The sequence below is a fragment of the Bufo gargarizans genome, chromosome 2 (genome assembly GCF_014858855.1).
Source record: "Bufo gargarizans isolate SCDJY-AF-19 chromosome 2, ASM1485885v1, whole genome shotgun sequence".
Taxonomy (NCBI): domain Eukaryota; kingdom Metazoa; phylum Chordata; class Amphibia; order Anura; family Bufonidae; genus Bufo; species Bufo gargarizans.
In genome coordinates, this window is record NC_058081.1 from 676,961,810 (window position 1) to 677,033,898 (window position 72,089).

At 46.9% G+C, this 72,089-nt stretch overlaps 1 long non-coding RNA gene across 1 annotated transcript; it reads right to left on the bottom strand.

Moving 5' to 3' along the window:
* Positions 1–376: 376 nt before the first annotated feature.
* Positions 377–38,751, bottom strand: LOC122926939. Its single transcript, XR_006387737.1, has 4 exons — positions 38,638–38,751; positions 37,904–38,023; positions 37,304–37,363; positions 377–1,416 (listed from the first exon to the last, which is right to left on the bottom strand). It is a non-coding gene; the product is annotated as an uncharacterized LOC122926939 (long non-coding RNA).
* Positions 38,752–72,089: the final 33,338 nt, after the last annotated feature.

The window sequence follows — 72,089 nt, forward strand, 5'->3', positions numbered from 1 at the left end:
TTACTGATTTCGCGCTGGAAATCAAATTAATTTTGCTGCCACCACTCTCTTATTGAATCGGGGCAAAGAGACCCCGGCTAGCTAATCCGAAAGGGACGAAACGGTTATTTGCAACCTAGCTAGTACATTAGCAATTTATAAAAATTTGGTAGTATGTCTTCTGAGGACAGAGTTCTTAGCATAGATCAGGTCATCAAGTAACAAGGGCAAAACTGGAACGATGAAATCGTTAGTTTTTATTCTAAAACTACACACAAAAATATATATACATTAAAGCTGACAGATAATTATACCTGCCAGTTGAACAGATTGGTTTGGATAGAAATAGGTAAGAGGTGGAAGGGAATAGAATGTCTGTAAGTTCAGAATTACCGTGGTAGGGTCCAGTAATAGGCAAAGTCTTTGAAAGGAATAATCCAAGATGGTGGGTGTGCCCGTGTCCCGCGGGCGGTCGTGATGTTAGTCGACGTCAGATGGTAGAATTTTATTGGCCCTTTCTAGGAAGCTTATCTTTTATGAAGGGAATCTATTTGTCTTTGTCTTTGTCTTTCTTTCTTCAGGTGAGCCCGAGGCTGATACAATGGCCTCTTATGTACGCTTTATGGGCATCCCATATCGTTTGTGATGTAACCTCAGGGGTACAATTAGTAGTGCAGTGAGGAGTAAAAGGTGTAGTCTCTAGAATCAGGATACATAGTATGCCAAACATCAATCAGGTGGGCTTTGGCCAAATTGCACAATAAAGAGCGTATGCCCTTTTGGGACTGGGCAGATTTTTGGGAGGAGGAATCAATGAGGGGATTTAGGACTAGATTTAAGTCTCCCCCTACCACCGTAACGCTATCTCTAAAAGATTCTAATTTTAGTAAAGTTGATTTCAGCCATGGGATTTGGCGATTATTTGGGGTGTAAATATTCACAAAGGTATAAAGGTGTTGACCTATTTTGCCTTTAATCATTATGAAACGGCCATCAGGGTCACATAGTTGATCATCCAGGATAAAGGGCACTTTACCCTGAAAGCCTATGCTAACTCCTCTAGAGTTTGATGAAGGAGAACCGCAATGGTACCAATTAGGGTAAAATGAAAAGGATAGATTAGGGAAATGTTGGTTCTTAAAATGTGTCTCTTGTAAAAAAAAACTATGTTCGCTTTATCTCTCCTCAATATCCCAAAAATCTGGCTCCACTTAGATGGTGAGTTGCATCCCTTAACATTATAAGAGGCAATACTAATAGCCATCATGGGGATGAAGAGGAGAGGCAAAATGCTGAAACATGTAAACGTAAAAGTTTGTTACACTAGTGAGTAAATCAGGGTACTTAACATCTGGTCGGAATGATAAAGATGAAGAACGTAGCCTTGGTGAAGACAAAACCCGTCTCGGATAGACACACCACTGAATAGATAATGACCTGAACAAAAGACAATAAAACAAACACAAATTGAACAACATAAAAACAAGAATAACCGAAACAGATGGGTCCTGAAGGACCTGGTGAGAGGGGGAGAAAGGCATTCGCCAATTATAAGCCCGGCACTCTATTGCAAATGTCACTCAAGGCTAAATCTAAATCTGTGTAATATGGAGGACAAATAGGAATGGGTATGTTGTGATTCAAACTGTCTTATTATACCATCTAATCTGATGGTATCCAAATATAGGGAGGTAAGCCTAAACATAGGTAGCTGGGGAATGTGGGGTGAAAAGGGGATGGTGGGGAAGGGGTAAGAAACGGGTTGTAGGTTTGAGAAAGACCTTCCCAGCTGATGAACTCATGGGTCTGATGGATTTTGAGCTGGAGTCCCAGGAGACATTGATACACAAGCAGTGTGGGAAAAGCCAAAGGCTGCTGAGTATATAAGCCAGAGGCCAATGAGTACATAAGCCAATGTTCGCTAAATATAAGCCAGAGGCTGCTGAGTACATAAACTTCCCCGGAGGCACTGAATAACATAGTATGGCATGATGGTGTCGGATACACAGTGGGACAACGCAGAAAAAGGACAGCACTGAGGCAATGTGTATCCGGGAACACCTCCAGGGACTGCTGAGTACATACTATAACAGCTCTAAAGACGTTTCATGGTCAGAAAGCCCCAGCTATGACTTGGGTCAAAAACATATGGCATATCTCCTAATACTCATTGTCATCTGATGAATCTCGCTATATCAAGTAGTGAATACTGGGAACATATGGCATCAGAACGGTATGTAGAGCATGTAATGCAGAATAGTACCAAGTTTGCCAAATGGTTAATATAGACCGTAAGGTATATATTAATGCGATGTAAGGTATATCTTGGAGTAACATGTCACCTGGTACTATATCCTGTAATGATAAAGATACCGCCTAGCCTAGCAATTTTTAAGAATATTGCAGGACATTATAACACCAGCCACAGCATGCGTCAAGACACAGGGAAAGGATCGTAACACATGCTGCCGCCGGGCACACCATATCAGCACACTAATGGGTAAGCTGAGGGTCAAGGCAGGCTATCGGACACCCCATCATTAGGTGATAATCCTAAAGCAGTCGTGATAGTCTAAGCAGACCTGTTAGCCTGCTGTCAAGTGGCACCAAATATTTCCATAGAATACTCAGTAAAAATCGTTAATATAACAAGAGGTCAATAGTAAGGTATTATATCGTTTGACATCTCATTTAAAAATAGTCCCGGTATGTAAGGCATATTGCCAGAAGCCTAGAAAAAGAGAGAGAGCTAGGGAGCTTATTTATAGACATATAAAGGGGCGCAAGAGGGGAGGTATAGAAGGCGAAGGGTGAAAGCATTATACTCATCATGATGGACACAGAGTGAGGAGAAACTGCGATTCTTTGCTTCAGAAGACGTCCGCAGTTATGCGTCTTGGAGTGAGAGGTTGGTTTTTCTTCTTTTCTCTCTGCCTCTGGGCCTTAGGGGTGCTCCTCAGTTCAAAGGGCACAATTTTAGGGAGTCCCGGTAATGATGTTAAATCCTGGACCGTGTCCCAGTCTTCAATTTCCAAGGGAGGAATGTCCAGAAGATCAAATCCAGGGCCTAAATCCATGTAAGACTTGATGGTGATCCTCTTGCCTTGATAAGAAAAGGACAACCCAAACGGGAACTGCCAACGATATAGGATTTTATGACTCCTAAGCCAATCTGTGAGGGGCTTGAGGGTCCTTCTTTTCTGGAGAGTTATTGGAACCAGATCCTGATAGATACTAATCGGGACCCCCTTATATTTATTATATCTTCCTTGTCTTGAAAGTGTAGGAAACGGCATATAATATCTCTAGGGGGCTCATTGCCCTTCGGTCTCGGCCGCAAGGCCCGGTGAGCTCTCTCTATTACTATTGAAGCGGAGCGTTCAGGGCCAAGTACACTTTCACAAATCTCCTTGACTATATCTGAGGAGTCTTGGGGAGAGTCAGTCTCTTGGACTCCCCTAAACCGTAAGTTGTTTTTTCTCCCACGATTCTCCTGGTCTTCCAGGGCATTGAATGCTTTATTGAGACGCAATTGGCACTTTTGCAGGCTAACGGCTGTGGCCTCCTGGAAATCAAGGATCACGGCTTGGTTATTCTAAAAGGTTTCAACCCTGCTGCCCACATGCCTGACGCCTTGCCTCAATGAGGAAAGTTCACTCACAAGCGGCTCCATTGCTCGTTGCAGTGCCGAGTCCAGATATTTTCTGGAGATCGGGAGGTGCTTGCGATGTCTGTAGTCTTCTACATCGCTGCCTTCCGCCTGGAGATCTGTCTCTCTCTCCTCAGTTTCTCTACACTGCTCCGGCGCCATCTTGGCTTCCCGCGCTGCACAAATTGCCGCCGCCTTTTTAATAAACTTATCCATATCTCCGCAATTCGGCGATTGCTTGTGGGAGAGGGACGAGTTCCCCGCTCTTTGCTGGCTGATTTTGCCCATGTTTTATGCTGAGCAGCCAACGTTAGCAGATGAAAGGCCGGGTCTGAACAGCAGAGCTCAAGCGCACACGTCCATTCCGGTCCGGCGCCAGCTCCACCCCCCAACGTACCGTCCTTAATTCCCTCACTGGAGCGTGATCGTAAGATGCGCGAGTACAAGCACATGCTGGTAGACGCGCTGCTGGTAGCATTCCCACCTGACAGCGGGGGCACAGTGGAAGCACAAGTCTAAGGCAGAGGAAGAGGTCGCCAACGCAGCTGGGGCACCGTCAGCACCTCAGAAGGCAGGGTTAGCATGGCCGAAATGTGGAAAAGTTTTGTCAGCACGCCACAACAACCAGCACCACCAGCTGATATGGAACATCTTAGCAGGAGGCAGCATTTCACCAACATGGTGGAGCAGTATGTGTGCACACGCCTACACATACTGAATGACAGGTCTGCTCCCTTCAACTTCTGGGTCTCCAAATTGGGCACATGGCCTGAGCTTGCCCTTTACGCCTTGGAGGTGCTGACCTGCCCTGCAGCCAGTGTATTATCTGAACATGTGTTTAGCACGGCAGGGGGGAGTCATCACAGACAAGCGCAGCCGCCTGTCCACAGCCAATGTGGACAAGCTCACGTTCATTAAAATGAACTAAACATGGATCCCTCAGGACTTGTCTGTACCTTGTTCAGAATAGACATGTGTACCGGCACTAACCAGCCATTGTTATACTGCAGCGCAATGCTCATGTTTGTATTTTGGATATTTCACACTTTTTGAATTTTGACATTAATCTGTTAATCCTGCGACAAATTCTGTCCAGGTGCTTCATATCAGGCGATTGGAGCCAAATTAGACGTGGAACAATCTCAGAAAATACAATTCTGGCATTTGCAAAACAACGACGCACTGTCATTAAACTAGACTTCATCTGGAAAACTAGAGCCATGGTACCCAGCTTCCCAATATCATTACCCCCAAGATGTATAACAATTAAATCTGGGTCCGGATACTCCGCAGCCATTATCAGTATCTAATTCCATAAATCAAGCCACCTCAGACCTCTTACACCATTCCAATAAATCTGTACTGCTTCTGACGACATAGATAAATTAAGTCCATATGATCGTACACTGGCTCATCTTCGCCCAGTGGATAAAGGAGTGACCAATTATCCATACAACCTTACCTGAAATAAATTATACATCAATCAATTAAATCCGGACAGACATAAGAAGTATAACAGCTGGATGACCAATGACCAATTCCTTGAATTGCGGACTCATTAAGACTAGAGTTGAGCGAACACCTGGATGTTCGGGTTCGAGAAGTTCGGCCGAACATCCCGGAAATGTTCGGGTTCGGGATCCGAACCCGATCCGAACTTCGTCCCGAACCCGAACCCCATTGAAGTCAATGGGGACCCGAACTTTTCGGCACTAAAAAGGCTGTAAAACAGCCCAGGAAAGAGCTAGAGGGCTGCAAAAGGCAGCAACATGTAGGTAAATCCCCTGCAAACAAATGTGGATAGGGAAATGAATTAAAATAAAAATTAAATAAATAAAAATTAACCAAAATCAATTGGAGAGAGGTTCCATAGCAGAGAATCTGGCTTCCCGTCACCCACCACTGGAACAGTCCATTCTCAGATATTTAGGCCCCGGCACCCAGGCAGAGGAGAGAGGTCCCGTAACAGAGAATCTGTCTTCATGTCAGCAGAGAATTAGTCTGCATGTCATAGCAGAGAATGAGGCTTCACGTCAGCCACCACTGCAACAGTCCATTGGCATATATTTAGGCCCAGCACACACACAGGCAGAGGAGAGAGGTCCCGTAACAGAGAATCTGGCTTCATGTCAGCAGAGAATCAGTCTGCATGTCATAGCAGAGAATCAGGCTTCACGTCAGCCACCACTGCAACAGTCCATTGTCATAAATTTAGGCCCAGCACCCAGGCAGAGGAGAGAGGTCCCGTAACAGAGAATCTGGCTTCATGTCAGCAGAGAATCAGTCTTCATATCATAGCAGAGAATCAGGCTTCACGTCACCCACCACTGTAAGAGTCAATTTTCATAAATTTAGGCCCAGAACCCAGGCAGAGGAGAAAGGTCCCGTAACAGACAATCTGGCTTCATGTCAGCAGAGAATCAGTCTTCATATCATAGCAGAGAATCAGGCTTCACGTCACCCACCACTGTAAGAGTCAATTTTCATAAATTTAGGCCCAGAACCCAGGCAGAGGAGAAAGGTCCCGTAACAGACAATCTGGCTTCATGTCAGCAGAGAATCAGTCTTCATATCATAGCAGAGAATCAGGCTTCACGTCACCCACCACTGTAAGAGTCAATTTTCATAAATTTAGGCCCAGAACCCAGGCAGAGGAGAAAGGTCCCGTAACAGACAATCTGGCTTCATGTCAGCAGAGAATCAGTCTTCATATCATAGCAGAGAATCAGGCTTCACGTCACCCACCACTGTAAGAGTCAATTTTCATAAATTTAGGCCCAGAACCCAGGCAGAGGAGAAAGGTCCCGTAACAGACAATCTGGCTTCATGTCAGCAGAGAATCAGTCTTCATATCATAGCAGAGAATCAGGCTTCACGTCACCCACCACTGTAAGAGTCAATTTTCATAAATTTAGGCCCAGAACCCAGGCAGAGGAGAAAGGTCCCGTAACAGACAATCTGGCTTCATGTCAGCAGAGAATCAGTCTTCATATCATAGCAGAGAATCAGGCTTCACGTCACCCACCACTGTAAGAGTCAATTTTCATAAATTTAGGCCCAGAACCCAGGCAGAGGAGAAAGGTCCCGTAACAGACAATCTGGCTTCATGTCAGCAGAGAATCAGTCTTCATATCATAGCAGAGAATCAGGCTTCACGTCACCCACCACTGTAAGAGTCAATTTTCATAAATTTAGGCCCAGAACCCAGGCAGAGGAGAAAGGTCCCGTAACAGACAATCTGGCTTCATGTCAGCAGAGAATCAGTCTTCATATCATAGCAGAGAATCAGGCTTCACGTCACCCACCACTGTAAGAGTCAATTTTCATAAATTTAGGCCCAGAACCCAGGCAGAGGAGAAAGGTCCCGTAACAGACAATCTGGCTTCATGTCAGCAGAGAATCAGTCTTCATATCATAGCAGAGAATCAGGCTTCACGTCACCCACCACTGTAAGAGTCAATTTTCATAAATTTAGGCCCAGAACCCAGGCAGAGGAGAAAGGTCCCGTAACAGACAATCTGGCTTCATGTCAGCAGAGAATCAGTCTTCATATCATAGCAGAGAATCAGGCTTCACGTCACCCACCACTGTAAGAGTCAATTTTCATAAATTTAGGCCCAGAACCCAGGTAGAGGAGAAAGGTCCCGTAACAGACAATCTGGCTTCATGACAGCAGAGAATCAGTCTGCATGTCATAGCAGAGAATCAGGCTTCACGTCAGCCACCACTGCAACAGTCCATTGTCATAAATTTAGGCCCAGCACCCAGGCAGAGGAGAGAGGTCCCGTAACAGACAATCTGGCTTCATGTCAGCAGAGAATTAGTCTGCATGTCATAGCAGAGAATCAGGCTTCATGTCAGCCACCACTGCAACAGTCCATTGGCATATATTTAGGCCTAGCACACAGGCAGAGGAGAGGTTCATTCAACTTTGGGTAGCATCGCAATATAATGGTAAAATGAAAATAAAAATAGGATTGAATGAGGAAGTGCCCTGGAGTCCAATAATATATGGTTATGGGGAGGTAGTTAATGTCTAATCTGGACAAGGGACGGACAGGTCCTGTGGGATCCATGCCTGGTTCATTTTTATGAACGTCAGCTTGTCCACATTGGCTGTAGACAGGCGGCTGCGTTTGTCTGTAATGACGCCCCCTGCCGTGCTGAATACACGTTCAGACAAAACGCTGGCTGCCGGGCAGGCCAGCACCTCCAAGGCATAAAAGGCTAGCTCTGGCCACGTGGACAATTTAGAGACCCAGAAGTTGAATGGGGCCGAACCATCAGTCAGTACGTGGAGGGGTGTGCACACGTACTGTTCCACCATGTTAGTGAAATGTTGCCTCCTGCTAACACGTTGCGTATCAGGTGGTGGTGCAGTTATCTGTGGCGTGTTGACAAAAGTTTTCCACATCTCTGCCATGCTAACCCTGCCCTCAGAGGAGCTGGCCGTGACACAGCTGCCTTGGCGACCTCTTGCTCCTCCTCTGCCTTGGCCTTGGGCTTCCACTTGTTCCCCTGTGACATTTGGGAATGCTCTCAGTAGCGCGTCTACCAACGTGCGCTTGTACTCGCGCATCTTCCTATCACGCTCCAGTGCAGGAAGTAAGGTGGGCACATTGTCTTTGTAGCGTGGATCCAGCAGGGTGGCAACCCAGTAGTCCGCACAGGTTAAAATGTGGGCAACTCTGCTGTCGTTGCGCAGGCACTGCAGCATGTAGTCGCTCATGTGTGCCAGGCTGCCCAGGGGTAAGGACAAGCTGTCCTCTGTGGGAGGCGTATCGTCATCGTCCTGCCTTTCCCCCCAGCCACGCACCAGTGATGGACCCGAGCTGCGTTGGGTGCCACCCCGCTGTGACCATGCTTCATCCTCATCCTCCTCCACCTCCTCCTCATCCTCGTCCTCCTCGTCCTCCAGTAGTGGGCCCTGGCTGGCCACATTTGTACCTGGCCTCTGCTGTTGCAAAAAACCTCCCTCTGAGTCACTTCGAAGAGACTGGCCTGAAAGTGCTAAAAATGACCCCTCTTCCTCATCCTCCTCCTCCTCCTCCTGGGCCACCTCCTGTTCCATCATCGCCCTAAGTGTTTTCTCAAGGAGACATAGAAGTGGTATTGTAACGCTGATAACGGTGTCATCGCCACTGGCCATGTTGGTGGAGTACTCGAAACAGCGCAACAGGGCACACAGGTCTCGCATGGAGGCCCAGTCATTGGTGGTGAAGTGGTGCTGTTCTGTAGTGCGACTGACCCGTGCGTGCTGCAGCTGAAACTCCACTATGGCCTGCTGCTGCTCGCACAGTCTGTCCAGCATGTGCAAGGTGGAGTTCCACCTGGTGGGCACGTCGCATATGAGGCGGTGAGCGGGAAGGCCGAAGTTACGCTGTAGCGCAGACAGGCGAGCAGCGGCAGGATGTGAACGCCGGAAGCGCGAACAGACGGCCCGCACTTTATGCAGCAGCTCTGACATGTCGGGGTAGTTGTGAATGAACTTCTGCACCACCAAATTCAGCACATGCGCCAAGCAAGGGATGTGCGTCAAATTGGCTAGTCCCAGAGCTGCAACGAGATTTCGCCCATTATCACACACCACCAGGCCGGGCTTGAGGCTCACCGGCAGCAACCACTCGTCGGTCTGTTGTTCAATACCCCGCCACAACTCCTGTGCGGTGTGGGGCCTGTCCCCCAAACATATGAGTTTCAGAATGGCCTGCTGACGTTTACCCCGGGCTGTGCTGAAGTTGGTGGTGAAGGTGTGTGGCTGACTGGATGAGCAGGTGGAAGAAGAGGAGGAGGAAGCCGAGAAGGAGGAGGTGGCAACAGGAGGCAAAGAATGTTGCCCTGCGATCCTTGGCGGCGGCAGGACGTGCGCCAAACAGCTCTCCGCCTGGGGCCCAGCTGCCACTACATTTACCCAGTGTGCAGTTAGGGAGATATAGCGTCCCTGGCCGTGCTTACTGGTCCACGTATCTGTGGTTAGGTGGACCTTGCTACAGATGGCGTTGCGCAGTGCACACTTGATTTTATCGGATACTTGGTTGTGCAGGGAAGGCACGGCTCTCTTGGAGAAGTAGTGCCGGCTGGGAACAACATACTGTGGGACAGCAAGCGACATGAGCTGTTTGAAGCTGTCTGTGTCCACCAGCCTAAATGACAGCATTTCATAGGCCAGTAGTTTAGAAATGCTGGCATTCAGGGCCAGGGATCGAGGGTGGCTAGGTGGGAATTTACGCTTTCTATCAAATGTTTGTGAGATGGAGAGCTGAACGCTGGCGTGTGACATGGTTGAGACGCTTGGTGACGGAGGTGGTGGTGGTGGTGTTGGTGGTACATCCCCTGTTTGCTGGGCGGCAGGTGCCAACGTTCCTCCAGAGGCGGAGGAAGAGGCCGAGGCGGCAGCAGCAGAATAGGCCGAGGCGGCAGCAGCAGAAGAGGTAGCAGGGGGAGCCTGAGTGACTTCCTTGGTTTTAAGGTGTTTACTCCACTGCAGTTCATGCTTTGCATGCAGGTGCCTGGTCATGCAGGTTGTGCTCAGGTTCAGAACGTTAATGCCTCGCTTCAGGCTCTGATGGCACAGCGTGCAAACCACTCGGGTCTTGTCGTCAGCACATTGTTTGAAGAAGTGCCATGCCAGGGAACTCCTTGAAGCTGCCTTTGGGGTGCTCGGTCCCAGATGGCGGCGGTCAGTAGCAGGCGGAGTCTCTTGGCGGCGGGTGTTCTGCTTTTGCCCACTGCTCCCTCTTTTGCTACGCTGTTGGCTCGGTCTCACCACTGCCTCTTCCTCCGAACTGTGAAAGTCAGTGGCACGACCTTCATTCCATGTGGGGTCTAGGACCTCATCGTCCCCTGCATCGTCTTCCACCCAGTCTTGATCCCTGACCTCCTGTTCAGTCTGCACACTGCAGAAAGACGCAGCAGTTGGCACCTGTGTTTCGTCATCATCAGAGACATACTGAGGTGGTATTCCCATGTCCTCATCATCAGGAAACATAAGTGGTTGTGCGTCAGTGCATTCTATGTCTTTCACCGCTGGGGAAGGGCTAGGTGGATGCCCTTGGGAAACCCTGCCAGCGGAGTCTTCAAACAGCATAAGAGACTGCTGCATAACTTGAGGCTGAGACAGTTTCCCTGGTATGCATGGGGGTGATGTGACAGACTGATGGGGTTGGTTTTCAGGCGCCATCTGTGCGCTTTCTGCAGAAGACTGGGTGGGAGATAATGTGAACGTGCTGGATCCACTGTCGGCCACCCAATTGACTAATGCCTGTACCTGCTCAGGCCTTACCATCCTTAGAACGGCATTGGGCCCCACCATATATCGCTGTAAATTCTGGCGGCTACTGGGACCTGAGGTAGTTGGTACACTAGGACGTGTGGATGTGGCAGAACGGCCACGTCCTCTCCCAGCACCAGAGGGTCCACTAACACCACCACGACCATGTCCACGTCCGCGTCCCTTACTAGATGTTTTTCTCATTGTTATGGTTCACCACAACAACAAATATATTATTTGGCCCAATGTATTGTATTCAAATTCAGCGGGATATAAATTTGAGGCCTAGTATTTAGGCGCTGGGTGACCGGTATGGATTTAGTGACAGAATTAGACTTGGAAATGCACAGAAGCGTGTGTGTGAAGTTATTCTGAATGACCCAATGTGCACCTTGAATATTATATACCCTTTTTGGGATAGATTTCAAATAGCTCTGATATAGCAGGAACCACTAAATTATGAAATTGCTAAATTGGGAATTGTACTTCAACCCAGAACAAAAAATGTGCTTTGACGGGCACTAAATAACTTTCCCAGCTACAACAGGACAGCGGTAACGAGAGATTTAGAGGGATTTAAATTTGAGGCCTAGTATTTAGGCGCTGGGTGACAGGTATGGGTTTAGTGACAGAATTAGACTTGGAAATACACAGTAGCGGGTGTGTGTGAAGTTATTCTGAATGACCCAATGTGCACCTTCAATATTATATACCCTTTTTGGGATAGATTTCAAATAGCTCTGATATAGCAGGAACCACTAAATTATGAAATTGCTAAATTGGGAATTGTACTTCAACCCAGAACAAAAAATGTGCTTTGACGGACACTAAATATCTTGCCCAGCAACAACAGTACAGCGGTAACGAGAGATTTAGCGGGATATAAATTTGAGGCCTAGTATTTAGGCGCTGGGTCACCGGTATGGATTTAGTGACAGAATTAGACTTGGAAATGCACAGAAGCGTGTGTGTGAAGTTATTCTGAATGACCCTATGTGCACCTTCAATATTATATACCCTTTTAGGGATAGATTTCAAATAGCTCTGATATAGCAGAAACCACTAAATTATGAAATTGCTAAATTGGGAATTGTACTTCAACCCAGAACAAAAAATGTGCTTTGACGGACACTAAATATCTTGCCCAGCAACAACAGTACAGCGGTGGGTAACGAGAGATTTAGAGGGATTTAAATTTGAGGCCTAGTATTTAGGCGCTGGGTCACCGGTATGGATTTAGTGACAGAATTAGACTTGGAAATGCACAGAAGCGTGTGTGTGAAGTTATTCTGAATGACCCTATGTGCACCTTCAATATTATATACCCTTTTAGGGATAGATTTCAAATAGCTCTGATATAGCAGAAACCACTAAATTATGAAATTGCTAAATTGGGAATTGTACTTCAACCCAGAACAAAAAATGTGCTTTGACGGACACTAAATATCTTGCCCAGCAACAACAGTACAGCGGTGGGTAACGAGAGATTTAGAGGGATTTAAATTTGAGGCCTAGTATTTAGGCGCTGGGTCACCGGTATGGATTTAGTGACAGAATTAGACTTGGAAATGCACAGAAGCGTGTGTGTGAAGTTATTCTGAATGACCCTATGTGCACCTTCAATATTATATACCCTTTTAGGGATAGATTTCAAATAGCTCTGATATAGCAGAAACCACTAAATTATGAAATTGCTAAATTGGGAATTGTACTTCAACCCAGAACAAAAAATGTGCTTTGACGGACACTAAATATCTTGCCCAGCAACAACAGTACAGCGGTGGGTAACGAGAGATTTAGAGGGATTTAAATTTGAGGCCTAGTATTTAGGCGCTGGGTCACCGGTATGGATTTAGTGACAGAATTAGACTTGGAAATGCACAGAAGCGTGTGTGTGAAGTTATTCTGAATGACCCTATGTGCACCTTCAATATTATATACCCTTTTAGGGATAGATTTCAAATAGCTCTGATATAGCAGAAACCACTAAATTATGAAATTGCTAAATTGGGAATTGTACTTCAACCCAGAACAAAAAATGTGCTTTGACGGACACTAAATATCTTGCCCAGCAACAACAGTACAGCGGTAACGAGAGATTTAGAGGGATTTAAATTTGAGGCCTAGTATTTAGGCGCTGGGTCACCGGTATGGATTTAGTGACAGAATTAGACTTGGAAATGCACAGAAGCGTGTGTGTGAAGTTATTCTGAATGACCCTATGTGCACCTTCAATATTATATACCCTTTTAGGGATAGATTTCAAATAGCTCTGATATAGCAGAAACCACTAAATTATGAAATTGCTAAATTGGGAATTGTACTTCAACCCAGAACAAAAAATGTGCTTTGACGGACACTAAATATCTTGCCCAGCAACAACAGTACAGCGGTGGGTAACGAGAGATTTAGAGGGATTTAAATTTGAGGCCTAGTATTTAGGCGCTGGGTCACCGGTATGGATTTAGTGACAGAATTAGACTTGGAAATGCACAGAAGCGTGTGTGTGAAGTTATTCTGAATGACCCAATGTGCACCTTCAATATTATATACCCTTTTAGGGATAGATTTCAAATAGCTCTGATATAGCAGAAACCACTAAATTATGAAATTGCTAAATTGGGAATTGTACTTCAACCCAGAACAAAAAATGTGCTTTGACGGACACTAAATATCTTGCCCAGCAACAACAGTACAGCGGTAACGAGAGATTTAGAGGGATTTAAATTTGAGGCCTAGTATTTAGGCGCTGGGTGACAGGTATGGGTTTAGTGACAGAATTAGACTTGGAAATACACAGTAGCGGGTGTGTGTGAAGTTATTCTGAATGACCCAATGTGCACCTTCAATATTATATACCCTTTTTGGGATAGATTTCAAATAGCTCTGATATAGCAGGAACCACTAAATTATGAAATTGCTAAATTGGGAATTGTATTTCAACCCAGAACAAGAAATGTGCTTGAACGGACACTAAATAACTCGCCCAGCTACAGCACTAGGGACAGATTTAGCTGGATATAAATTTGAGGCCTAGTATTTAGGCGCTGGGTGACCGGTATGGATTTAGTGACAGAATTAGACTGGGATATGGCCAAAAAATAAACAGACTATTGCTGGTTAAATGCACTTGGTGTGACAGCTTCACCCTGATGTAGGCTTTAGCCAAAAAACAACCACACCATTGAGGGTTAAATGCACTTGGTGACAGGCGCAGCTTGCCCCTGATTTTGTATATGGCCAAAAAATGAACAGACTATTGCTGGTTAAATGCACTTGGTGTGACAGCTTCACCCTGATGTAGGCTTTAGCCAAAAAACAACCACACCATTGAGGGTTAAATGCACTTGGTGACAGGCGCAGCTTGCCCCTGATTTTGTATATGGCCAAAAAATGAACAGACTATTGCTGGTTAAATGCACTTGGTGTCACAGCTTCACCCTGATGTAGGCTTTAGCCAAAAAACAACCACACCATTGAGGGTTAAATGCACTTGGTGACAGGCGCAGCTTGCCCCTGATTTTGTATATGGCCAAAAAATGAACAGACTATTGCTGGTTAAATGCACTTGGTGTGACAGCTTCACCCTGATGTAGGCTTTAGCCAAAAAACAACCACACCATTGAGGGTTAAATGCACTTGGTCGCAGCTTGTGCTGGCGCACCACAAGACACAAAATGGCCGCCGATCACCCCAGAAAAATGAGACTGACAAACGGTCTGTGCAGCCTAAAAACAGTGAGCAATTGAGGATCAGCAGCTCAATGATCCACAGCTGCAGATCGATCAGTTAATCAAGTCCTTTGGAGGAGTTAATCTGCCTAATCTCGCCCTACTGTCGCAGCCGCAACCTCTCCCTACGCTAATCAGAGCAGAGTGACGGGCGGCGCTATGTGACTCCAGCTTAAATAGAGGCTGGGTCACATGGTGCTCTGGCCAATCACAGCCATGCCAATAGTAGGCATGGCTGTGATGGCCTCTTGGGGCAAGTAGTATGACGCTTGTTGATTGGCTGCTTTGCAGCCTTTCAAAAAGCGCCAAGAAAGCGTCACAAAAGCGCCAAGAAAGCGACGAACACCGAACCCGAACCCGGACTTTTACGAAAATGTCCGGGTTCGGGTCCGTGTCACGGACACCCCAAAATTCGGTACGAACCCGAACTATACAGTTCGAGTTCGCTCATCCCTAATTAAGACCAAGACGAAAAGCCTCAGTGGCAGCCCCGATACGAAAGGAATGGGAAGAAAAGTTGCGATCACTCAAACCCAAAACTAAAAGTCCACGTGAAAGCACAGCACAAAACTGAAACTGAGACAATGGGGAACCATCCATATGAACCAAAAAATTAACCGAATCAAGGTGGCTTACAGACAAATATTTTAAACATGGCAGCACCGGTGAGAGGGAGGGTGGCAGATACCAACTGAGGAGCCGTAAGCAAACCTTGAAGGCATTTAAAACCTGTGATAACAGAGGTACAAGCGAAGCCTGCGAAGATGATACAACCAGTTTGGAAAATGTACAATAGTGCCATACTGTATACAATAGTAAGTGTTAGAGGACATACAGACCACATACATTTATAACATCCCCCATAATCATGTTCAGAAAATGAACAATCTAGAATCCGAAAATATTACAAAATCATATGTGCACTCTCCACCCAGTAACTGCCTCCAAGGTTGACGCAAGTAAATGTGCCTTGTATATAATTAGGCCCCAGTATAAGGCTTTGTCTCACTTCAGTAAGTGGCATTTATCATGTAGAGAAAGTTAACACAAGGCACTTACTAATATATTGTGATTGTCCATATTGCCTCCTTTGCTGGATGCATTTTTCCATCACATTATAACACTGCTTATTTTCATGCTTATTATGACCACCCTGCAATCCATCAGTAGTGGTAATGCTAGCACGCTATAGGAAAGATTGTGCACTCATGTGGTCTCGGCCACCAGCGAGTCTGGAACTTTCTCCTATAGTGTGCAAGCACGACCACCGCTGCTGGATTATAGGGTGGTCGTACCTATGGAAACTAGCAGTGTATAATGTGATGGAAAAATGAATCAAGCCAGGAAAGGAGACAATATGGATAATCACTATACATTAGTAAGTGGCTCATGTTAACATTGTCTACGAGATAAATGCCATTAGCTGAAGTGAAAACCGCTTAAGTATAGAAAAAGCAGAGGGTTATACATGTATAAGTTACAAGTTTGGATGAATATTTAACCAAAAAAACATTTTGCTATATAAAAGTTATGTCTACAGTTGAGGACGAGTTGAAGAAAGCCAAGTTTTATTCCACATCTGTTGATATTTTATATCAATCCTTCATACAGCAGATTTGAACTTTACTACCTGGTGGCAGGTTATTTTTTTTTTATAATGGATTATTCTGCACTATATAGGCCAAAAAAAATTAGTACATAGTGCTTTAACTGGTTATTAAAGGGCTGCTTTCACCCCCTAAAACTCATTTTTCATTTTTGGGCATATTAAAATCCTTATTGGACGACTATTCCCTATATAGGGCTCTTACCTTGTTCTGTGGCTTCGTTTCATAAAAAATCAAGCTTTTAAAATATGCAAATGACTTCACTACCAGCAAATAGGTCGTCTACTTGCTGGTAGCCACCGCATCCTCCTTTCAAAAAAACGCCCCCTCCTCCAGTTGATTGACAGGGACAGCGAGCGCTCTCCTCCTCCAGCTGGCCCTGTTTGCAATTCAAATCCCGCGCCTGCGCCTTACGTGTCTTCATTCGGCGCAGGCGCTCTGAGAGAAGGACGCTCGCTTCCTCAGCACTTCCTCAGTGCGCCTGCGCCGATGACGTCTTCTCTTTTGGGTTTAGAGGTGACGTCATCGGCGCAGGGAGTGCTGAGGAAAAGAGCGTCCTTCTCTCAAAGCGCCTGCGCCGAATGAAGACACATAAGGTGCAGAGGTGGGATTTGAGTTGCAGACAGGGCCAGCCGGAGGAGGAGAGCGCTCGCTGGCCCTGTCAATCAACTGGAGGAAGGGGCGTTTTTTTGAAAGGAGGATGCAGCGGCTACCAGTAAGTAGACGCTCTACTTGCTGGTAGTGAAGTCATTTGCATATTTTAAAAGCTCGATTTTTTTTGTGAAACCAAGCCACAGAACAAGGTGAGAGCCCTATATAGGGAATAGTCGTCCAATAAGGATTTTAATATGCCCAAAAATGAAAAATGAGTTTTGGGGGTGACAGAAGCCCTTTAAAACTGAAATATACGGTTGCTCACTTCAGTCATTAGCCGCTCTGAAAATTGCAATGTATGTCCACATGCAAACATTTCTCAATAGACCAAAGCCTTGCATTTGTTTACACTAAATTTCCTTTTATAGGGAAGAATGTTTTAGGCAGTCAGACAAACCAAAAGTTCCCAATAACTACTTGATCAGCAGAGATGAAGGTGCATTCAAGAGGACCTTTCACCTCTCCTGACATGCCTGGTTTAATAGCTCCATGCATTCCCCATGTAATAACAATTATGGAACATCTATTCTTATGTCTGTATGTTGTGTCATTCCTCTATTATTCCTACTAGAAGTTATGAATGAATTGCTAGCAGTCTGCAGTAAGGGGACAGAGGGGAGGTAACAAGTTAGGGGGTGTACCTGCACAGTCTGAAAATGGCAGCACTGATTGGATAGAGTGAGTCTGTGCAAGGACACCCCCCAACTGGTTACCTCCCCTCTGTCCCCTTACTGCAGACTGCTAGCAATTCATTCATAACTTCTAGTAGAAATAATAGAGGAATGGCACAACATAGAGCCATAAGAATAGATGTTCCACAATTGTTATTACATGGGGAATGCATGAAGCTATTAAACCAGGCATGTCAGGAGTGGGGAGAGTATACGCAGAGGTTTGGCAGCACTACTGAGCCCAAAAGATAGGGAAAGCCATAAAAAATACCTTAAAGGTGATGGTGGTGCAAGCAGATGAGGATCTTGGCTAATGGTCCCAACATCAAATAAAATGCAAAAAATCTGCAGCACTCGCCAATGTAGAAAATCCAATGGTGGTTTTATTCAAAAAACAGCAAGGTGATGCAACGTTTCGACCTTCCTCGGTCTTTTTCAAGCAATACAATGAATTAACAAACATGTGCCTTATATAGTGCCCAGTGGGTGGGATTAACCCTCTCCCAGGTGAGGTGATACATCCTTATTCATATATATTCATACGTCATCATATACATTCATAGATATGGATCACTTCCGATCCAACTCAATATATTACAAAAGCTTCCAGTGAATTGTACAATCTTATAAGTTAATATTACCTCTTATGTTGGGATGGCGTCCCCGGGGTATTATACCATGTCCGCAGAGTTTGTAAAGTGCGCCAAACTCGGCATCCCGGAAGCTACAGTGTGCATGCACTCTCATCCGTCATCAGCCAATGGGGAAAATTCCCCAAGTGACGTCAGCTGTTGCCGATGCCATGGAGGCAGATTATGCTCCACGGCACTGCAGCACACAGAACATGTCGCTTATCGATGACGCAAGGGTTGCCATGGAGACGCGGCCATCCACAAAACAAAGTCATGGATCGTCCGCGTCGCACGGCTCCTCACTTCATCAACACTACAGTGGCTCCAGGATAGGTCCTAGTAGGCGGAGGTCCAATCAACTAAGTCACCACATGCTCCATGTTCTGTGTGCTGCAGTGCCGTGGAGCATAATCTGCCTCCATGGCATCGGCAACAGCTGACGTCACTTGGAGAATTTTCCCCATTGGCTGACGGATGAGGCGCATGCGCACTGCAGCTTCCGGGACGCCGAGTTCGGCGCACTTTAGAAACTCTGCGGACATGGTATAATACCCCGGGGACGCCATCCCAACATAAGAGGTAATATTAACTTATAAGATTGTACAATTCACTGGAAGCTTTTGTAATATATTGAGTTGGATCGGAAGTGATCCATATCTATGAATGTATACAATGACGTATGAATATATATATGAATAAGGATGTATCACCTCACCTGGGGGAGGGTTAATCCCACCCACTGGGCACTATATAAGGCACATGTTTGTTAATTCATTGTATTGCTTGAAAAAGACTGAGGAAGGTCAAAACGTTGCATCACCTTGCTGTTTTTTGAATAAAACCACCATTGGATTTTCTACATTGGCGAGTGCTGCGGATTTTTTGCATTTTATTAGGAGTGGGGAGAGGTCGTCTAACATAAAGCAATCACCTGTGCTGTATGGGGACGAGTGATCACTCGATCGTGACTTTGGGAAAAAATATTTAATTTTTTTAAAACACCATTAACAAATGAACAATATTGTTTATCAGATTATTGCTGGCAGATTTTTAAAAGGCAATTATTGGGAACCATTTTTTCTACAAAAACTTTTCCATGGTAATTTGCCTTAGGTCTAGTTCACACTTCTGTGATAATTTGCCTTAGGCCTAGTTCACAGTTCTGTCATTTGGTCATTGATTTCCATCAGTGAATGTGAGCCAAAACCATAAGTGAGGCCTACACAAAGATAAGGTACAATTTTAATATTTGCACCTATTTTGTGACTCACGCCTGGTTTGGGCTCATAGTTACCATTGGCGATCACAGACCAAAAGACTGAAATATGAACTAGGCCTAATGATCGGTCTCTGTAAAAGGAAGTTAACATCTTAAACTTCTTAAAGAATTTTCCTTCGAGACTTTCGGTAGCTGAAATCATTGATGATTTCCGATAGGTCTAGACTTCTTAATAGCTCATGTTCAATGCTCATTAAAGAGAGATTATTGAGTCTTTCTTGTCCCATTTGACTCCTTAGCTCATTTTTAATCAGTTTTAATTTTGAGAAGGATCTCTCACCAGTGCAGTTTGAAACCATCATACATAAATATATTCTCAGAATTATCTCAGTGTTGAAAAAGGTTTGCATGAGGCCATTTTGATGAAGAAATAAGAACATATGTAGTTCTGGTATTTTTTCACCACAGGATGTCATTGTTTGCGACTTTGGAGTAGAGAGAAAACTTGAAAATTGAATCAATTCCGTCTCAGTCACACCTGGCATTAGGTCATCTGGATATGACTGAACCAGGTTTGCAGCGGCTTCCTGAATTTTAGAAGTGGCAAGTGTAGACAGTTGGATAAAAATCCAAACTTGGAGCAGAGATCATTATAAGCCTCCAGTCTTTGCTGTAAACCACTATATAAGTGATCAATGACAATGGTAAAAACATCAAATTTGAATTTCTCCCTGGGTGTCGGTACAATGCTTTCTCCTTGCCCTTCATCATAGCGTGAATTACGTGGCCGCAACCGATTTAGAGCAGCATTATAATCGCTGTGGCCACATAACGCAATTGCTTTCTGTTCAAAATGGTCAAAATTTTCTCTTTGGCTCTGTACAAAACTTGAAAGAGATTGCAGTAAAGAAACTACAGTGTTTAAATTCAAGCCAGCTTCTTGCAGCGAAAGGTTTGTATTGTGAAACCTTTCTAAAATGGTGTTCCAAAAAACTAAAAGAATAGTAGAATCAAGTTCAGAAAACTTGTCCAGCAAAGAGCAGGCTTCATTTTTACATGATGAATAGTCAGTGTCAGAGGACAAGCACAGTAACAGACCACATATAGACTCATAACTAGGGATGAGCGAACTCGAACTGTATAGTTCGGGTTCGTACCGAATTTTGGGGTGTCCGTGACACGGACCCGAACCCGGACATTTTCGTAAAAGTCCGGGTTCGGGTTCGGTGTTCGTCGCTTTCTTCGCGCTTTTGTGACGCTTTCTTGGCGCTTTTTGAAAGGCTGCAAAGCAGCCAATCAACAAGCGTCATACTACTTGCCCCAAGAGGCCATCACAGCCATGCCTACTATTGGCATGGCTGTGATTGGCCAGAGCACCATGTGACCCAGCCTCTATTTAAGCTGGAGTCACATAGCGCCGCCCGTCACTCTGCTCTGATTAGCGTAGGGAGAGGTTGCGGCTGCGACAGTAGGGCGAGATTAGGCAGATTAACTCCTCCAAAGGACTTGATTAACTGATCGATCTGCAGCTGTGGATCATTGAGCTGCTGATCCTCAATTGCTCACTGTTTTTAGGCTGCACAGACCGTTTGTCAGTCTCATTTTTCTGGGGTGATCGGCGGCCATTTTGTGTCTTGTGGTGCGCCAGCACAAGCTGCGACCAAGTGCATTTAACCCTCAATGGTGTGGTTGTTTTTTGGCTAAAGCCTACATCAGGGTGAAGCTGTGACACCAAGTGCATTTAACCAGCAATAGTCTGTTCATTTTTTGGCCATATACAAAATCAGGGGCAAGCTGCGCCTGTCACCAAGTGCATTTAACCCTCAATGGTGTGGTTGTTTTTTGGCTAAAGCCTACATCAGGGTGAAGCTGTCACACCAAGTGCATTTAACCAGCAATAGTCTGTTCATTTTTTGGCCATATACAAAATCAGGGGCAAGCTGCGCCTGTCACCAAGTGCATTTAACCCTCAATGGTGTGGTTGTTTTTTGGCTAAAGCCTACATCAGGGTGAAGCTGTCACACCAAGTGCATTTAACCAGCAATAGTCTGTTCATTTTTTGGCCATATACAAAATCAGGGGCAAGCTGCGCCTGTCACCAAGTGCATTTAACCCTCAATGGTGTGGTTGTTTTTTGGCTAAAGCCTACATCAGGGTGAAGCTGTCACACCAAGTGCATTTAACCAGCAATAGTCTGTTCATTTTTTGGCCATATCCCAGTCTAATTCTGTCACTAAATCCATACCGGTCACCCAGCGCCTAAATACTAGGCCTCAAATTTATATCCAGCTAAATCTGTCCCTAGTGCTGTAGCTGGGCGAGTTATTTAGTGTCCGTTCAAGCACATTTCTTGTTCTGGGTTGAAATACAATTCCCAATTTAGCAATTTCATAATTTAGTGGTTCCTGCTATATCAGAGCTCTTTGAAATCTATCCCAAAAAGGGTATATAATATTGAAGGTGCACATAGGGTCATTCAGAGTAACTTCACACACACCCGCTACTGTGTATTTCCAAGTCTAATTCTGTCACTAAATCCATACCGGTGACCCAGCGCCTAAATACTAGGCCTCAAATTTAATTCCCTCTAAATCTCTCGTTACCCACCGCTGTACTGTTGTTGCTGGGCAAGATATTTAGTGTCCGTCAAAGCACATTTTTTGTTCTGGGTTGAAGTACAATTCCCAATTTAGCAATTTCATAATTTAGTGGTTTCTGCTATATCAGAGCTATTTGAAATCTATCCCAAAAAGGGTATATAATATTGAAGGTGCACATAGGGTCATTCAGAATAACTTCACACACACCCGCTACTGTGTATTTCCAAGTCTAATTCTGTCACTAAACCCATACCTGTCACCCAGCGCCTAAATACTAGGCCTCAAATTTAAATCCCTCTAAATCTCTCGTTACCGTTGTCCTGTTGTAGCTGGGAAAGTTATTTAGTGCCCGTCAAAGCACATTTTTTGTTCTGGGTTGAAGTACAATTCCCAATTTAGCAATTTCATAATTTAGTGGTTCCTGCTATATCAGAGCTATTTGAAATCTATCCCAAAAAGGGTATATAATATTGAAGGTGCACATAGGGTCATTCAGAATAACTTCACACACACCCGCTACTGTGTATTTCCAAGTCTAATTCTGTCACTAAATCCATACCGGTGACCCAGCGCCTAAATACTAGGCCTCAAATTTAATTCCCTCTAAATCTCTCGTTACCCACCGGTGTACTGTTGTTGCTGGGCAAGATATTTAGTGTCCGTCAAAGCACATTTTTTGTTCTGGGTTGAAGTACAATTCCCAATTTAGCAATTTCATAATTTAGTGGTTTCTGCTATATCAGAGCTATTTGAAATCTATCCCTAAAAGGGTATATAATATTGAAGGTGCACATAGGGTCATTCAGAATAACTTCACACACACCCGCTACTGTGTATTTCCAAGTCTAATTCTGTCACTAAACCCATACCTGTCACCCAGCGCCTAAATACTAGGCCTCAAATTTAAATCCCTCTAAATCTCTCGTTACCGTTGTCCTGTTGTAGCTGGGAAAGTTATTTAGTGCCCGTCAAAGCACATTTTTTGTTCTGGGTTGAAGTACAATTCCCAATTTAGCAATTTCATAATTTAGTGGTTCCTGCTATATCAGAGCTATTTGAAATCTATCCCAAAAAGGGTATATAATATTGAAGGTGCACATTGGGTCATTCAGAATAACTTCACACACACGCTTCTGTGCATTTCCAAGTCTAATTCTGTCACTAAATCCATACCGGTGACCCAGCGCCTAAATACTAGGCCTCAAATTTAATTCCCTCTAAATCTCTCGTTACCCACCGCTGTACTGTTGTTGCTGGGCAAGATATTTAGTGTCCGTCAAAGCACATTTTTTGTTCTGGGTTGAAGTACAATTCCCAATTTAGCAATTTCATAATTTAGTGGTTTCTGCTATATCAGAGCTATTTGAAATCTATCCCTAAAAGGGTATATAATATTGAAGGTGCACATAGGGTCATTCAGAATAACTTCACACACACCCGCTACTGTGTATTTCCAAGTCTAATTCTGTCACTAAATCCATACCGGTGACCCAGCGCCTAAATACTAGGCCTCAAATTTAATTCCCTCTAAATCTCTCGTTACCCACCGTTGTACTGTTGTTGCTGGGCAAGATATTTAGTGTCCGTCAAAGCACATTTTTTGTTCTGGGTTGAAGTACAATTCCCAATTTAGCAATTTCATAATTTAGTGGTTTCTGCTATATCAGAGCTATTTGAAATCTATCCCTAAAAGGGTATATAATATTCAAGGTGCACATTGGGTCATTCAGAATAACTTCACACACACACGCTTCTGTGCATTTCCAAGTCTAATTCTGTCACTAAATCCATACCGGTCACCCAGCGCCTAAATACTAGGCCTCAAATTTATATCCCGCTGAATTTGAATACAATACATTGGGCCAAATAATATATTTGTTGTTGTGGTGAACCATAACAATGAGAAAAACATCTAGTAAGGGACGCGGACGTGGACATGGTCGTGGTGGTGTTAGTGGACCCTCTGGTGCTGGGAGAGGACGTGGCCGTTCTGCCACATCCACACGTCCTAGTGTACCAACTACCTCAGGTCCCAGTAGCCGCCAGAATTTACAGCGATATATGGTGGGGCCCAATGCCGTTCTAAGGATGGTAAGGCCTGAGCAGGTACAGGCATTAGTCAATTGGGTGGCCGACAGTGGATCCAGCACGTTCACATTATCTCCCACCCAGTCTTCTGCAGAAAGCGCACAGATGGCGCCTGAAAACCAACCCCATCAGTCTGTCACATCACCCCCATGCATACCAGGGAAACTGTCTCAGCCTCAAGTTATGCAGCAGTCTCTTATGCTGTTTGAAGACTCCGCTGGCAGGGTTTCCCAAGGGCATCCACCTAGCCCTTCCCCAGCGGTGAAAGACATAGAATGCACTGACGCACAACCACTTATGTTTCCTGATGATGAGGACATGGGAATACCACCTCAGCATGTCTCTGATGATGACGAAACACAGGTGCCAACTGCTGCGTCTTTCTGCAGTGTGCAGACTGAACAGGAGGTCAGGGATCAAGACTGGGTGGAAGACGATGCAGGGGACGATGAGGTCCTAGACCCCACATGGAATGAAGGTCGTGCCACTGACTTTCACAGTTCGGAGGAAGAGGCAGTGGTGAGACCGAGCCAACAGCGTAGCAAAAGAGGGAGCAGTGGGCAAAAGCAGAACACCCGCCGCCAAGAGACTCCGCCTGCTACTGACCGCCGCCATCTGGGACCGAGCACCCCAAAGGCAGCTTCAAGGAGTTCCCTGGCATGGCACTTCTTCAAACAATGTGCTGACGACAAGACCCGAGTGGTTTGCACGCTGTGCCATCAGAGCCTGAAGCGAGGCATTAACGTTCTGAACCTGAGCACAACCTGCATGACCAGGCACCTGCATGCAAAGCATGAACTGCAGTGGAGTAAACACCTTAAAACCAAGGAAGTCACTCAGGCTCCCCCTGCTACCTCTTCTGCTGCTGCCGCCTCGGCCTATTCTGCTGCTGCCGCCTCGGCCTCTTCCTCCGCCTCTGGAGGAACGTTGGCACCTGCCGCCCAGCAAACAGGGGATGTACCACCAACACCACCACCACCACCTCCGTCACCAAGCGTCTCAACCATGTCACACGCCAGCGTTCAGCTCTCCATCTCACAAACATTTGATAGAAAGCGTAAATTCCCACCTAGCCACCCTCGATCCCTGGCCCTGAATGCCAGCATTTCTAAACTACTGGCCTATGAAATGCTGTCATTTAGGCTGGTGGACACAGACAGCTTCAAACAGCTCATGTCGCTTGCTGTCCCACAGTATGTTGTTCCCAGCCGGCACTACTTCTCCAAGAGAGCCGTGCCTTCCCTGCACAACCAAGTATCCGATAAAATCAAGTGTGCACTGCGCAACGCCATCTGTAGCAAGGTCCACCTAACCACAGATACGTGGACCAGTAAGCACGGCCAGGGACGCTATATCTCCCTAACTGCACACTGGGTAAATGTAGTGGCAGCTGGGCCCCAGGCGGAGAGCTGTTTGGCGCACGTCCTTCCGCCGCCAAGGATCGCAGGGCAACATTCTTTGCCTCCTGTTGCCACCTCCTCCTTCTCGGCTTCCTCCTCCTCTTCTTCCACCTGCTCATCCAGTCAGCCACACACCTTCACCACCAACTTCAGCACAGCCCGGGGTAAACGTCAGCAGGCCATTCTGAAACTCATATGTTTGGGGGACAGGCCCCACACCGCACAGGAGTTGTGGCGGGGTATAGAACAACAGACCGACGAGTGGTTGCTGCCGGTGAGCCTCAAGCCCGGCCTGGTGGTGTGTGATAATGGGCGAAATCTCGTTGCAGCTCTGGGACTAGCCAATTTGACGCACATCCCTTGCTTGGCGCATGTGCTGAATTTGGTGGTGCAGAAGTTCATTCACAACTACCCCGACATGTCAGAGCTGCTGCATAAAGTGCGGGCCGTCTGTTCGCGCTTCCGGCGTTCACATCCTGCTGCTGCTCGCCTGTCTGCGCTACAGCGTAACTTCGGCCTTCCCGCTCACCGCCTCATATGCGACGTGCCCACCAGGTGGAACTCCACCTTGCACATGCTGGACAGACTGTGCGAGCAGCAGCAGGCCATAGTGGAGTTTCAGCTGCAGCACGCACGGGTCAGTCGCACTACAGAACAGCACCACTTCACCACCAATGACTGGGCCTCCATGCGAGACCTGTGTGCCCTGTTGCGCTGTTTCGAGTACTCCACCAACATGGCCAGTGGCGATGACACCGTTATCAGCGTTACAATACCACTTCTATGTCTCCTTGAGAAAACACTTAGGGCGATGATGGAACAGGAGGTGGCCCAGGAGGAGGAGGAGGAGGATGAGGAAGAGGGGTCATTTTTAGCACTTTCAGGCCAGTCTCTTCGAAGTGACTCAGAGGGAGGTTTTTTGCAACAGCAGAGGCCAGGTACAAATGTGGCCAGCCAGGGCCCACTACTGGAGGACGAGGAGGACGAGGATGAGGAGGAGGTGGAGGAGGATGAGGATGAAGCATGGTCACAGCGGGGTGGCACCCAACGCAGCTCGGGTCCATCACTGGTGCGTGGCTGGGGGGAAAGGCAGGACGATGACGATACGCCTCCCACAGAGGACAGCTTGTCCTTACCCCTGGGCAGCCTGGCACACATGAGCGACTACATGCTGCAGTGCCTGCGCAACGACAGCAGAGTTGCCCACATTTTAACCTGTGCGGACTACTGGGTTGCCACCCTGCTGGATCCACGCTACAAAGACAATGTGCCCACCTTACTTCCTGCACTGGAGCGTGATAGGAAGATGCGCGAGTACAAGCGCACGTTGGTAGACGCGCTACTGAGAGCATTCCCAAATGTCACAGGGGAACAAGTGGAAGCCCAAGGCCAAGGCAGAGGAGGAGCAAGAGGTCGCCAAGGCAGCTGTGTCACGGCCAGCTCCTCTGAGGGCAGGGTTAGCATGGCAGAGATGTGGAAAACTTTTGTCAACACGCCACAGCTAACTGCACCACCACCTGATACGCAACGTGTTAGCAGGAGGCAACATTTTACTAACATGGTGGAACAGTACGTGTGCACACCCCTCCACGTACTGACTGATGGTTCGGCCCCATTCAACTTCTGGGTCTCTAAATTGTCCACGTGGCCAGAGCTAGCCTTTTATGCCTTGGAGGTGCTGGCCTGCCCGGCAGCCAGCGTTTTGTCTGAACGTGTATTCAGCACGGCAGGGGGCGTCATTACAGACAAACGCAGCCGCCTGTCTACAGCCAATGTGGACAAGCTGACGTTCATAAAAATGAACCAGGCATGGATCCCACAGGACCTGTCCGTCCCTTGTCCAGATTAGACATTAACTACCTCCCCATAACCATATATTATTGGACTCCAGGGCACTTCCTCATTCAATCCTATTTTTATTTTCATTTTACCATTATATTGCGATGCTACCCAAAGTTGAATGAACCTCTCCTCTGCCTGTGTGCTAGGCCTAAATATATGCCAATGGACTGTTGCAGTGGTGGCTGACATGAAGCCTGATTCTCTGCTATGACATGCAGACTAATTCTCTGCTGACATGAAGCCAGATTGTCTGTTACGGGACCTCTCTCCTCTGCCTGGGTGCTGGGCCTAAATTTATGACAATGGACTGTTGCAGTGGTGGCTGACGTGAAGCCTGATTCTCTGCTATGACATGCAGACTGATTCTCTGCTGTCATGAAGCCAGATTGTCTGTTACGGGACCTTTCTCCTCTACCTGGGTTCTGGGCCTAAATTTATGAAAATTGACTCTTACAGTGGTGGGTGACGTGAAGCCTGATTCTCTGCTATGATATGAAGACTGATTCTCTGCTGACATGAAGCCAGATTGTCTGTTACGGGACCTTTCTCCTCTGCCTGGGTTCTGGGCCTAAATTTATGAAAATTGACTCTTACAGTGGTGGGTGACGTGAAGCCTGATTCTCTGCTATGATATGAAGACTGATTCTCTGCTGACATGAAGCCAGATTGTCTGTTACGGGACCTTTCTCCTCTGCCTGGGTTCTGGGCCTAAATTTATGAAAATTGACTCTTACAGTGGTGGGTGACGTGAAGCCTGATTCTCTGCTATGATATGAAGACTGATTCTCTGCTGACATGAAGCCAGATTGTCTGTTACGGGACCTTTCTCCTCTGCCTGGGTTCTGGGCCTAAATTTATGAAAATTGACTCTTACAGTGGTGGGTGACGTGAAGCCTGATTCTCTGCTATGATATGAAGACTGATTCTCTGCTGACATGAAGCCAGATTGTCTGTTACGGGACCTTTCTCCTCTGCCTGGGTTCTGGGCCTAAATTTATGAAAATTGACTCTTACAGTGGTGGGTGACGTGAAGCCTGATTCTCTGCTATGATATGAAGACTGATTCTCTGCTGACATGAAGCCAGATTGTCTGTTACGGGACCTTTCTCCTCTGCCTGGGTTCTGGGCCTAAATTTATGAAAATTGACTCTTACAGTGGTGGGTGACGTGAAGCCTGATTCTCTGCTATGATATGAAGACTGATTCTCTGCTGACATGAAGCCAGATTGTCTGTTACGGGACCTCTCTCCTCTGCCTGGGTGCTGGGCCTAAATATATGCCAATGGACTGTTGCAGTGGTGGCTGACGTGAAGCCTCATTCTCTGCTATGACATGCAGACTAATTCTCTGCTGACATGAAGACAGATTCTCTGTTACGGGACCTCTCTCCTCTGCCTGGGTGCCGGGGCCTAAATATCTGAGAATGGACTGTTCCAGTGGTGGCTGACGTGAAGCCTCATTCTCTGCTATGACATGCAGACTAATTCTCTGCTGACATGAAGACAGATTCTCTGTTACGGGACCTCCCTCCTCTGCCTGGGTGCTGGGCCTAAATATATGCCAATGGACTGTTGCAGTGGTGGCTGACGTGAAGCCTCATTCTCTGCTATGACATGCAGACTAATTCTCTGCTGACATGAAGACAGATTCTCTGTTACGGGACCTCCCTCCTCTGCCTGGGTGCTGGGCCTAAATATATGCCAATGGACTGTTGCAGTGGTGGCTGACGTGAAGCCTCATTCTCTGCTATGACATGCAGACTGATTCTCTGCTGACATGAAGCCAGATTCTCTGTTACGGGACCTCTCTCCTCTGCCTGTGTGTGTGCTGGGCCTAAATATATGCCAATGGACTGTTGCAGTGGTGGCTGACGTGAAGCCTCATTCTCTGCTATGACATGCAGACTGATTCTCTGCTGACATGAAGCCAGATTCTCTGTTACGGGACCTCTCTCCTCTGCCTGTGTGTGTGCTGGGCCTAAATATATGCCAATGGACTGTTGCAGTGGTGGCTGACGTGAAGCCTCATTCTCTGCTATGACATGCAGACTAATTCTCTGCTGACATGAAGACAGATTCTCTGTTACGGGACCTCCCTCCTCTGCCTGGGTGCTGGGCCTAAATATATGCCAATGGACTGTTGCAGTGGTGGCTGACGTGAAGCCTCATTCTCTGCTATGACATGCAGACTGATTCTCTGCTGACATGAAGCCAGATTCTCTGTTACGGGACCTCTCTCCTCTGCCTGTGTGTGTGCTGGGCCTAAATATATGCCAATGGACTGTTGCAGTGGTGGCTGACGTGAAGCCTCATTCTCTGCTATGACATGCAGACTGATTCTCTGCTGACATGAAGCCAGATTCTCTGTTACGGGACCTCTCTCCTCTGCCTGTGTGTGTGCTGGGCCTAAATATATGCCAATGGACTGTTGCAGTGGTGGCTGACGTGAAGCCTCATTCTCTGCTATGACATGCAGACTAATTCTCTGCTGACATGAAGACAGATTCTCTGTTACGGGACCTCCCTCCTCTGCCTGGGTGCTGGGCCTAAATATATGCCAATGGACTGTTGCAGTGGTGGCTGACGTGAAGCCTCATTCTCTGCTATGACATGCAGACTAATTCTCTGCTGACATGAAGACAGATTCTCTGTTACGGGACCTCTCTCCTCTGCCTGGGTGCCGGGGCCTAAATATCTGAGAATGGACTGTTCCAGTGGTGGGTGACGGGAAGCCAGATTCTCTGCTATGGAACCTCTCTCCAATTGATTTTGGTTAATTTTTATTTATTTAATTTTTATTTTAATTCATTTCCCTATCCACATTTGTTTGCAGGGGATTTACCTACATGTTGCTGCCTTTTGCAGCCCTCTAGCTCTTTCCTGGGCTGTTTTACAGCCTTTTTAGTGCCGAAAAGTTCGGGTCCCCATTGACTTCAATGGGGTTCGGGTTCGGGACGAAGTTCGGATCGGGTTCGGATCCCGAACCCGAACATTTCCGGGATGTTCGGCCGAACTTCTCGAACCCGAACATCCAGGTGTTCGCTCAACTCTACTCATAACCCTTATAAAGTGCTGATACAGCATCATATTGTGCAGACCATCGGGTACCAGAAAGATGCTTAACAACTGGTAGACCTAAAGCTTTCAGTCAGGCCGGACTGGAGCGCAGCGATGGGGGAGGACACGCATGAGGAGACCTGGCAGTGAAGGACAGGTGAGGAAAGGGTTAGTTGGTGGTGGGGGCGGGATAGGAGCGGAGGCGCGAGTTGCCAGGGCGGCGGGGGGCGTGGCCAGAGCGGGGACGGAGGAAGAAGGCGGAAGTCGGGGCAGTGCGGCCAGGGGTGCGAAACGAGCAGGACGTGCGTGAAGATGTCGGCGCCAGGAATGTCGGTGGAGGAGCTGTTGGAGAGGCTGCGGCGGGAGGCGGAGGTGAGGGGGCCTGGCTGGCTGCAGGAACAGGTGGGCGGCTGCGTTGTGTTGCCTGATCCAGCGGCTACCCCCGTTGCTAGGGCTGCCCGGCCGCGGCGGAGTATACCGCCGGCGCGCCTAAGCCCTGAAATCACGCCCCGGGCCCGGCGCCGGATAGGGAGCCCCCTGTGGACCCTCGGCGGCAGAGAGCGGCCGCTCAGCCTTCCGAGAGCTGCTCTCGCCGTGGGAGGAATCCCGTTTCTCGGCGGGGCCCTGTGAGGAGCGGGACGCCCCTTCCCCCGTTCCCTGCGGCTGTGGCTTTGGATGCAGGACCAGGCACGGTGGACCGGCCCAGTCCCCCCCCATGCGGGCGGGCGGTCCACTCGGCGGTCGGACAGTATCCAGGTTCCTCGGGCTGCCCTGGTGGGAGAGGATTGCCTGGGCAGGCCCAGAGAAGATTCCAGCGGTGTATAGGATTATTCCTTTTCGGTGGTGGGTGCTGCGGTATCGTCCAGGCGTCCGGCTAGCGTGGTGCAGAGGGTCCAGGATGAGCAGCCGTCGACTTCCAGGAGCTTTGACGGGGAAGTGTCGGTACGGTGGGAGTCAGGATCGACGGCAGTGGGAGTCACAGCGCCCGCGGTGCCTGGTGAGATTGGTTGGGGATCTGTTTTGGCCCAGGGTTTCCTGGGTGGGGGGGTGGGAACATGGTTGAGTTTGGTAAGGGTTTGGGTCAGTTTTTGGGGGGACTGGCGGGTTGGTTGTCGGGTATGGGTGCGGGTGCTGGGTCTCCTTTACCGGGGTGGGGAGTGGGGATGGGGTTGGGTGCAGGGTCGCAGGTGGTCACGGCGGGGTCGGTGTCGGTGGAGACGCAGGTGGGGGGGGAGGAGGAGGTGCAGAGGTTGGATGATAGGGCCCGGGGTGAGGTTTATGTGTGCTTTGAGGGGCCGCTGGGGGCTCATTTAAAGCAGGAGGTGAGGGAAAAAACTTGGAAGGGGGAGTATGCGGAGATATTCTCGCTGCTCCCATTGGAAAGGTTCAATTTGGATAAGGGCAAGAAGGATGAGGGGAAGAAGGAGGATGAGGATAAGCGTCGACATCGATTGATCCCGCGTACGTTTGCTAATTGGCTACAGGCATTTGCCATATTGGCGAGTGTCATTGGGGAACGGGCGCCTGAATGCTGTTCGGCGCTGTTTTGCTACCAAGACGCTATTGGGGAGGCTTATAGGGTGTATGGGGGTGTGGGCTGGCTCCGTTATGACGAGCAGTTCCGGCAGCGTAAGGCGGTGAGGCCTGATATCAGGTGGGATCATAAGGATATTGGGTTGTGGTTGAGGGTGACGGCGCCTCCTAGGGCTGGGCAGTCCTTTCGGGGGGAGTCCGGGGGGTCATCCCCTGGTGCGTTGGTGGCGGTGTCGGCTAAAGGGCTGTGCTTCCTTTTTAATGAAGGAAATTGCAGATTTGGTGCCAAGTGCAAATTTAAGCATGAGTGCACAGGGTGTGGGGGAGCACATGGAGCTAACCGTTGCTTCAAAGGGGGAAGGAACAGGGGGGGTGACGGGGCTGGAAAAGGGACGGACGCCGGTGCGGGTGGAAGAGATGCAGGTGTTCCTCGATAGGTACCCGGATCGGGTTGCGGCCGGATTGTTGGGGGATGGTTTTAGGTTTGGCTTTCGTATTCCATCAGTGGCTACGGCGGGGCCTACGGTTCTGAGGAATCTTAGGTCCGCGCTTGTTCATGCGGATGTTGTGGCGGAAAAGTTGAAAAAGGAGGTGGAGTTGGGGTGGATGGCGGGCCCGTTCAAGGTGCCGCCAGTGCAGGGTTTGCGGGTTTCCCCGTTAGGTGTGGTGCCGAAAAAGGAGCCGAACAAGTTTCGGCTCATTCCTCATTTGTCTTATCCAAAGGGGGCGTCGGTCAATGATGGTATCGACCCTGAACTTTGTCCGGTGGTGTATACCTCATTTGATGAGGCTGTGAAGTGGGTGAGGCGGTTGGGGCAGGGGACGTTGATGGCTAAGGTTGATGTGGAGGCGGCCTTTCGGTTGCTTCCGGTTCACATGGAGAGCATGGGGTTGTTGGGGTGTTTTTGGGAGGGGGAATACTTTGTGGATAGGTGTTTGCCCATGGGGTGCTCTCTGTCGTGTGCATACTTTGAGACATTTAGTTCTTTCTTGGAATGGGTAGTGGTGGACGTTTCTGGTTGTTCCTCTGTTATCCATTATTTGGATGATTTTTTGTGTTTAGGGCCTGCGAATTCGCGGGTGTGTTCGTTGTTGCTGCACACGGTGCAGTCTGTTTTTGCACGTTTTGGGGTACCGTTGGCGCGGGAGAAGACGTTGGGGCCGGTGACGGAGTTGTGTTTTTTGGGGATTGTTATAGATACGGAGCGGATGGAGTGTAGGCTTCCGCAGGATAAGTTGGTGGATTTGCGTTTGGAGATTGGCAGGGCCTTGGTCAAGGAGAAGATTAGGTTGAGGGAGTTGCAGTCCTTGCTGGGTAAATTGAATTTTGCTTGTCGAATTATGCCAATGGGGAGGATTTTTTGTAGACGGTTGGCTGCGGCTACGGCGGGGGTGGCGGGTCCGTATCATTTTATCAGGTTACGCAAAGAGTTAAAAGGGGACTTGAAGGTGTGGGCGGAGTTTCTAGGTCATTATAATGGCAGGTCTTTGATGATGGCGGAGTTGTGTGATAGTGTGGAGTTCGAGTTGTATACCGATGCGTCGGGGGGAGTGGGTTTTGGGGCCTATTGCCAGGGTCAGTGGTGTGCGGGAGTATGGCCGGATTCGTGGGTGAGTCGGGGTTGGGTGAGGAACATGGCGTTGTTGGAGCTGTTTCCCATTGTAATGGCGGTCGTGTTGTAGGGGGAGAAATTTGAAAACAGGAAGGTGCGGTTTCATTGTGACAATTTGGGGGTGGTTCAGGCTATCAACAGTTTGTCCACATCTTCTCCGCCGGTGGTTAGGCTGTTACAGTTTTTGGTACTGCGTTGTTTGTCGATTAATATGTGGTTGGTGGCGGAGCATGTGGCGGGAGTGTCTAACTCTGGCGGATTCTCTTTCTCGTCTACAGTGGGAGCGGTTTCGGCTTCTTGCGCCAGAAGCGGAGCTGGAGGGTCTGGAGTGTCCGTCGTGGCTGTGGGGGATCCTCGAGGAGCGGTGATGGGTATGCTGAGGGATTCGTTGAGCCCGGGTACTTGGAGGGAGTATGGTAAGGCGTGGGCGACCTGGGAAACTTGGAACGGAGCCTGGGGGGCTAGGGGGGGTGATGAGGATGTGCGGTTGCTGATGTTGTTAGGACAGTTGAAGGGCGAGGGGTGGTCGGTGTCGAAGGTTAATCATTTTATTGCGGGGGTTGCGTTTGGGCTTAAGTTGCGGGGGTTGCCGGATTGGACTAAGGGTTTTTTGGTGAGGCAAGTGTTGAAAGGGTGGCGCAGGGGTTCGGGCAAGGTGCCGGATTGTCGGAGGCCGGTGTCCTTTGAGCTGCTGCTGCAAATGGGCGATAAGTTGGAGGGGGTTTGCAGTTCTGGGTGGGAGTTAGTGCTGTTCAGGGCGGCATTTGCTTTGGCATTTTTCGGTGCTTTTCGCTTGGTGGAGTTGGTGTGTGACAGTGTGAGCAGGGCGGGGGGACTCAGAAGTGAGGATGTTGAGTTGGCAGGGGACAGGTTATATGTCCGGATTCGTAGGTCTAAGACTGATCAGGAGGGCAGGGGTCGGCGGTTTACGTTGTTCACGGTGCCAGGCTGTAGTATGTGTCCGGTGCGGTGAGCAGGTTCTTATGGGGCGGGGTTACCGCGTAATGAGTTTTCTTTTCTTAGGCATGAGGATGGCTCCTTTTTGTCTAGGTTTCAGTTTTTGGCGGTCTTTAGGAAATGTTTGAAGCTCTTGGGTGTGCCGGTGAAAGATTATTCTGGTCATTCGTTCAGAATTGGCGCAGCAACTGAGGCGGCAAGGTGGGGCGCCAGCGAGGAGGTGATTAAGAGGATTGGGCGGTGGGAGTCGGTGCGTTTTAAATCATATGTTAGGCCTGCATTATTGTAGTTGTATGGGGGTTGTTAGGCGGTTTTTTATGTTTCCTTTTTGTGTTCGCAGGTTTGGCGGCGACAGCTTTGGTGTGGATTCTGGGGCACTCCTATGTGTTCTGGGGTGCGGTCAGGGCTGATGTGAGGCCAAATGGGCGTCAGTTGGGTTTTAGTCAGGAGTGTGCTACGGTCAGGTGGTTAGGTGTGAGAGGTATGTTGTGGGGTGGAGTTTTGCGGGAGGTGCATCATTTTGTGCGATTGGATCGGCCTCCGGATGTGTTAGTTTTACATGTGGGGGGGAACGATTTGGGCAGGCGTCCTTTTCGGGAGTTGATTCGAGACGTCAAGTTTGATTTGCTCAGGATCTGGGCGTTGTTTCCGGGTATAATAACGGTTTGGTCGGACATTGTTCCGCGGAAGGCGTGGAGGGGTGCGAGGTCGGTGGAGAGCCTTAACAAGGCGCGGATTAAGGTGAACAGAGCGGTGGGCCGGTTTATGGCGAGGAATGGCGGTGTGGTGGTGCGGCATGAGGTGTTGGAGAAAGGTGAGGGTGCATTTTGGAGGGCGGATGGGGTGCACCTGAATGCGGTGGGTACGGATTTGTGGGCTCTGGGGCTCCAGAGTGGTGTGGAGATTGCTTTGCGTATGTGGAGGGACGTGCAGGGTTGAGGTGGTCAAGCTGCGCGTTCGTGGAGGCGGGGGAGGTCCTTGAAGTGGAGGAATATGGTGGTACCTGAGGATGGGAGGGCCCCGCGGGAGGGGCTGGACTCTCATTGAGGAGCTGGTAGGAACTAGTTACGCGTCCATCAGTTGCTGCCTCCGAGCTGGGTTCAACGGCTGGGGGCAAGATGGAGACGCAGGTGTTCCAGCGTTTATGGAGTTATTGGGGCTTCTAGGACCTCCCTCGTCATTGGTTAATTTATTGTTATATATTTTGTATTTATTTAATAAACGGCTGCTGTGGCCGATTAAATCCAAGCAGTGGTGTGGTGTGTTTATTTCCTGGGTTAGGGTGTGGGGTTGGGGGTAAGATGTTGGTTGAGTTAGTGGGACTGAACATATAGCCAGTGCCCTCTTCAAGTCAGGCCGGACTGGAGCGCAGCGATGGGGGAGGACGCGCATGAGGAGGCCTGGCAGTGAAGGACAGGTGAGGAAAGGGTTAGTTGGTGGTGGGGGCGGGATAGGAGCGGAGGCGCGAGTTGCCAGGGCGGCGGGGGGCGTGGCCAGAGCGGGGACGGAGGAAGAAGGCGGAAGTCGGGGCAGTGCGGCCAGGGGTGCGAATTAGTACCTTGCGCCAGTGCAGCGTTTCAGCTTCTAACTGTGAAATTATTTGACTGTCAACTCTCCCACAGCTTTGACCTCTTGCTACTAGTGCTAACACAGATTTGTTGTGATTATCACTACTTTCATGCCTGATGATACGACACACTGCATGTTTCCAATCATTAAAGCCAACAGTGAAAGGGCCACGTGTACTGGCTATCAGTTTGCAAGCAAAACAATATAACTTTCCATTACATGGAGAATAACATAACCAACTTCTCTCTGAGATTTCGTTGGTTTTTGGGTTAACATGAGTGAAGAATGATTTTTTACAGTAACGATAATATCCATCACTGGAAAATACACCAGTTTTTTAAAGTCTGCATCTACAAATTGGCAAACCTTACTTCCCTTGGAAACAAAGTACTCCAAAAATTCTTTGGAGATATGTTCTCCCCACATTCCTAGATCACTAGGAAATTGCACCATTTCATCATGCGCATCCAAATCTTCAGGATGTTCCACAGGATCTTCTGTATGAAAGTCTAATACAGAATCAGATGACTCTAATTCAATGGATATATTATTTGGGTCGCATGATAAAATAGGTGTTACACTGGTGCTAGGCTCATGGTCTGTTCCAGGCTGAGTTTTCTTTGTGAAGAATGAAGCTATCTTTGGCATTTTAGCAAGCTGTTCTCTTTGCTGTTGCTCTCTTAACTGTTGCTCTTTCCTTTTTTGAGCTCCTGATTTCTGTGTTGAATGCATCTATTAAAATATCAATTAAAGAAAAGTAAGTAAGAGTGCCGATCTTACTTATTTATAAAAATATGATGGTAGAAATTTGGTATGTATGGTATCACTCAGGGTATGGCCTCTTGCACACGACCGTATGCCCTCCGAGACATACGGTCCGTGAGCGGGCCATATGTCACGGAGCGGCATTGATCGTGTGCACGGGAACACACAGCATCATAGGTTACAATGATGCTGTGCACGTCGGGCCGCCAGCAGGACTATTGTCCCACACTCATATGATCTTATGAGTGCAGGACATTAGTCCCAAGGGTGGCCCAACGGGCACAGCATCATTGTAATCTATGATGCCGTGTGTTCCCCTGCGAACGATCAATGCCGCTCCGTGACATATGGCCCGCTCACGGACCGTATGTCTCAAAGGGCATACGGTCGTGTGCAAGAAGCCTATAACAAATGTGAGAATAGTGCAGTGCAGTGTCTAAAGTGCAATAATAGGGGGAAATAGCTTACCTTCCCATATGGAGGATCCAGTCCTGGTCGGTTGTTGCTGATATCTGAAAGCACTGGATGCTTATCGGCAAGGTTAAAACAAAACTTATTTTATTTTATTAGACCATTTTGAAAAATAACTATAACTGTAGGTAATATATTGTTACCAGATACCACAGGAGTCTATGTCTCATTGGGTTAGCTTCAGGGGACCAACACAATATGAGGAAGCAGCTTCTAATGTTGGGATTGATACCATTGATTGATGGACATATATGCCAAACAATAACAAAAGGACGCTCACCACAGCTCCTTCTCCTAATGCAATGTGCTTTTCCCATGGCTCAAAACAAGTCCGCAGACCGATGGACAGAAAACCAGTTGCGGCAAGCCTTGGTTAAAATCTAACTTTTATTCCATCGTCTGAATAAAATTAGCAGTACGGTAGTAGATAACCCATAACTTACGTGTAGGTTATGGGTGAACTACTACTGTATCGCTACTTTTGTTCAAATGATAAAAAAAAATAAAATAAAATAAAAAAAAGTTGGATGATTTTAACAAATGATTTGGTTTTCTGATTTACATATGCTCCATATATAAATATTTTTAACTTCTCACCTTTGAAATGAATGGCTTCTAATTCTCTTTTTGGACTGCTAGCCCTTGTCTTGTCGGACTGACTGCCTGCCCTCATCTTGTAGGCTTCTGTGAGACGTATTTCGGAGGCGATAATGTTATCTGTAGAATAAATATAACATATTCTAGCTGCACGCTAAAATCCTTAAAGGGGTTGGACACTTTCTGGCTACTGTTGATCAATGTGTTTGTGAGATCATTATAAAGCACTTACTAATATAGTCCTTGTTGAAATTCTTCACCATTTTCTATATTTTATCAAGCATGCTTCCTTATTTCCATAGAGATCCTGTCCATAAAATAGCAGCTGATGGTCCTGTGACCAGGGAAATCACCTCCATTTGATGGCTCATCCATTCAAACACACTGCACCTGTACTAAACTCCCAACAGAACAAGTACATATGGCAGATGCAGTGGCTTTGAATTGAGGAGACATCACATGGAGGTGATTTGCCTGGTCACATGACCCTCCATCAGCGGCCATCTTATGGACAGGACCTCTGTGTGGACATCACAAGAGACTTTGTAAACAAGGGAGCATACCTTATGAAATATAGAAAATGGTGCAGAACTTCACCAAGGACTATTAGTAAGTGTCATATCATCTCAGAAACACATTGGTCAACAATTACCAGAATGCGGCCAACCCCTTTAAAGGGAATTTCTCACCAGCGACCTGCCTACCAAACAGTTTGCATAGACACAGCTTCTTACCGTCAAAATGAATGGCTTGTGATCCTCTTGTAGGACTGCCTGCCGTTGTCTTATAGGACTGCCTGCCCTTGTGTTTTTTGCTTCTGTGAGATGCTGGATTTCACTGGAGGTAATGATAGTGGAATAAGCAGATCTGTAGAATAAATAGAACATGATGGTGGATTAGTAATCTCTATATTTGAGGAGGAACCACTCTGGAGCTTTGGCTCGGTTCTGAATGAAATGGCGACTGCTGGCCAATGTCTCTGTGCCACTGCTCTTTCTCTCTCCTCACAGGTGCCCAGTAGTGTTGAGCGAACTTCTGTTTTCAAGTTCGGTATATAAGGTATGGGTTATCTGAGAATTCCGTTATAGATTCTGCAAACAGAAACCATAATTTAGGGTCCGTGGTAGCGGAATATCCATAAAGGAATTCTTAGATAACCCGAACTTTATACACCAAACTTAAAAACATAAGTTCGCTCATCCCTAGTGCCCAGCACACCAAGTGTTTGAACATCAAAATGGTGGATTATTATTGATCCTTCTCCTCACACGTGCTCAGACTAGCACAACAAGTGTTTGAACATCAAAATGGTGGATTATTAATCCCTGTATCATTTTGATGGTAAACAACTTGGTGTGCTGGGCTAGGCATCTGTAAAGAGAAGGATCAATTGTAATCCACCATTTTAATATCAAACACTTGGTGTAATAATCCATAATTTTTATAGTCAAACACACTTTGTGATGGGCAGTGGCACCTGTGAAAAAAAGAGGCAGAGCAGAGGCCAGACAGCAGCAGCCATTTTAGTCAGATTAGAGCCAAAGCTGCAGAGTGGCTGTAGCCTGTAATCTGACTAAAATGTCCACTGCTGCTCTGCCTCTCACTCACAGACACAGGCAGGCAGCCCACAGTTCCACTGCCCTGCTGCCCAGGCCATCACCATTCATAAAAATTTACTAGCTTTGGCTGCTGCTGCGCCTGCTCACTGGAATGCTGGAAGTTTCAAAGCAGGTCCTCCTTGGTGCTTTCTCTCACAAGACCCAGCCAGGCTGTCCTGACTCCTGGCGCTGGCAATAGTAAGTGGTGGCACTGAGAATACTGGGGGCGGGCACATCGGTGGTGGGAACAAAGCACTGCAGCGCACCTTCTGTGACGCAGGAGGCGGAGCAACAGTGAGTGACTGACTGAGTCACGTGCCCCCCTCCTCTCCTCAGCAGTCTGTCTTCCGCCGAATCCGCCCTGCTTCATTTTTACAGGCAGTCTTCCACTGAGTTCCACCGCGACGCTGACGGGGGCGGGATCAAGGAAGCCGCCCAGCTGTTACTGTCAGGCAGCGCAGTGCAGCGGCGCGTGTAAGTGAAGCGCTGGCTGTGCGTCGCTGCCTACTACTGCAGATATGTTTTAGTAACTTTGGGGTCTGGTGGTGGCGCAAAATGGGGCGTTTAGGATGGCAAATTGGCGATGGGCCCTTCACTCACCCTGGGCCCGGGGCTGCCGACCCAAACACCCCAATTATAATCCGCCACTGAGGGGGGCGGTCTTCAGCAGCTATTACTCTTCTTTCACCGATGAGATACGGACCCCAGCTTCGCCTGCGCACACATATTTATCCACACCAGCTCACCCGATTAGCCAATCACAGCCTTGGCAACATAAACAAAGATAACCATTGGCTAAAATATCAGCCAATAAAATAAGGGTTGCCACACCAGGGCAGAATTGCCCAAACAGTGGCGACCCAATCAAAACCATGTTGCCATCCCAGGCAATCTGCCCGGACATGGCAACAGTAAAAAAGGGGGGGAAAGATTCCCGCCAAAACTAATAGCATGAAGCACCTAGAGATGACCTTAATCCCATGTGGATCCTTCCCTAATGTCCAGGATACAATCATTCCAGATAGTTAGTGTTAGATAGTAATAGGGAATTGTGTAGCTGAATAGCTGATAGGGGCCAGTGCAGGGTCTAGTGTAGGTTATAGAGATAGTTAGCTGAAATATATAATCCATATAGTTAATGTTAGATAGTATAGTTTATAGTGTGTGGCAGGAAAACCTCAGGCTTCCTGCACACAACCGTTTTTTTTTTTTTTTTTTTCGTTTATGGGCCTTTTTTTGCGTTCCGTATATGGTCCGTATACGGAACCATTCATTTCAATGGTTCCGCAAAAAAAAAAAAGAAATATAAAACTGTATTAAATATACCGAAATACACCAAAAATTTGTCCAATATACTGTATACAGCGCTGCTGTATTGATTTATTAAAATACTACTCCCGTTATGATCCTTCAATGCTGCTGTATTGATCGACTAGCATAACACCCCCAATATGATCTGGACACCTGACCCTGCCCTCTCCTAAACATAAAGCCCTCTCTTCACTCAGAGAACAACCAGCAGTGGCATGAACCAGGAAGCTCAGAATGAGCACAGCTACAGTTCCTAAGGAAAAGAAAGAGTGCTTTAAAGCATTGGATTGAAGAAGGGAACAGGAGAGGCCTGGTGTGTGCTGTTCATGAATCAGGGGGCCCAGGATGAGCTGGACATAACTCTACATTGTGAGGAATTATGGGTGCACACAGGACAGATCTGGTATACTGAGCACTAACCAGGAGGCACAGGATGAAAACAGCTACAGATCCTTTCTAATAAGGGGTGTGCTGTGGTGCCAAGGACATGAGAGAGGTGGGAGAAGAGACCTTTCATTCAGTTCATAAATATATATTTTCTTTCTGTGTGCATCGATACACATTTATCCAGTATACACACATGTATATATATATTTTTGTGGTATTATTGAATTGTACATAAAAATATTTATTTGCATTTATTTCCAATAAAATTTTAGCATTTGAAATTGATTACTATCTGAGTTTTCTAAATAAATAAAATTGATTTATATGAAATATTATTTTCTGTGCAACTTTAAACCCACCCATTAAAACAGTATGATACTGATATAATAAAATGTACTGAATACACAAATTATAGAGGCCAGACTGAAAGTGAGGGTACTTTCACACTTGCTTTTTTCTTTTCCGGCATAGAGTTCCGTCCTTGGGGCTCAATACCGGAAAAGAACTGATCCGTTTTATCCCTGTGCATTCTAAGGGTACTTTCACACAGGGCTGGGACAAGGTCCACCACCAACAGAGGCTGAGCTGCCCAAGTGCGCCCCCCCCCCCCCCACACTTGTGGAGTCTTTACTAAATACTTACTGTTGTAATCGCACATAAATATGCACAGTTTAATGGACCAATTAACTATAGCTGTAAACAAATGCACAACCTCTATAGATCCATATAAAGATAGAAATAAAGTGCAAAAACAAGTCATATAAGACAATAACCACATAATCTTAATATAAATAAACATAATCCTGTCAACAAGACAGAATAAAAACTAGCAAGTTTTGCAGGGGTACGGGTAGATGGGGTGGTAGGACAAGGGCTGATGGGGAAGGGGGGCTGGGTTAGATCACCTAACCCCCCCCCCTCCCCCCATCAGCCCTCTACCCCCCCATCTACCCCAACAGACATTTAGATGTTATTTATTCCTGCAGCTCTAATGCTCTGATGATCACTGATCAGTAGATGATCAAGTCAAGCCCCCCCGCTATTTAGATATGTATGTTTCTTATTAATCATCATCCTTACTCATGACACAAGAGACTCTCAAATGACTGTGCACTATATGCTAACCAAACACCTGATCAAGTGTTAACCGTAAGTGGTGAGCCCAGAGCGTAATCTAAAACACATGTTCCACCTTAACAAAAGTTACAATAGCACCAATTAAATTCAGGATAAGAATATCATGTGTACACATATATAAAAAAACAGACAATCATTTTTGCTATAAAATGAAAGGAAAAAATGACAAAAACTCAATAATACTGCAATATGAGGTCATGCCTTTTATTCAAACCATTAGGATGGCGTGCATGAAGCTGGAATATCCAAAAAGTTTCTCTATTCAGGAGCTTTCTTCTATGGTCTCCTCCCCCGATGGGAACAGTAACCCTCTCAATACCCTAAGCCCGCAGCCTGGATGTATCACCGCCATGTACTACTGCAAAGTTTAGACTAGCAGCTGACACATTGCGGTTTCTATAATGCGGCACATCCGAAATGTGTTTGCGGATTTTGATCTTGATAGGGTTAGTCGTGCTTCTGAAATATTGCGGTTCACATAATTCACAGGTGATAAGATACACCGCAAATTTAATATTACAATTTAAATAAGATTTAATCTCATATTGTTTTTGTTTGCGGTGGATCCGAAAAACCTACCAATGTTCGTGTGATCACAGCAAATACTTTTGCCGTGTACGCATCAATAACTACCTTTATTTGCAATCCAAGTTGGCCTAGGTTTTTTTTTGTTTTCCTGAAATAAACTTGGGCTGAGGACATTAGCCAAAGTAGGTAACCTCCCGAAATCGCATTCTCCCAATCCTTATCATATCCCAACACAGGAAAGTATCTATTGACAATTTTACATATTTCTTCGTATTCTTGACTGTATTGTGTGATAAACACGGTTGTCTTGGCTTTAGAATGCAATGGTTGTCTACATGTCCTAGCTCTGTCCACCACAGGGAAAACCAGTGTGTCCCTATTCATAGACAGAGCCAAGTCCCTACACTTAGAGACATGCTGTACGGCATGAGATCTATGTGACAGTCTCTCAACTATGTTGGCAGCCTCGCATAGAAAAGATTCCTCCTCCGTGCAGTTTTGTCTTGCGCGAATCATCTTACCTTTAGAAATATTTTTTATAACATGCGGAGGATGACAGGAAGAAGCCAGGCAGTGGGGTGTTACCAGCTAGTTCCTTTCTGTACGTAGAAGCAACAACTCTAGACAGGGATGGATCCCCCCTCAGGCATAAATCCAAAAAGGAAACCACACTTGCACATGGTGGAGACTAAAATAAATTGTCTCCAAACATCTCCACATCGCCAGACCAAACAAACAGCAGGTCGTCGATGTAATGGCCATACCATTGGATGTGGAAATTATAAGGGTGTGTGTTGATGAGGAGAAAGTATCTCTTCCACTATGCCATGAAAATATTGGCTATGGAGGGAGAGAACCTGGCCCCCATCTACACACCCGAAACCTGTAAATAAAAATTATTGTTAAACATGAAAAAATTGTGCCCGAGTAGAAAATCCACCACCAATTCAATATATTCTCAGAGAACTCTTGTGTAGTCACTATATGTGTTTAGAAACCAGTGTAACGACTTTAGGGCAAGATCATGTGGGATGTTGGTGTATAATGACACCACATCCGCAGTGATCCATATAAAGTACTTCTGCCATTTGAAATCTGTAAAAGCCTGTAAGACTGATCTTGTGTCCTTAAGAAACCCCAGAATCATGGGGATGAGTGGCTGGGGGAGTAAATCCACCCACTCAGATAAACGCTCTGAAAAGGACCCTATCCCTGCCACTATGGGTCTCATGGGAGGTGGAAAGATGCCCTTGTGTATTTTAAGGTAGCGCATGAAAGATTGCAGATAGGGTGCTGGATATAGATATATTCCTTCTCTTTATTAGTAAGAATATTTAGAACCAGACCAAGGGACAGGATTCTGGCCATTTCAGACTGTTAAGGGGGGAAGGGGTCACTGCTTAGTGTGACATATGTCGTAGTGTCACTGAGCATGTTCAGAACTTGCTCCTTATAAACATCACTGTCCAGAATCACCACCACTCGCCCCTTCTCCGCCTCCTTAATGACCAGATCCTGTCTGTCCCTTAGATCCCGCAGAGCCTGAAATTCCTCCGGGGTCATGTTAGAGCATTTTATTTATATTTTGTCACCACTGTGGTAATGTGAACATTGAGATGTTGTTTCTCCAGGTTCCAGTCTGGGACTTAGGGCATGCTCATGTCCAAGGATCCTATTTAATCCTGCTACTGGATCTTGGGTGTGTCTCACTCTGGAGAGTCTGTGTGCTGCAGAGGCCTGGGAAAGCTCTGTACAAGTGGGCTCAGCCAAGCTGGCTGAGGGGCCTTGAGGCTAGGTGTTAGCCTGAACTTTGGGGGACTCCGCGAGGTCTTGTAATCGACAGTCGCTTGGCCAGAGTCAGGAGGACTTCTGGGCCACAATCCCCCAAAAGGTACTGGACTTTGTTACAGCCTGGAAGTGCTGGATTGTTAGGCTGGGGAATAGCCGCATGTTCTTCCCGTGTGTGAACGGGGCTTTCAGCGAGGTAGGGAGTCCTCATGTTTAGTTAGAGCCTGTAACAGATCTCCTGGCACCCCGACCGGGTACCTCCGTCGATAGATGCTCCTAGTGCTTTCCGAGGACTCCAAGCATCCCACTTGACACCGTACGCACTGCAGACCCCACGAACCGCCGAAGCTTGGTTGAGGTCTCACCGTCTCCTACCCACCCTGGACCTACGACAAGGCTCCAGGCTCCAGTGGGTGAACCTCTCCTAAATCCCGAGAGCAGGAACAGCTCTTACAAGAGCTAGTAGTTATGCCAGGGGAGTATAGCAAATCTTCAGCGTATAGCAATCCCGCAGTGTTGATCAGTTATCCAAACACCAGCCTCAACATGATGAAGGATAAAACAGGCACAACACATCCCCACAATGCATCATGGTTTCCTCCTCTCTGCTATGGAGACACCTGAGGAGCAATTCAATTATCTATCAGGACAAAGGGAAATTGCCAATACACATGTGGAGACAACAGGACAGAAATCACCATTTAAACACACAGTGGCACAATGGGACAATAGAAACACACCCAGCATAGTCCTCCCCTCTGTCTAGGAGATAATTGAGTCAATTTCTGTATCTGCTCAACTATCTCCTACGCTGAAAAGTTACACTTCTTATAAATTGTTACAACTTTGCGAGTTTACATTGTACATACATATAACTTATATCAATTTAACCAGTATTATCCTATCCAAAAATTCACTTGAATAGGTTAAGGGGTTTAAAAGTTAGTAAAAGTATCTTAAAGGGCCGTAATCCTGAGGCAAGAGGCTGGTAAACAGGCCTCTCCAAAACCCAGTGGCGAGGTTGGTATTGCTACAGAGCCCAGTCGGGCAGGTGTTTTATTTGTATTGTTTGTTTTTGTTTTGCTGAGGTGCCAAATAAACGCAATGTTTGGCCCCTAACCCTGTGGTCGATAAAGATCATTGTGTGAATGACCCCCGAATAAGAGGCGATACCTTACACCACACAAAATATTAGCTATGTTGTTGCTATTAGATTTAACCCTGTCATAAAGTATACAGATATCCCTTTCTACAAGCTCCTGATATTTGTCCAATTTTTGATGTTTTAGTGTCTCCATGTTCTGAGAGCTAATATTTTTTTGGGCGATTGTCTTAGGTAGGGGCTCATTTTTTGCGGGATGAGGTGACGGTTTTACCATTTTGTGGGACATATGCCTTTTTAAACGCTTGGTGTTGCACTTTTTGTGATGTAAGGTGACAAAAATGGCTTTAATTTACACCTTTTTTTATGGTGCTTATCGGACAGGGTGAATCATGTGATATATTTATAGAGCCAGTCATTACGGACGGGCGATACCTAAAATGTGTATTTTGTTTTGTTTTTTTCAGTTTTTTATTATAAAATAAAGGGAAAGGGGCGTTTTTTTTCTTCTTTTTTTACTTTATTAATTTTATTTAATTTTTTTTTAAACTTTATTTCTGTCCCACTCTGGGACTTCAACTTTTAGGGGTCTGATCCCCTCTGCAATGCATTACAATACATGTGTATTGTAATGCATTGCCTGCTCGTGTACTACAGTGAGCAATATACTAACAGGTTGCCTCGGAGACGCAGCCTGAGGCTGGATCTCCTCGGCATCCGTAGAATGCAGGTCCCGATGCCGTGCAAGGCTGCCTTGTCATACATCGGGCCCCGCCACAGCAGCGCAGGGACTCGATGTGCTCCCTCACCCAACACAAACCCCGACTATGTCGTGGTCAGCGCGGACCACAGCATAGGAGGGGTTAATCCGCTGGCATCGGCTTTTACAGCATTGCCGGCGGATACAGCAGGGGCCCGGCTGCAGTGATAGCGCGCACACCGCACTATTACGTCATATTGCGGGAACACAGTGGCTTCCATGATGTAATAGTCATGTGTCGGGAAGGGGTTAATCACCATTCACAATGCCCTCTTCGAAGGTCTGATATCCCTTTGCATCATGAAATAATAATAAGAATAATATTTCATTCAGACGGGAACCAGGTGTCCGCTCCGCAGCTCTACATTGAGATGATAGAGTGCAGCTCTGTTTTGGAAGTTGCATAATAATCATACAGTACAGTATAACCAATAAAAATTAAAAACATGTACTGTACAGTCTTTTTCTGCAACATTACAAGAACAATCATGATGCGTCTCCTCGGACACATCCATGAAGAGTAGTAAACCGCATTGATAGGAGGTGATCAGCGCTCCCACAGTATTGGCACCCAGCTTTCCCAGTATCTGCTGGATCGATCTCTGGAAAAGCTGGGTGATGACCTCTGTGTTGTCACCCAAGAATAACGAAGAGTTACAGTAGTACAGTATCTCTGTCAGACTGGTCTATTATAACATCACCTCTGTGTCGCCATCACAAAATGCCCGCCCCACCATCTTGCATTCTTATATTAATTCCAGGGCAACAGTTTTCCCACAGACCCGACCACTTGCCACCCTCAATCCCTCTGTTCTGATCGCTGCATGGCTGTGAGGAGGGGAAACGGGGCAGATCATGGACTGGGAAGTAGTGAAATTACAGTATAACATTTCATCTGAATATGCAGTGGAAACAGCAGTTCCATGCGCCATCTGTTGTTTAAAAACCCAAATTACACCCTGATTTTTCTCCCTGTTTGTACGCTTCGCAGCTAATGACTGTCCAGGATATCGCTCTGCTCTCACGTGATTCTACTATGATGTTGCTGTTATTTTATGTGGTTTTATAAAACATTTCATACCGTCCCTTGGATTACAAATATAATTGTTTGCTTCCAGAGGATTCCAACTTGAAAGCACTTTAAAAAAAAAAAGGACTCAAGTAATATTTGAGCATATTATGATAATATTGATTGCACTGATATTTGCATAATGTTTTTGCACTAATTTTACTTTAATGGTTACAGGCACCCGTGTGGATTTGGTGTTACCGCCACGGATTGCATGCAGGCTTGCCTCTTCTCCTCCTCCTACTCCATCCTCTGTCTCCTCCTTTTCTGCTGCTACCGCCTCTTCTGCTGCACCCCCAAGCTTCCCAGAACCGGTCCTGCACTGCTTTCCGCTCTGCGGTCACAGGCCGATCAGTGGCTAACCCCGCTCAATTTGACAGTTGGTAAAGGGGTGTGCGACAACGGTGCCAATCTGCTGAGCGCGCTGAAACAGGGCAAAATGACACACATGCCATGCATGGCACGCGTCCTGAACTTAGACATGCAGCGATTAGTTTCCAAATACCCCGGGGTCCAGGACATCTTGCGGCAGGCCAGGAAAATCTCTGACTATTTTAGAAGCTCTTACACGGCTATGGCTCTCTTTGCTGACGTTCAGCGGCGACACCACCTGCCCGTCAAAGAGAATAGCAATCCGGCCAGCACTCGATCCTCAGTATTCACTGAAGAGGGAAGTAGCGGACTCCTCGTATGCAGTAAAAGATCCCAGCAGCTGTTTCTCGTATTGAAGAAAATCGGCTTTATTTCACATTCGATAAGTCACATCCAATAGACCAGGACGTGTTTCGGCAATTTGCCTTTCTCAACAGGTATATAATAAAGTACAACCAATCAATTTATAGGTGAGTGATTGAGTCACATGTCAGCGACATCAGACGCCCCAGCTGGGCGGTAATTAACACCTTCATTAACAACAAAGTAACAACAAGTAACAAAAATATTGTATATACAACATTGTCACAAGGAAACAATATAGTCACTACGTGGATCCTTCAGCGTGTAGACGAGGTCTATAATGAAAAAATAAGCAAAAGATAAAACAGACAACAAAAGGACTAGATTGGAAGCACAGGGGGGAAGGTCAAAGGTATACTATTTCATAGTCTCTGTTTAACCCTCTAGGGTGCAATATGTACAGTTTGTGGATACAGCACCCCCATATAAAAAATGATAAAGGGCAAGGACCAGTACTGGGTGGCAACGTACAAACACAAAATGGCCGACATGTTACCAGCATTACAGAGAGCTGTCAGAATGCAGCATTTCCAGGCCTTGCTGCGAGAGATGCTGCATTCTGCTGTTTCGGGCACTGGCAGAATAATTTCCACCCACAGCAAAACAGGTGCGGGTACCAATCCTACCGCGCCTGCAAGAAGAGGGTGGTTTGAAGATGTGTTGGTTAGTGTTGATCTAGCACCGTAGTGCTCGGGTGATCAGGGGCTCGGGTCGAATACATTGCGATATTTGGGTGCTTGACCGAGCACCCTAGTATAATGGAAGCCAATGGGAGAATCCAAGCATTAAAACAGGTACCCCCTGCTCTGAAGAGGGGAGGGTGCCTGGTTCATAAGAAAATGTCAGAAATTGTTAGTAATGTTAAAGATGGGTGAATTTTATTCTATATTTTGTATATCTAGGATTGTAATGAGTTAACTTTTTCTACTTCCGAGTGCCCACCCACCCCCCTCTTTGTTTCAAGACTGGAGAGGAGAGAGAGGGGGGCAAAGAGCTGTGCTGTGAGAAGTGTCTGATTTCTCATCTGCCTACAGGTGTTCAATAGAGTGTGGTGGAATGCGTAGGCCAATCATATGGCTTGATGATATGTATATATTATTCACTGCCTATAGAGAAGCACCTCTTTGAAGTGTCACATATGACGTAGGCAGTATTCTTGTTAGAATAAACTCCATTACAAAATGGCGATGGTAACCAGATGTTTACATTAGTTCACATTCCAAAGTGGTACTCACTGCGCAGATGTTGAAGTGTTATCTCTGTTTCTCTTATCACTTTTTCCTTTTTGACCAATGAAACAATGTTTTAGCCTCAGTGAGGACTGCCCTCTTCTGAAGATTCATAAACGCTTAGTCCATGTAATAAAGTTAGAGATTGCTTTGACCAACTTCTGTGTCAGTGTCCAGTCTCTCAGCCACGCGTGGATATTAACCCCTGGGGGGTTACATTGATCTGGAACACCAGAGTGTATCTAAAATGCCCTAATTTAGGGTGGTTTTAACAAATGGCACCCCAGATTGGATTCTGAGCGAACGTAGCATCAGACAGCTGACAAGACGGGCCCCTGAGCTTGACGAACGGCAGAGGAGAGAGGATTGCAACCTCAAAGAAAGGTGAGAAAACTTTTTATCTCATCTGCCTTTCTGCTAGTTACTTCGTCATGCTCATATAGCTCAGTCTGCTGTGAGGTGGTACCGATGTAAGTATAGTAGTCAGCTGTAATGCTGAAAGCTTGGAGTCTATAGAACCAATAGTCTGAAATGATAGAGCACTCTGGTGTGTATATGTTTTGTGTGTGTCTGTGATTTATGTGAGGAGTGAATTGAGCACAGACGGTAAAACCACAGACAAAGGGAGGGGACAGTAACCTCCTGGTTGGGAAGGGGGCACTATAGCGCCGAGGTGTGGGACAAGGAACTCTGGCTGACCTGACCAGGAAGATGCGTAGAGCCGTATGACCTTTTGATCTGATGGAAGACTGCGGAGACTACCTGACCTGACCCTAGGAAGATGGTAGAACCTCTCATGACCTTTTGATCAAGGGGAAGACTGCGGTGATATTCTCTACCTGACCTGACCCCAGGAAGATGCGACGGAGCCCGCCTGACCCCTGGTTTTGGGGAAGACGTGCAGGGAGTCCCGGCTGACTAGTCAGACGTGATAGTCAGATTTGAGCCAACCAGAGGGGAGGGTGAATCCTTTGTCTGCGGAAGAAAGGGCTAAAGGTGCTGATCACTCCTCTGTTTTGTGTGTGTGTCAGTCTGAAATACTGTTGTTTTGATATTGGTCAGTCCCAGCATTATGAAGGAGAAAATACAGCCCCTAGCTAGTAGCGAGGGAAGAATTGAAAATTGAAAAGGTGGGAGGGAATGAGGGAATGATGCAGAGTCAGTGATGTGTAATATATTATACAAGACAAAGAATTGTTCAATAATTTTCTTTCTTCTTTCCCAAGCAGTGTACTGTGGGAATCCAGCTTTTAACAAAATGACTGTATGATAACATGTATATTCTCTTACAGCGACAGACCATCAGCAATTCTGGGTGTGGTGTGGCTATCTGTTTCCAGGAAAGCTGTGTTTGTCTGTGCTGCAAGTTTTGGGATGAAACAATGTGGGTTGGAAGACAAATGATTCAGTGGAATGTGAATGGGTGTGGCTTTGAGTTGTGATTGAGGCGAATATGTGTGAAGACTGATGGAGGTTTTTAGCAGAGTTGTGAATGCAATTCAGTTTTTATGTATGAGGGCGTGGTTATAAACAGTTTGTGAAAATTAGTACATGAAAATGTATATGAATGCGTATGGAGTACGATATATTTTTTATTTTTTTTAATAATATGCGCATTGAGGATTTTATTTTATTTTTCTTGGAAGTTTTTGGGTTTTTATTGGTGCCAACAGCATTGATCAAGCTGTACATTTTTATTTATTTATTTTATTTTTAAATTGAAATCAATGAAAAGTTTCTTATGGGCCCTTTGTGTGTTCATGTCTGTATTGTCCGATCTGTTTGTTTCAATGTTTGAAGTTACGTTAAGTGTTGTGCTAAACATCAGAGCTCTGTTCTGATGGGCAGCTGCCACATTACTGATGGACAAAAGGAGAACCATAGCGTCCGACTGAAGGGGGTGGACGTTACAGACAACGACAGCCCTTGTGCCCATCCCCTAGTTATAAGACACTCCCATGGAAGATGAGAAGTCCTGTTTTGTTTTCCAGTCTATTAATTCTGCGATAGGAAAAGTTGGATACTTCTGTAAGCCAAAATGTAACATCAAGCAGCATTGGGGGGTTCAGTGGTGCCAACCATAGGTAGTGTTCCTTTGGCATTGCTTCAGCCCTGATGTCAAACGCCTCATTGAAGTGAGGGAAAAGTAAGTCTGCCACCCTATGGTGGGCCTACAGAGTCTGTGGGACCCAGATCCCAGAAGAGAGAGTGTTGTGCTGTGTGTGGTACTCCTCGTCCACACCACACGAGAGGATTGTATTCTATGTTGACCATGCTCGGATCACTGTCCGTCCCCACAGACACCCATGTTTTTTTGTCATAAGGGGAACACAGACAGGTGAGGGGGGGGGGGTTAGATCAAGATTAAGAAACAGGAAATCCAGTATCTGCTCTATCTTTAAACATTTTTAGCAGATTCAGTCTGGCCCAAGGATATCCCTCACTCTGGGTGATAATGAAGTAGTCCCGTTTTTGATTGATACTGGAGCAGCCAAGACAGTTGTGCACAGCAAACATGGCCTCCCCTGATTTACTCTCCAAGGACACCAGCCTTTGGGTAGAAGTGGATGGGAAAGTAGTACACTCACTTTTTTTCAACAGAAACCATTCATATTAGATTTGCCCCTAACCAAGATGCACTTGCCCGTTTGCTGGTCAGTGATAACGCCCCTTGTTGTCTCCTAGGTGCAGATTTGTTTGCAAAAGTACATGCTGGTATCTCACATCAGGAGGACGGCACTGTGAAGCTTACAGGTGCCCTCCACGACCAAGAACTTTGTTTGTTGGCCATTAGTGATAAAATTCCCTGGTCCATGTTTGTATCAGTACTCCCAGAAGCTGAGAAAAGCAAACCACTCACCATTGGATGGTACATGACCTACATGCCGTTAATGAAGCCACAGTTTCTAACACCCACATCGTGCCCAATGCACACACACACCTTGTCAGCTCAGGTTCCCATTACCCCTACTCACTCCACTGTGATTGATTTGTCCTTTAGCCCCTACCGCCTCACAGATGAGGTGGTAGATGCTTTTTGTGCCTAGAACTGGCAATTTTGTGTTCCCCCACACTGGGCCTATCAGATTATTACATTTAGATTGTATTGTTAATGAAGTGAGTGGCCATGACTCAGCTGTCCTCACCCAACTGCATGGCCAGCAATAACACCCCATAGTATAATATTCAGTCAGACTTGACCCCGTGGCCAGAGGTGCCCCTTTCTGCACCAGAGCTGTAGTAGTTGTACTAGCTATGCTTGATGAAAGCTCTGAGATAGTTCTGAACCACAAAGTGATGCTGATATTACATCTATCCTCATGAACGTACTATCCAAATGATTGTTTTGTTGCCCATTATTGTTCCATTTTGTTGCCTCAATGTTGCTCTCCAAAAGGTGTAATACTTTGGACCCAGCCACCCTGTTGCCTCTGGACCAAGGGGGGAGGGAAGAGTTAGGGAACCGCACTTTAAACTTTTCTTTCAGATTCAAAGGAAGAGGCTCCTGACTGTTTGCAGATGATGTCACAAGAGGTAGTGGGATTTGGTAAATCAGTCATTAGGTAATCTAGATCATGTGCTCTTTGTGGATGGATCGAGGTATGGCAGGTACTACACAGGTTGGGCAGTGGTGATTAAACGTGAACTACCACACTTGTCTGCTCAGAAGTGGAGCTAAAAGACTCTGAAGATGGCTTGCAGATATGCAGATGGGAAAACAGCCACCATTTACACTGATTCCAGGTGTGCTTTGGGATAGCCCATGACTATGGGCCCAAATGGAAAGCCAGAGACTCCTTGATCGCTTCAGGTAAACCCATCGAAAATGGGGAAGCAGTGAGGTCTCTGATGGAAGCCCTCGTGTCACTAACATGAGGGGTGATGGCAACGAAAGGCCACTGTAAACAGATGCAGAGGAGGCAAAGGGGAAAGCCACGGCAGATCAGGAGGCAAAGATGGCTGCCAAATTACCTAAGCAGACCCCTGTCTTAAGTGGCCACAGTTCAGGTCCCTTAAATAACTCCTCCTGTCTCCCGAAAGTTCTTAAGACCTTACAGAACCAGATGGGGAAGGAGGAAAGGGACTGGTGGATGGAAAAGGGGGGACTACAAATAAGAAGGGAAACTTTACCTTCCCAGGTCCCTCTACTCCACGATGGCACAGGCAACCCATGGAGTGATGCACCAGACAAAAACTGCTATGTGTGATTTAGTACGTAGCATATGGTACGCCCCAGGGTTCAGCACTGTAACAGTCAGACATACTTAAGGATAAATGGTTTGTGCCCAGAACAACATGGGCAAGGTGGTTAAGGTACCCAAGAAACACATCTTGCTTTTTGTATCTGTTTCAACGTTTGCAGACTACCTTCAAATATCCAAGGTGGGCATGTATGAGTATGTATTGATATGTGATGACTTGTTTTCAGGATAGCCAAAACCGTACCCAAAGAAGTAAAGAAGATTATGGCTGAAGTTGTGTGCAAGTATGGGGTACCTTAGATCATTGAAAGTGACACAGGTGTTCACTTCACAGGTGAAGTGATGCAGGAGATGACGAAGGTTTTGGGTGTAGGACAGGCCTTACATGCTTCGTACCATCCACAAAGCAGCAGTAGAGTAGGGAAAAGGAACTGAACGGGACACTAAGTTAAAGATTTAAAGTCTTAATAGAGTACCTGCTGGTAGCCCTCTTTTAGTAAGGTATACGCCTAACCGTGAGACAGGCCTTTGTCCCTATAAGGTCCTTTTTGGGTCAGCCCCTAGAATAGGATTTTAATTCCCACAGCAGCTCCAGATGCAACATGGTTGTCTGACAGATTATGTGATCAGTTTTGTATAAGCATTTGACTAAAGTACATTTTCGAGTTTTTGCTTCACTTCCAGGTTTTGATAAAATACCAGGAACCCACCCACTTGTGTCTGGAGATTGGGTGGTAGGAAAACACACGTTAGAAAAGTCCCAAAACCCTGGTTTGATGGTCCATTCCGAGTGTTGTTGACCACAAGCACAGTGAAGCTTAAAGAAAAGCATAATTGGATTGATTTCAAGGAAGTGTTGAGACTGGTTTTCCCTTGTGTGAAAAATTGTATGAATACTTTGATCCAGAAAATCAGGAGCACTGATGATCTCCAGTCCCCCCATATAATGTCAACGCCAGTTAGGGAAAGATCATCTGACTTCCCCTTGCTCAAATCCAGTGTCACGGGAGGCTGTTCGCTAGGTATGGCTTGTCGTGGAAGCTGGTGAAGAGGAGGCGGAGCATTGGGACAGATGTTTAGGTTTAGGGAGAGAATGAAATTCAAGGGGGGACTGTTAAAGATGGGTGAATTTTATTCTATATTTTGTATATCTAGGATTGTAATGAGTTAACTTTTTCTACTTCCGAGTGCCCACCCACCCCCCTCTTTGTTTCAAGACTGGAGAGGAGAGAGAGGGGGGCAAAGAGCTGTGCTGTGAGAAGTGTCTGATTTCTCATCTGCCTACAGGTGTTCAATAGAGTGTGGTGGAATGCGTAGGCCAATCATATGGCTTGATGATATGTATATATTATTCACTGCCTATAGAGAAGCACCTCTTTGAAGTGTCACATATGACGTAGGCAGTATTCTTGTTAGAATAAACTCCATTACAAAATGGCGATGGTAACCAGATGTTTACATTAGTTCACATTCCAAAGTGGTACTCACTGCGCAGATGTTGAAGTGTTATCTCTGTTTCTCTTATCACTTTTTCCTTTTTGACCAATGAAACAATGTTTTAGCCTCAGTGAGGACTGCCCTCTTCTGAAGATTCATAAACGCTTAGTCCATGTAATAAAGTTAGAGATTGCTTTGACCAACTTCTGTGTCAGTGTCCAGTCTCTCAGCCACGCGTGGATATTAACCCCTGGGGAGGGGGTACATTGATCTGGAACACCAGAGTGTATCTAAAATGCCCTTATTTAGGGTGGTTTTAACAGTAACACCACCGAAATGGTTCTGTAACAGCATGGGGAGGATGTATGGATGCATCTTGGACGACTCGTGGGCTCTGCTGGGAACTATGTTGTCCAAATAGTACGCCACTTTTACATAATGACAATAATCTGCACAAAACCAAGGGGAAATAATTGATAGAAAACATTTTTCCTGAATATTTACATGTATATAAAGTGCAAGTGCTGCCAAAAATTACAAGGAAGAGGCACTCCGATACACCCTTAGTTACACATCAAGGAGGGCATTATACACATCCTTAAAAAATGATGATTGATGGCCTGCTGGTGACCCTCAAAAACATTAGGAGCAAGGGCCTGCTGATCTGACCATCTAAAATATCATGGGCGGTGGTCTGCTGCCGCTTTGGTGACTCTAGTTAACGTGGGGCCGATGGCATGTCCCCGTGACGGCGACAATCCATTCGGCTGTCTGGCCTATCAACTTTCAATGTAATTGTCAGCTCAAAACCATTGTAAACTACAGGTAACGGGGAATCAGTGTTTGATTCCGGAGAGGGAACCTGAGAAACGGCTAACACATCCAAGGAAGGCAAAGCAGGTGTCGGGCAAATCACACACTCCCGTGGAGGTAGTGACGATAAATAAAAATACAGGACTCTTAAGATGTCCTGTTATTGGAATGATTAATAAAAAAATTACAGAGAATGTCACTGTAAAATTTTGGATGAGGAAACGTTATACAGGAGAAGCCCTGCTGTCGCTTTGTTGACTCTATATAACTTCTGCCTGACCGCACGTCCCCGCGATGTCCACGATCAATTTGGATATCTTCCCCATCAGCTTTCGATGTTCTTTTATGCGCCTAACATGGTGACAACCGGTAACGGGGAATCATTGTTCGATTTCGGAGAGGGAGTCTGATAAACGGCTACGACTTCAAAGCAAGGCAGCATGAGTTGCGGGATTGCTGGTGAGCTGACCCTGTAAAAGATTTTTAGGTGCGGGCCTGCTGGTAAGCTGACCCTGTAAAACATTATATGTGAGTGACTGCGGGTGAGCTGACCCTGTAAAACATTATATGCGAGGGCCTTCAGCTGAGCTGACCTTGTAAAAGATTTGGGTTGCGGGCCTGCATATGAGCTGACCCAGTAAAAGATTTTAGGTGCGGGCCTGCTGGTGAGCTGAGGTGGAACCAAAAAACCCAACTTTATTTTGATGGCTGCATTAATCTGCAGGTGACCATAATACAGCTCTACAGATTTGTTTCCACCTGCATCTTCCTCAACAATCTTTGGCCTCAGTCTTTTATCCAGTCATTGTGTCACTATGTGGCCTCCTCATGCTGCCATCTATGTCACCTTGCCAATCATTTTTATCACCATGCTGCTGCCCACAATTTAATTAAGGTTTTGGAATCGATAAACCAACTTGCTTTTGTGGGCTGCATCAGTGGCATAGCTAGAAATGAATGGGCCCCAGGGGTCAAGTCCTGGGAAAAAAAGTGTGGGAACTCACCCAAGATCCACTGCAAAAAAAAAAGCACAGAAAATCTAGCATGCTGTAATTTGTGCAGCTGCGGACTGAGCCAAATATACACATTGTGATCAAAACAAAAACTCCCCTTATATATAATTTACTTACAGTTCTGAAGACTGACAGGCTTGGCCTCAGGGGTGCTGGCTGGCTTGACCTCAGGGCTGCTGGCTGGCTTGGCCGAACAGAAGGAGTGTGGGACTGTGAGGCCTTTTTTCTCCAAGCTGCTCCGGATCAGTGCTCTAGGCAGCTGGGCTCAGGGCTGGAAGTGGGCACTGCACAATAAGAAAAAAATATTTTTCATTACACCTCAGGTCAGACCACCAATCAGACCCCCAATGTTAATAAGACCCCAATAAGACCTCAGATCAGAACCCAATATGAATGACCCCCAATCAGACCTCAGATAAGAGCCCCATGCCTCATAGCAGCCCCCAGTGCCTCTCCATCAGCCCCCCAGTGCCTCTACATTAGCCCCCCAGTGCCTCTACATTAGCCCCCCAGTGCCTCTACATTAGCCCCCTAGTGCCTCTACATTAGCCCCCCAGTGCCTCTCATCATCACCCAGTGCCTCTCATCAGCCCCCCAGTGCCCCTCATCAGCCCCCCAGTGCCTCTCATCAGCCCCCCAGTGCCTCTCAACAGCCCCCCAGTACCTCTCATCAGCCCCCCAGTACCTATCATCAGCCCCCAGTCCTCTATATCAGCCCCCAGTCCTCTATATCAGCCCCCAGAGCCTCTCCATTAGCCGCCCAGTGCCTCTTACCAGCCCCCAGGGCCCCATTCACTAGCACCCAGTGCTGCCCCATCCACCAGCCCCGAGTGCCCCCTCCACCAGCCTCCAGTCAGTGCCTCTCCATTCAGCCTATACGCCTTTAGTATAAAATAAAATAAATAAACTTACACTTAAATCTCCTGCTCCTGGACGCAGACGCTCCTCTTCTACTGCTGTAGGCTGCGCACGGAGTGACGTCACAGAGCGACTCACTCGGCTCCTGTGCGCAGCCCTCACAGCCGACAGCCGAGGACCAGGAAGGTGGCGGTGAGCAGGGGCGTAGCTATTGCCTCCCTTAGGCAAGTGACAAACTGCCCCCCTCATTCTTAGGCAAGTGACAAACTCAGCTCTGCTACATCTACAATGAGCAACTACAACAAATGTAATGCCAAACTGCAGTTCCTCTGTGATGCCTTGGATAGCTTCCACTGGACCCTGGCTGTGGGTCCAGTGGAAGCTATCCAAGGCATCACAATCACATAGAGGAACTGTAGTTTGGCATTACATTTGTTGTAGATGCTCATTGTAGATGTAGCAGGGCTGGGTTTGTCACTTGCCTAAGATTGAGGAGGGGTAGCAGTTTGTCACTTGCCTAAGGCCAGGGTAAGGGGGGCCTCCCAACCAGGCTGTGCACATTAATCCTGCCCTGGCTGATCGATCGCTTGGTTGACACTCACTCAGGGAGTCACAGTCCACAGACACTTAGTCTAGACTGGTCTGGACCGGACCACCAGGACCCCGATCCGGTGCAAGGATTTTTGCCACCCTAGGCAAAAGCTAATTTTGCCACCCCCTTGACTCCACCCATTGACCACACCCCTTTACTCGCCCCTTTTTCAGCCACCTATTGCATGTAATATTTAACTATGGTCGTGTACCCTGTGCCAGTCTGACTATGGTCATGTGTATATATAATATCCAGCCATTGTCTGCCACCTAGTACCATTGCAGTGATGCCAATCACTCTGCGCTGTTCATCAGGTTGGCACACCAAACACGAGCAGTGCCACCTATTCACTGCCAGGTGCCATAATTCAGCCACTGTCTGAAAACCTGTGCCACCAGGGCAACATAAAACAGTATGCTGCCTTGTGCCCTCTGCCAGTCTGGTACTGTCCTGCACCCTGTACCATTCATAGCCCTTTAGACAGTCTGTGCCACCTATTATTCTCCATGTGCCACTGCTGGGCACCCTGTGCCAGTCAGAATCTATGGCCCCTAGTCAAGCAGCAGGTGTGCCCTGACCCCTGTACACAAGTGTGTGCCACCCTGCTGCCAGTCACTGTCCTGCAGCCTCTGACACCTCATGATTTATGGAAGTAGCTGGTCAGCACTCGCTTGTTTGCACGCCGCGCGGGATCTGGATCAATCTCCACATGCGATAAGGTAAAGGATCCCAGCAGACGTGTCTTGAGCTTATGCAGGTTTATTTGTCAAAATAACATTTGTCAAAGGACGCGTTTCGGCTATATTGCAGCCTTTTTCCAACAGAATATCCATCATGCAGCACAGGTTTATATACACCCAAAATGCCAGGGATAGGGTACCGCCCCGTGACATCAGCCCCAAAAGGGGGTGGTACATAGGAGGTAACCAAAGAGTAACAAAAAAATATACATTTTGTATTCAACAAAAGAAAACCATGTATAACGGCAACACTACGTGTTATTTTTTCATGAAACAATATAGATACCATCTTAGCTGAGAGATTCTTCAATGAGTAGATGATGTCTAAAAAAATAATAATAATAATATATATTAGATCACCGGATTAGACAGTAAAAGTGTATTGATTAGCATGGGATCCTAAATATGTGTAATTTCATAATCCCTATTTAAACCTCTAGGATATAGGGTGTCAAGGGTATGGATCCAATAGGCCTCTCGGCGTAACAATAGCTTCTTCACATCACCTCCCCTTCGTGGTCTCACTACCCGTTCTATCACCTGAAATTTTAATTGAGCAACAGTGTGTTTACATTTTTCAAAGTGGGAGGGAATCGGAAGCAATAGGTTCTTGGTCCTAATAGTGGACTTGTGCTTCCCAATGCGGTCTCTAATAGTTTGCATGGTCTCACCAATATATAAAAGCCCACAGGGACATTTAATTAAGTACACTACATTAGTAGACTCACAAGTGAAAAATCCATTCACTGGGTATATACGTCCAGTATGTGGGTGGTAGATATTGGATCCCTTGATTATATTTGAGCACTGAAAACAGTGCAGACAGGGGAACGTGCCCTTCCGTTGTGTAGCTAGTACGCTCTGCTTGAGTATGCCTCTGGGGCTCCCCACATCAGCGCGCACTAACTTATCTTTATAGCTCGGGTTTTTCTTATTGCAAATAAGCGGGGGATTTTTGAATTCTTCAGTCTGGGGGTATGCTCTCATTAGGACCTATTCCACCCGAGAGTTTGTTGGTGACCATTGACGTGGTCAGCCTGTATACCTCTATTGAACACAGTGGGGGTATACAGGCTGTACAGTCGTTCTTAGAAAAGAGTAATTACTCTCCTATCGAATGTGATTTTTTTGTACAACTCCTTCATCTCGTCCTGTATGAAAATTATTTTTTGTTTGAAGATACCTATTATCTGCAGAGGCGGGGGACCGCGATGGGGTCGAACGTGGCTCCGCCCTATGCAAATGCATATATGTCAAAATTCAAAGATACATTTGTATACAACACTGAGTGGTATCATAACCACATTTTATTATGGAAAAGATTTATTGACGATGTTTTTTGCATATGGGCGGGGCCACGTGAGACCCTTGACCTCTTCCTTTCACATCTGAACCATGCATGTGCTGGTTTACAATTCACACTTACGTGTGATAGCCAAACTGTGAGTTTCCTAGACACAAGGGTAATTAAGGATCGTAATGGTAATCTCTCTACAGACATATTTAGAAAAGAGACAGACAGGAACAGTATCCTCCACTTTTCCAGTGCTCATCCTCACTCCCTGAAAAGGGCAATCCCTAAGTCCCAGTACCAGAGAGTGAGACGTATTGTCTCAGACCCCTCTATACGGGGTCTCAGGTTTGAGGAAATGACTAGGAGGTTTGAGGAGAGAGGTTATCCCCCATTAACCTTGAAAAAAACTATGAGTGATTTAGACAAACCTAGACCTGACAAAACAGATACCCCGCGAGTGGCCCTGGTCCATAAATACCACCCTTTTAATTATAAATTGGACAATGTTGTGAGGAAGCACTGGTCTCTGTTGGGGAGAGCATACCCCCAGATTGAAGAATTCAAAAATCCCCCGCTTATTTGCAATAAGAGAAACCCGAGCTATAAAGATAAGTTAGTGCGCGCTGATGTGGGGAGCCCCAGAGGCATACTCAAGCAGAGCGTACTAGCTACACAGCGGAAGGGCACGTTCCCCTGTCTGCACTGTTTTCAGTGCTCAAATATAATCAAGGGATCCAATATCTACCACCCACATACTGGACGTATATACCCAGTGAATGGATTTTTCACTTGTGAGTCTACTAATGTAGTGTACTTAATTAAATGTCCCTGTGGGCTTTTATATATTGGTGAGACCATGCAAACTATTAGAGACCGCATTGGGAAGCACAAGTCCACTATTAGGACCAAGAACCTATTGCTTCCGATTCCCTCCCACTTTGAAAAATGTAAACACACTGTTGCTCAATTAAAATTTCAGGTGATAGAACGGGTAGTGAGACCACGAAGGGGAGGTGATGTGAAGAAGCTATTGTTACGCCGAGAGGCCTATTGGATCCATACCCTTGACACCCTATATCCTAGAGGTTTAAATAGGGATTATGAAATTACACATATTTAGGATCCCATGCTAATCAATACACTTTTACTGTCTAATCCGGTGATCTAATATATATTATTATTATTATTTTTTTAGACATCATCTACTCATTGAAGAATCTCTCAGCTAAGATGGTATCTATATTGTTTTGTATGTAAAAATAACACGTAGTGTTGCCGTTATACATGGTTTTCTTTTGTTGAATACAAAATGTATATTTTTTTGTTACTCTTTGGTTACCTCCTATGTACCACCCCCTTTTGGGGCTGATGTCACGGGGCGGTACCCTATCCCTGGCATTTTGGGTGTATATAAACCTGTGCTGCATGATGGATATTCTGTTGGAAAAAGGCTGCAATATAGCCGAAACGCGTCCTTTGACAAATGTTATTTTGACAAATAAACCTGCATAAGCTCAAGACACGTCTGCTGGGATCCTTTACCTTACCTCATGATTTATGTCCATTTTCTGCCCCTCATGATTCATGTCCATTTCTTGCCCCCCCCCCCCCCCCCATCATTTCACATTTCTGCCCCTCATGATTCATGTCCATTTCTTGCCCCCCCCCCCATGTGCTAATATCATAGTGCCATCCTCTCCCCCTGTCCCCTAATGTGCCAGTATCAAGTTCCTCTCTCCTACCCCCTTCATGTGCCAGTATCATGGCGCCAATAGCCCGCCTCCCCCGTGGCAGTAAAGTAACAGTCCGGTATTTAAAAAAAAAAAAAAAAAAAAACAACAACACACTTTTAGGCTAGTTTCACACTAGCGTTCGGCTGTCCGCTCGTGAGCTCCGTTTGAAGGGGCTCACGAGCGGACCCGAACGCTTCCTTCCAGCCCTGATGCAGTCTGAATGGATGCGGATCCGCTCAGACTGCATCAGTCTGGCGGCGTTCAGCCTCCGCTCCGCTCAGCAGGCGGACACCTGAACGCTGCTTGCAGCGTTCGGGTGTCCGCCTGGCCGTGCAGAGGCGCGCGGATCCGTCCAGACTTACAATGTAAGTCAATGGGGACGGATCCGTTTGAAGATGCCACAATATGGCTCAATCTTCAAACGGATCCGTCCCCCATTGACTTTCAATGTAAAAGTCTGGACGGATCCACACTTAGCCATTTTTTGCCAATATAATGCAGACGGATGTGTTCTGAACGGAGCCACCGTCTGCATTAATATGAGCGGATCCGTTCAGAACGGATCCGATTGAACGCAAGTGTGAAAGTAGCCTTAGAAAAGTTTGTCCTGGGATTCAAACTCATGACCTCTACACATCAGAGGCAAGGCATATGCCCTCACAGCTATGAAAGCTGTCTAGATAGTTACCTAAAAAAAAAATATATAAGACTTCTACTGTAGGTAACTTTGCCCACTGTTTATGGATGTAGCAGAGCTGGGTGTGTTGGGGCAGCTGTCATGTGTATGGTTGTACACTAGGTATCAGTACACTAGGTATCAGTAGAAGTCTTATTAAAAAAAAAAAAACACTTTTAGAAAAGTTTGTCCTGGGATTCAAACTCATGACCGCTACACATCAGAGGCAAGGCATTTACCCTCACAGCCATGAAAGCTGTCTAGGTAGCTGCTTAAAAAAAAAATATAAGACTTCTACTTATACCTAGTGTACTGATACCTAGTGTACAACCATACACATGACAGCTGCCCCAACACACCCAGCTCTGCTACATCCATACACAGTGGGCAGCTGTCATGTGTATGGTTGTACACTAGGTATCAGTACACTAGGTATAAGTAGAAGTCTCATTTTTTTTTATTTATTTTTTTAAGCAACTACCTAGACAGCTTTCATGGCTGTGAGGGTAAATGCCTTGCCTCTGATGTGTAGAGGTTGTGAGTTTGAATCCCAGGACAAACTTTTCTGAAAGACATTCTAAATGATCTCCTATGTGTCAGCTGCGAACGCTCTGCCCGAAGTGACTGAACATACTCGCTGCTGACAGAAGAAGTGAAGGAGGCGCCATGAGAGGAGGCAGGGGGCTCCTCCTCCCTTAGCCTGCCCTGCACAGTGCGCCTGTGAATCTGATTTCAGCCGCGTTCTCCTGGCTTGAGGCTGAAAGGGAACGGCGTTCCTGCCATTAAAAAAAAAGTGCAGGAACGCCGTTCCCACACGTTCCCCCTCCACTCGACCCCTGATGGGTCCCACAGCAAATTTTTGAATGGGACTCCATCCCACAGTAATTTTTTAGCGACCCCTTCCTTGTGGAAGTGGGCACTGCACAATAAGAAAAAAATAAAAAATAGCATCTACAACTTATGAGCAGCACCTGCTCCACTGGACAAAAAAAAAACTTCCGTTCCTTTAACGCCACACACGGCAAAAAACAGCTTTTAGCAGCACCTGCAGTCTCAGCGTTGCCCCTAGCAACCGACCGTTGCCCTTCTCTCATGGACAACTTGCCCGCATCCGACACCAATTGTAAGGGGTCGCCTCTTATTTGGGGGTCATTCTCACAGATACGACTTTAGGACACCAGGTTTCAGGTCCAAACCGTGCATTTATTGTGCACACTCCAACCAATACAGGTTATCATGAAGTCGCAGCTTCACCTAACAAATGTGACATCCACATAAAATAATAAACACTTGCCCGGCTAGGCTCTAACTAACACAGAGTTTCCTGACTCACCTAAGTCCTTGTTCACACCCTGTGAACCCAAGCGGCTTTCTCAGCCAATGTCCCACAGCCTCCTGGCTGTACAGAGCACAGTACGCCCACTGCCTCCAGTCCAGTGTCTCAGCACACATGGGGAATAGTGGTCTCTCAGCCCTCCTGGCTTGGACCACACAGAGCCTCCAGGCCTCTGTCCACAGGCAACACACACCCCCTCCTTGCTGACACCCTGGGAGGTGCTTTGTGCCAGCCTGATTACTTCCAGCTGGTCTCACCTGTGGTGGAATAGGGGTGTGGACCAAACTATCCACCCCTTCCTTGCCTCTAACCTGCATGAGACCTATAACTATCTCACACACCCCTCTGCCTCTTCCAGCCTGTTGCAGTGCTGAAGATCCCTCCCTCTCTGTAGTGCTCTTCTCACTCGGTTTGTTGCCACCTTCCCAGGTTGGGTCAGTGACCTCGTCGTCCAGCACCTCCTCTTCCACTTCCTCACTCTGTTCATCCTCCTGATTTGTTGACCTAACCACAACCTCAGTGATTGAAAACTGTGTGTCATCCTCTTCCTCAACCTCTTGAGACAGTAATCGCGGTTGAGTCATTGGCAACTGTGTCTCATCATCATCCACCTCATTACACACTAATTGCCGTTCCCCAGCGTCATGTTCTTGTGACTCTGGATAATCAAGAGGTTGAGAATCGGGGCACAAGATCTCAGGTCCCTCTTCAAGCATGCTTGAAGGTTCTCAGAATATCCGAGTGTGGGATCACTTGTTTGGCCAGACTGTAAATGGTGGTAGGAAGGAGGATCAGGGTGAGGATTGTGTGGTGGTGGTGCTTAATCTGCTGAAATCCAACTGACCACCTGCTCTCCCTTTGCTGACTTCAAGAGTGGTGTCCTGCGCCGCCCTGCAAACTGGGACATGAAGCTAGGTATCTTGGATGATTGTTTTTCTTGTGCTCTGGCAGCAGGAATAGTTTCGCCACAGCCTCTGCATGCATCATAAGCATCACGGCCACTTCCCCTTCCCTTAATCCTTGCCTTCTTCATATTAAATGTTATATGTTATAAGGAACCGTTTATAGGAAAAAAGTGGATACATTATGGAAAAAATATATATTTGTTGTCAGTAATATTTTTCCCAATATTTTGCCCTGACACACACGCGTGCGCTTGCAGCGCAGATGTGACAATTCACTGTGGACACCATTTATAGGCAAAGTGTGGATAAATTATGGAAAATATACATTTCTTGTAAGTAATATTTTTCCCAATATCTGGCCCTGACACACACACACGCGCTTGCAGCGCAGATGTGAGACACCGTTTATAGGCAAAGTGTGGATAAATTATGGAAAATATATATTTGTTGTGTACAAAGGCATTGACGGAAGGTACGTGTCACCGAGGTTCCTGGCCCAGGTGAGATAAGAACCGGTGATTTTGTGTGTCAGCGGCAGCTAGTCAAGTATTGTGTTTCTTTTCTGCCTTTTTGTGTGAATAAACACTGACTTTTGCTTTTCAACTGTGTTTTTTGCCTCTGTAATGCGTCCGTTTACCCTGCCTACCAGAGCAAATCCCTACAATTGGTGGAGGATGTGTGCAAGCGCAGTGAGACTGGTGTGAACGCCGAAATATATTTGGTTTGCACGGTTGTATGTTATTTATTAAACCTGAGGCTGTTATGAAGGCCCTCGCTAATAAGCAGCAGCAGGAGTTGCTGCTAAAACACGTAATGGCTTTGGAGACAGCAGGAGCAACCCCAAGAGTACACGATGCCCGGAAAGCAGTCCATGCAGCGATCCCTAAAATGACCCCCGCAGACAACGTTGAGACCTACCTGGCGATGTATGAGAAAGTGGCCGCCAGGAAAAATCTGCCCCAAGACCAGTGGGCTGAGGTTGTTGCTCCTTTTCTGACATCAGAGTCCCAGCGGGTGTTTTTCGATTTGCCGAACGATCAATCGGCCGACTACCCAAAGCTAAAGGGGGAGATTTGGGCAAGACTGGTGGGTAATGTGCTGGTCAGGGCCCAGTGGGTGCATCAGTGGGGGTTCAACCCGGCGGAGCCAGTGAGACCCCAGTATTATGACCTGCTCAACCTGTTGCAAAAGTGGCTACAACCTGACATGCTGAGCCCCGCTGCTATGTTGGACCGGTTGTTAGCAGACAGGTTCTGGAGGGCTCTGCCACCCCCTCTCCAGCAATGGATTGGCCAGGTCTCTCCAGGTAACACGCTGGAGATCGTCGACCTGGTGGAGCACTATGAGGCTACCCAGAACTTACAGGGGGGTTCTGTTGAGAGGGGGGCAGTCAAATCCCGTAACTCTCCACCCCAGACCCAGCAACCAGTGCCCACCAAACCCACCCGGGATGTAACCCCTGTGGACCCCGCTCCAATAATCTGCTGGCGGTGTCAGGAGCCTGGCCATGTTCGAGGGGACTGTCCACGTCAGGGGGAACCCATGGACACGAACTATGGCCTCTGTCAATCATTATATGCCAGGAAACTGTGTGCAGTGGGTGCTCCAGAGTCTCTGAACCACCTGTGCCAGGTTGAGGTGGGAGACACTCCAGCGGAGGCTCTGTTGGACTCAGGAAGTCTGGTGACCCTGGTAAGGGCTTCCCTGGTACGCTCCGCTGAGTACTCCTGCCGTAAGGTCGGAGTCATGTGTATACATGGGGACCTAAAAGACTATCCTACTGCTATGGTGTCTTTGTCTACAGATTCCGGCAGGTAGATCCATGAGGTGGCTGTCGCAACCAACCTACATTATTAACTTATAGTAGGGGGAGACTTCCCGGGTTTCACGGCACTGTGGCCTGTTTCAAGAGTGACTGATACGCATGAGACATATGTATCCCTAGCAGAGTGGCCCGGCTCAGGGAAGAGATCAGAACCCTGTGAACCTGAGTCCGAAGGGACAGCGGTAGGGGTGACCGCCACTCCGGTGGAAGAGGAGGAGACAACCCCGCTGAGTGTAATGGTGGGAGACATGGAGGACTTGCCGCCGGGGCCTGAGCTGGCAGACCTCAATGTATCCAGAGATAATTTTGGTACTGCGCAACACCGGGATCCAACCTTATCCTGAGCCTGGGAAAATGTACTAGTAATAGATGGTGAACCACAACAACCAGGGGCAGAGTCGGTGTTCCCCGTTTTGTGGTTTATCAGGATATGTTGTATTGGGTAAATCAGCTGCGAGGTGAATCCGTTGAGCAGTTGGTGGTGCACCAGGCTTATCGCAAACTCGTGTTAGAGTTAGCCTACCAGCATGTTCTCGGGGGTCATCTGGGAATGCAGAAAACACAGGACCGGATATTACAACGGTTTTACTGGCCCAGTATGTTAAAAAGGGTGGTGGCCAAAGATGGAAAAGATTGGGACCTTCTTCTGCCCTATCTCATGTTCACAGTGCGAGAGGTGCCCCAGGCCTCTACTGGGTTCTCGCCCTTCGAATTGCTATATGGCAGACATCCTCGTGGCTTGTTGGACGTAGCTAAAGAAACGTGGGAACAACAACCCACTCCGCATAAAAACGTCCTTGAATATGTTACCAAGATGCAACAGCGGATAGAGACCATTTTGCCTCTTGTCATGGAACATATGGAGGCCACTCAGCGAGCCCAGAGTCTGATCTATAATTGGCAGGCTCGGGTCCGGAACTTTAACCCAGGTGATCGGGATTTGGTACTGGTGCTGACCGTTTACAGTAAGTTCCTAGCCAGGTGGCTCTACGAGGTACATGAAAAAATTGGAGAGTTAAATTACAAGGTAGACCAGCCGGGGAGGCGAAAGCCAGAGCAGGTTTACCATGTTAATTTACTAAAACCTTGGAAGGATAGGGAAACCTGTACGGAAGACAGCCCGCGGCCAGGCTTTCTTGGACAAGAGATTCTAGCTCCTATGTCTGATGCATAGGAGCTGACAGCCTCTCGTCTAAACAGCCTTAGGCAACCAGGGAGTTCGTTATTCAGAACACAGATGTGTTCTCAGACCTCCCTGGATGCACTTCCGTAATCCAACATGACATTGTCACTGAGCCTCAGGCAAAAATCCAGTTAAAGCCATACCAAGTACCCGAGGCTCGTCGAAAAGCCATCTCGGAGGAAGTGCAGCTTATGTTGCGGCTGGACGTTATTGAGGAGTCTAAAAGTGAGTGGGCCAGTCCTATAGTCTTAATTCCCAAGCCAGACGGGACGTTACGATTTTGTAACGATTTTCGGATATTAAATGAAATGTCAAAGTTCGATGCATATCCAATGCCTCGGGTAGATGAACTAATTGGGAAATTAGGCCAAGCCAGGTATTTTTCTGTTTTGGATCTCACCAAAGAGTATTGGCAGGTACCCTTGACGGAGGCTACCAAAGAGAAAACTGCCTTCGTTACACCAGAGGGGCTGTACCAGTATAAGGTGTTACCCTTTGGCCTGCATGGCGCCCCCGCCACTTTCCAATGTCTAATGGATATCGTACTTCGTCCAAATCGGCAGTACGCCTCGGCTTACCTGGACAATATTATCATTTACAGTACCGACTGGGAAAGTCACCTGCCCAAAGTACAGGCCGTAGTGGACTCCCTTCGAAAGGCGGGACTAACAGCTAACTCAAAGAAATGTGTGGAGGAGACTAAATACCTTGAGTATGTCATTGGGCGCAATGTCATTAAACCCCAAGTAAGCAAAATAGAGGCGATACGGAATTGGCCCCCGACCTGCCACCTCTAGACAAGTAAAGTCATTCCTGGGAATGGTGGGCTATTATATGAGGTTTGTCCCCCTTTTGCCACTTTAGCGGCTCCATTGACAGGGCACTTAAAGGGAAAGAAGTCCGTGATAGTGCGCTGGAATGACCAGGCGGAAGAAGCTTTCTTCGCTTTGAAGTCGGCCCTGTGTGGGTCCCCGGTTTTGGTGACGCCTGACTTCAAGAGGGAATTTGTGATACAGACTGATGCCTCCGAAGTAGGCCTCGGTGCGGTACTGTCTCAGGAAGTCAACGGGGAGGAGCATCTCGTTGTCTTCATCAGCCGTAAGCTCACTCCAGCAGAGACCCGGTACACTATAGTGGAGAGAGAGTGCCTGGCCATCAAGTGGGCGCTCAAGTCTCTCTGCTATTATCTGTTGGGGAGGAAGTTCCGTCTGGTGACCGATCACTCCCCTCTCAAGTGGATGAGCCAGGCCAAAGAGAGGAATGCTCGGGTCACCAGGTGATTCTTGTGGCTTCAAAACTTCACAGTGGTACACAGGGCAAGCCAGTTACAGGGAAACGGTGATGCCCTGTCCTGAGTACACTGTCTGGCGTGTGTTCACCCCCTCAGTGTTGAACAAAGGGGGGAGGTATGTAGGAAGGCGCAAGGGTCCGTCATTGACGGAAGGTACGTGTCACCGAGGTTCTTGGCCTCGGTGAGATAAGAACCAGTGATTTTGTGTGTCAGCGGCAGCTAGTGCTCGCTGACATTGTTTTACTTAGTGTGGCTGTAAAGCCAATCCGGGCCGGTTATTATTGGTAGTCGCCAAAGAGCAGGGTGGGTGGCTGTTCCCCACGTCCAGGCCAGGTTTTGGGCTGGGGTTTAAAAACCCAGCCAGCAGCTCAGCTGGGTGTGGAATGAACCTCCAGGTGATAGTGGAGCTCTATGTTTTGGGAGCTGAGGAGTTCTGCCATATTGCAAGACTGAGAGCTGGATGAGAGCTGCCAGCTGGAAGTCAGGTGCCCTGGTGCCCTAAAGCCTGCTGTGGACTGCCAGGTGACGTGTTTTTGAGTTCTCTGGACTTTTGCTGTGTGAATTAACACGAGGATTCCTGCGGTGTGAATTAACCCCAGGGCCCTGCCAAGTAATGTGTTTCTTTTCTGCCTTTTTGTGTGAATAAACACTGACTTTTGCTTTTCAACCGTGGTTTTTGCCTCTGTATTGTGTCCGCTTACCCTGCTTACCAGAGCAAATCCCTACAGTTGTCAGTAATATTTTTTCCAATATCTAGCCCTGACACACGCTATTGCAGCGCAGATGTGACAATTCACTGCAGACACCGTTTATAGGCAAAGTGTGAATAAATTATTGAGAAAAAATTTGTTGTCAGTAATATTTTTCCCAGTATCTGGTACTGACACACAGAAGGTATTGCAGCACAGATGTCAGAAGTCACTGAAGACACCCTGGAAAAAGTATTGTAAAGTATCGGAAAAAAATAATTGCTGGCTAAATTATATAGCTTTACTGCCAGCCTGCCACCACACACAATAATCCTTAAAAGGACTTTTGGGTCTTTGAAACGTTTTTCTATCAAATATATTGCGATCACACTCCTGTAACTATCTGTCCCTTCCCAACACAGAACAAAGAATGGTCCCTGTGTTATTTAAATGCTGTGACATAAAAGGCCATTTCTGTACCGTAAATATCTGCAGTAAAATTGTTATCCAATGACCATTTAATATACCTCCAGCCACATAATCACTTGTTCTTTTCTGTACAGTGAATGCCTAATGTTTGGGGCCTGTACGGGAATCTAACTGGGGAAGAGGTGAAAGTAATCCTCCTCCTACCACGACCACGGTGGCAAGGACAGGACGCTTAACAGATGTGTTGTTGATGGAGGACATGCAGAGCTTTTTCAGTCCTACGCATCGCCACAGCCCTTCGGGATCCAGCCTTAGAGAACAACTCGACCGACAGGTAGCAGACTACCTTGCCTTAACTGCAGATATCGACACTCTGAGGAGCGATGAACCCCTTGACTACTGGGTGTGCAGGCTTGACCTGTGGTCTGAGCTATCTCAGTTTGCGATAGAACTTCTGGCCTGCCCCACTTCAAGTGTCCTGTCAGAAAGGACCTTCAGTGCACGTTTGACTAACAAAAGGCCTGATGACATGCCTTGGCCTCAAAATGGTCCCCACGCTGCTGTATTTAATGTCTGCATACCGGATGACTTTCGTGAATTCTCTGCCACCAACTAGGGTTCAAGCCGCAATGTTTAAGTTACCTTTCTGCCTGGAAAACACCTTTCTGCCTGCTACAGCAGCGGCTGCAACAATATCACATTTTTCAGGCATGTGTACAGCACTGTGGCTGCAAAAACAAAACAAAAAAAAAAGGCACATACACGTGTCAATTCCCCTTCGTGATTGGTACCTTGTTGTGGTGAAGGGGCTTGCGTATCACAATGAAGCGATCATCACCTCTAAGAGTGTGTTGCCACACCCCAGATGATAAGGCCGTTGCTTCATTATGATCAGACTAAGGCTACTTTCACACTAGCGTTCGGGCGGATCCGTTCTGAACGGATCCGCTCATAATAATGCAGACGGAGGCTCCGTTCAGAACGGATCCGTCTGCATTATATTAGCAAAAAAAAGCTAAGTGTGAAAATAGCCTGGGACGGATCCGTCCAGACTTTCAATGTAAAGTCAATGGGGGACGGATCCGCTTGAAGATTGAGCCACATTGTGGCATCTTCAAACGGATCCGTCCCCATTGACTTACATTGAAAGTCTGGACGGATCCGCACGGATCCGCACGCCTCCGAACGGCCAGGCGGTCACCCGAACGCTGCAAGCAGCGTTCAGCTGTCCGCCTGTCCGTGCGGAGGCGAGCGGAGCGGAGGCTGAACGCCGCCAGACTGATGCAGTCTGAGCGGATCCGCCTCCATTCAGACTGCATCAGGGCTGGACGGCTGCGTTCGGGTCCGCTCGTGAGCTCCTTCAAACGGAGCTCACGAACGGAAACCCGAACGCTAGTGTGAAAGTAGCCTAAAAGCAATCGGCTGGATAATTTTTTATAGAAAAAACATTAATTTTTCTTATTATTTTTTTAAGTTGTATGGGTTTTTAATACATAAAATAAAAAAAATCATAATGAAGTCTCTTA